The sequence below is a fragment of the Hordeum vulgare genome, chromosome 2H, assembly GCF_904849725.1.
Source record: "Hordeum vulgare subsp. vulgare chromosome 2H, MorexV3_pseudomolecules_assembly, whole genome shotgun sequence".
Lineage (NCBI taxonomy): Eukaryota > Viridiplantae > Streptophyta > Magnoliopsida > Poales > Poaceae > Hordeum > Hordeum vulgare.
Window position 1 is genome coordinate 93,531,070 of NC_058519.1, and position 72,089 is coordinate 93,603,158.

At 44.8% G+C, this 72,089-nt stretch overlaps 1 protein-coding gene and 1 pseudogene across 2 annotated transcripts; one reads left to right on the forward strand and one right to left on the reverse strand.

The window, feature by feature from the left end:
- The first annotated feature begins 32,054 nt into the window (after positions 1–32,054).
- On the forward strand, positions 32,055–37,623 carry LOC123425264 (annotated as a pseudogene). Its single transcript, XR_006621807.1, has 3 exons — positions 32,055–32,879; positions 35,301–35,444; positions 35,614–37,623. The product of XR_006621807.1 is annotated as a putative wall-associated receptor kinase-like 16 (transcript).
- Positions 37,624–37,672: 49 nt separating this feature from the next.
- LOC123425266 (dolichyl-diphosphooligosaccharide--protein glycosyltransferase subunit 4C) lies at positions 37,673–40,540 on the reverse strand. The gene is made up of 2 exons (XM_045108944.1): positions 40,424–40,540; positions 37,673–37,980 (listed from the first exon to the last, which is right to left on the reverse strand). Exon 2 carries the CDS (start codon positions 37,978–37,980, stop codon positions 37,870–37,872), a length of 111 nt encoding a protein of 36 aa, XP_044964879.1. The 5' UTR covers positions 40,424–40,540; the 3' UTR covers positions 37,673–37,869.
- Between the last annotated feature and the right edge of the window lie 31,549 nt (positions 40,541–72,089).

Consider the following 72,089-nt stretch of genomic DNA (forward strand, 5'->3'; position numbering starts at 1 on the left):
CAAGTGACAATAAATTTCAGCACACTATATGAATGTTTCCGTACCAAATTCCACTTACCAAAGGCGCTTCACTCCCCGACAACGGCGCCAGAAAAGAGTCTTGATGACCCACAAGTATAGGGTATCTATCGTAGTCCTTTCGATAAGTAAGAGTGTCGAACCCAACGAGGAGCAGAAGGATCTGACAAGTGGTTTTCAGCAAGGTAATATGTGCAAGCACTGCAATTATCGGTAACAAGTAGTTGTGTGGTGAGATGATTCGTAGCAAGTAACAAAAGTAACAACGATGCAGAAAAGTGGCCCAATCCCTTTTCTAGCAAGGGACAAGCCTGGACAAAGTCTTATAGGAGGAAAAACGCCCCCGAGGACACACGGGAATTTCTGTCATGCTAGTTTTCATCATGTTCATGTGATTCACGTTCGTTACTTTGATAGTTTGATATATGGGCGGACCGACGCTTGGGTACTGCCCTTACTTGGACAGGCATCTCACTTATGATTAACCCCTCTCGCAAGCATCCGCAACTACGAAAGAAGAATTAAGACAAAGTCTAACCATAGCATTAAACTAGTGGATCCAAATCAGCCCCTTACGAAGCAATGCATAAACTAGGGTTTAAGCTTCTGTCACTCTAGCAACCCATCATCTACTTATTACTTCCCAATGCCTTCCTCTAGGCCCAAATAATGGTGAAGTGTTATGTAGTCGACATTCACATAACACCACTAGAGGAAAAACAACATACAACACATCAAAATATTGAACGAATACCAAATTCACATGACTATTTGTAGCATGACTTATCCCATGTCCTCAGGAACAAAAGTAACTACTCACAAAGCATAATCATATTCATGACCAGAGAGGTAATGAGTAGCATCAAAGATCTGAACATAAACTCTTCCACCAAGTAATCCAACTGGCATCAACTACAAGGAGTAATTAACACTACTAGCAACCTTACAAGTACCAATCGGAGTCGCGAGACGGAGATTGGTTACAAGTGATGAACTAGGGTTTGGAGATGAGATGGTGCTGATGACGATGTTGATGGTGATGAGTCCCCTCCGATTAGAGGTGTGTTGGTGATGACGATGGCGACGATTTCCCCCTCCGGGAGGGAAGTTTCCCTCGTAGGATCGTCCTCTCGGAGCTCTAGATTGGTTCTGCTCAAGTTCCGCCTCGTGGCGGCGGCGAATCTTCCGAAAAGCCTCCTCTCGATTTTTTTCCAGACCGAAACCCTTCTTGTAGCAAAAGAGGGGGGGCAGTGGGCCAGCAGGGAGCCCACAAGCCCCCTAGGCACGGCCAGAGGGGTGGTCGCGCCTAGCAGGCTTGTGGCCACCTGCTGGCGCCCCTCTGGCACTTCTTCTGCCCAATATTTTTTATAAATCCCAAAAAAAATCCACGTTGATTTTCATGGCTTTTGGAGTTGCGCAGAATAGGCATCTCAAACTTGCTCCTTTTTCAGGCCAGAATTCCAGCTGCCGGCATTCTCCCTCTTCATGTAAACCTTGCAAAATAAGAGAGAAAAGGCATAAGTATTGTACCGTGAAGTAAAATAACAACCCAAAAAGCAATAAATATCAACATGAAAGCATGATGCAAAATGGGCGTATCAACCAGCATGACCAAGGAAACTTCTTATACCTTTAATGTTTGTAGGGCATGGCATTTTCTCGATCACATCAACTTTAGCCTTATCGACTTCAATGCCTCTTTCAAAAAAATTATGTCCTAAGACGATGCCTTCATTAACCATAAAGTGGCACTTCTCCCAATTCAAGACAAGGTTTGTATCTTTACATCTCTGCAAAACTCGATCATGGTTGCTCAGGCAATCATTAAAAGAAGACCCGTAAACGGAGAAATCATCCATGAAAACCTCAGCAATCATTTCGCAAAAGTCAGAGAATATAGCCATCATACATCTTTGAAAGGTAGCAGGTGCATTACATAGACGAAAAGGCACACGTCTATAAGCAAAGGTACCGCAGGTAAAAGTGGTTTTCTCCTGATCAGATTATGCAACAGGTATTTGGGAGAAACCAGAATAACCATCTAGAAAGCAAAAGTGTGTGTGTTTAGATAATCTTTCTAGCATTTGGTCAATAAAAGACAAAGGGTAATGATCTTTCCTAGTGGCTTTATACAATTTCCTAAAATCAATTACCATCCTATAGCCACTAACAATTCTCCGTGGGATCAATTCATCTTTATCATTAGGGACAACGGTAATGCCTCCCTTCTTAGGGACGCAATGCACCGGACTTACCCAATCACTATGAGCAATAGGATAAATAATACCTGCTTTCGGGAGCTTTAGTATTTATTTTCTAACCACCTCTTTCATATTAGGATTTAATATTCGTTGATGATCGGCAACTGGTTTGGAATGAGGTTCAGTTTTAATTTTATGCTGGCATTGAGTGGGACTAATGCCCTTAAGATCGTCAAGAGTATATCCAATGGCATCAGAGTTTTTAGCAACTTCTTTTCTTCATGCTCTGAGAGGATAGCACTAATTATGACAGGATATATCTCTTTTTCATCAAGATAAGCATACTTAAGAGTATCTGGCAACTGTTTAAGCTCGAACACATGATCACCCTTTGGTGGGGGTGGATCCCCAAGCAGTTCAACACGCAAGTTATTCTTAAGGATAGGATATTGTTCTAAGACAACTCTATCTATCTCATCCCTTTCATCCATCGTGCTGCTATTGGATATACTCTTGATGATCTTAAGGGCATTAGTCCACTCTATGCCAGCACAAGATTAAAACTGATCCTGACTTCAAACCAGTTGCTGATCATCAAAGGAGATTAAATCCTAAGATGAAAGAAGTAGTAATAAAAGAAATACTAAAGCTCTTGGAAGCGGGTATTATCTATCCTGTTGCTCATAGCGATTGGGTGAGTCCGGTGCATTGCGTCCCTAAGAAGGGAGACATTACCGTTGTCCCTAATGATAAGGATGAATTGATCCCACAGAGGATTAATACTGGCTATAGGATGGTGATTGATTTTAGGAAGTTGAGTAAGGTCACTAGGAAAGATCATTACCCTTTGCCTTTTATCGACCAAATGCTAGAAAGGCTGTCTAAACACACACACTTCTGCTTTCTAGACGGTTATTCTGGTTTCTCCCAAATACCACTTGCACAATCTGATCAGGAGAAAACCACTTTCACCTGCCCTTTTGGTACCTTTGCTTATAGACGTATTCCTTTTAGCTTATGCAATGCACCTGCCACCTTTCAAAGATGTATGATGGCTATATTCTGTGACTTTTGTGAAAAGATTGTTGAGGTTTTCATGGATGACTTTTCTGTTTACGGGTCTTCCTTTGATGATTGCCTCAGCAACCTTGATAGAGTCTTACAGAGACGTAAAGACACCAATCTGTCTTGAATTGGGAGAAGTGCCACTTTATGGTTAATGAAGGCATCGTCTTAGGACATAAAATTTCTAAAAGAGGTATTGAAGTCGATAAGGCTAAGGTTGATCCAATCGAGAAAATGCCATACCCCACAGATATCAAAGGTATAAGAAGTTTCCTTGGTCATGTTGGTTTCTATAGAAGGTTCATTAAAGACTTCTCTAAGATTTCTAGGCCTCTTACCAATCTCTTGCAAAAGGATATTCCTTTTGTCTTTGACGATGATTGTGAGGAAGCCTTCGAAATACTTAAGAGGGCTTTGATAACTGCACCTATTGTTCAACCACCTGATTGGAACTTGCCTTTTGAAATCATGTGTGACGCTAGTGATTATGTTGTTGGTGCTATTCTAGGGAAAAAAGTTGACAAGAAGTTGAATGTTTATTCACTACGCTAGTAAAACTCTAGACAGTGCCTAGAGAAACTATGCCACTACCGAGAAGGAATTTTTAGCAGTCGTGTTTGCGTGTGAAAAGTTCAGGTCTTACATAGTTGATTCCAAAGTCACTATTCACACTGATCATGCTGCTATTAAGTACCTCATGGAGAAGAAGGACGCTAAACCTAGACTTATCAGATGGGTTCTCTTGCTACAAGAATTTGATTTGCACGTTGTTGACAGGAAAGGTGCTGATAACCGAGTAGCAGATAACTTGTCTAGGTTGGGGGAACGTTCTTGATGACCCACAACCTATTGATGATAGCTTTCCCGATGAGCAACTGAATGTCATCAATGCTTCACGTAGTGCATCGTGGTATGCTGATTATGCAAACTATATCGTTGCCAAATACATACCACCTAGTTTCATGTACCAGCAAAAGAACAAATTCTTCTTTGACTTGAGACATTACTTTTGGGTTGATCCTCACCTTTATAAGGAAGGAGTAGATGGTGTTATTAGATGTTGTGTACCTGAATATGAACAGGGACAGATCCTATAGAAGTGTCACTCCGAGGCCTACGGAGGACACCATGCGAGAGATATAACTACACACAAGGTATTGCAATCAGGTTTCTACTGGCCCACTCTCTTCAAGGATGCCCGTAAGTTTGTCTTGTCTTGTGACGAATGTCAAAGAATAGGTAATATTAGCAAACGACAGGAAATGCCTATGAACTATTCACTTGTCATTTAACCATTTAATGTCTGCGGCTTTGATTATATGGGACCTTTTCCAAAATCCAATGGGTATACTCACATCTTAGTTGTTGTTGATTACGTCACTAAGTGGGTAGAAGCTATCCCCACTAGTAGTGCTGATCACAACACCTTTATCAGGATGCTGAAAGAAGTTATCTTCCCTAGATTTGGAGTCCCTAGATATCTAATGACCGACGGTGGTTCACACTTCATTCATGGTGCTTTCCGTAAAACGCTTGCTAAGTACGATGTCAACCATAGAATTGCGTCTCCCTACCACCCTTAGTCGAGTGGTCAAGTAGAGCTAAGCAACACAGAGATTAAACTGATTCTGCAAAAGACTATCAACAGGTCTAGAAAGAATTGGTCTAAGAAGATCGATGATGCACTATGGGCTTATAGAATTGCCTATAAGAATCCCATGGGCATGTCTCGTACAAAATGGTGTACGGTAAAGCATGTCATTTACCTCTTGAGCTAGAGCATAAAGCTTATTGGGCAATCAAAGAGCTCAACTTTGATTTCAAACTTGCCGGTGAGAAGAGGTTATTTGACATTAGCTCGCTTGATGAGTGGAGAACTCAGGTATATGAGAATGCCAAGTTGTTCAAAGAAATGGTTAAGAGGTGGCATGATAAGAGGATACAAAAGCGTGAGTTCAATGTAGGTGATTATGTCTTGCTATATAACAATCGTTTAAGATTCTTTGCACGCAAGCTTCTCTCTAAATGGGAAGGTCCCTATATCGTTGAGGAAGTATATCGTTCCGGTGCTATCAAGATCAACAACACGGAAGGTAATTGTCCGAGAGTGGTAAATGGGCAGAGAATCAAGCATTATATCTCAGGTACTCCCATAAATGTTGAAAGCAATATCATCAATACCATAACTCCGGAAGAATACCTAAGGGATATTTATCAGCGTGTTTCAGACTCCGAAAACAAAGAGGTATGTGATTCGGTAAGAAAACATAGTCCAAAACTTTTCCAGTAGGAAATTTTCTCCGTTTTGGAATATTTGAAAAAATACAAAAAGTGGAAGTAGTCCGGAAAGTGCGCGAGGAGGCGACAAGCCTGCACGGCACGGGCCCATCCCCTGGCCGCGCCGTGAGGGCTTGTGGCCACCTCGTGCGCCTCCCAGACTCCGTTTTAGTGCAGGGGACTCCTTCTGGTCTAGAAAAAATCATTATATATACTTTCGTTTGGTCTGACCTCTGCATCACGCAGATCTCCTCTATTTTTCGTTTCAAGCATGTTTCTGTTGCAGATCTAGATCGCCATGACTTCCCCAAAAGCTCCTAAGGACAAGATCTTTGAGAAGGTCATCAATCCCTACCTCACGGAAGTGCTGCAACACCCTCAATCTATCGAGATGCGTGAGGGGATGTTGCACATCCGTGATGTTGAGGGGCCTAAGAAGACCGGAAGCGTGGAGACGAGGCTCGAAGCAATGGAGCAAAAATTCTTCAAGTGCCAAGGGATGGTGGAGCGTGGAATCAATGCCAACCACATGATGATCACAGAGTTCACCAACAAGCACATGATTGATGCCAATGACATTGGGAAGCATCTCTCCAGGCTCTATGACAGGGTTGATCAACTCCAGGGCCAGATCTATGACCTGCAGAACCAAAACTGTGAGTATGAGTATAGATTTAAATCAATAAGGTTGGCTGCAGATTTTAGGATTCCGGAGACTCGTTCATCTTCCATGATGGAGCACCTATGCCTTGGAAGACGGAGGATCAAACTCATGTTGCAACAATTCCACCATCACCACCAAAGGAAGACAACTGAGCATTGGTATGGGCAATCCCCTTGGCTTGTGCCAAGCTTGGGGGAGTTGCCCCGGTATCGTATCACCATCACATCTTTTGCCCTTACCTTTGTTTTAGTTTTCCTTTTCAGTTTTCTCTTTCTCTAGTAGTTTAAAAGTCTTAGTGTTTTAGTCTTGAGTTTTGCTTTGTGTGACCCCGATGTATTCTTGCTCGTGAGCCTTATAATAAAGAGTGTCTTAGTTGAAGGGCTTTGCCTCTTGCCATGATCAAAAGAGTGAGAATAGAAAAAAGGCATGAAAGATCATGTAATGATATTATGGGAAGTGATGGCTTCACATATAAAAAGAATGAGGATTGAAACTTGTTGAGGGTAGGCAAACGTAGGCCTTGGTCATTGTTGCAATTAATAGGAACTGATAAAGAAGGAGAGGTTCACATATAAATATATCATCTCTCACACCATCTATGATTGTGAACACTCACCAAACTATTGCATGCCTAGAAGTAGATGTTGGACAAGGAAGACAACTTAATGAATTGTGTTTGCTTGGCTCTGAACAATGTTATATGACTAGAGATCCCTTATCATGTGACGATTGCTTCCACCTCATATTAGCCAAAACTCCCGCACTAAGTAGAGATACTACTTGTGCATCCATAAACCTTCAACCCAGTCTTGCCATGTGTGTCCACCATACCTACCTATGGATTGAATAAGATCCCTCAAGTAAGTTGTCATCGGTATAAGCAATAAAAATTGCTCCCTAACATGTATGATCTATTAGTGTGTCGAAAATAAGCTTTATACGAACCTGTGATGAGGAAGACATAAAAGTGACAGACTGCACAATAAAGTTCTTTATCATAGGAGGCAATATAAAGTGACGTTCCTCCGCACTAAGAGGACACGCATCCAAACCTGAAAAGCGCATGACAACCTCTACTTCCCTCTGCGAAGGGCCTATCTTGTACCTTTACTTTTTGTCCCTGAAAGAGTCATGGTGATCTTCACCAATTCCTTGTTTTTCCTTTGTTTTGGCTACAGTGATATGCTTGGGAAAGATCTATATTCATATGTCAACTTGGAGGTAGGCATTCATGAATTGTTACTGTTGACATTACCCTTGAGGTAAGCAGTTGGGAGGCAAAACTATAAGCCCCTATCTTTCTCTGTGTCCAGCTGAAACTTTGATCTCATGAGTACCACGTGAGTTGTAGCAATTGTAGAGAACGAAAGAATGATTGAGTATGTGGATTTGCTTTACAAGCTCTTATTGACTCTTTCTGATATTGTGATAAATTGCAATTGCTTCAATGACTAAAGGCTATCGGTTGTTACTTCTCGGTAAGGTTCTTGATCCATGCTTTACTTTGTGAAAAAATTACCACTTTAGCATGAGAGATTATATGTTGGTATTGTTGTTCTGATCATTATCATGATGCATGCATGTTCGTATCTTGTTTTGTCGACACCTCTCTCCCTAAACATGTGGACATATTTATTGAGCTCGGCTTTCGCTTGAGGACAAGTGAGGTCTAAGCTTGGGGGAGTTGATACGTCCGTTTTGCATCATGTTTTCATGTTGATATTTATCGCTTATTTGGATGTTATTTCACTTCACGGTACTATTCTTATGCCTTTTTCTCTCTTATTTTTGCATGGTTTCCATGAAGAGGGAGAATATCGGCAACTGGAATTCTGGCCTGAAAGTGGAGCAAAGTTGAGATACCTATTCTGCGCAACTCCAAATGCCGTGAAAATCAACGGGGATTTTTTTCCCAATTTATCAAAAATACTGGGCCGAAGAAGTGCCACAGGGGCACCAGGGGGTTCCCACAAGCCTGCACGGCGCGACCATCCCCCCAGGCCGCGCCATGGGGGCTTGTGGGCAGCCCACTAGCCCAGTGGCCCCCCTCTTTTGCTATATGGAGGGTTTCGTCCAGGAAAAAATCAGAAGGGAGATTTTTGTGGTTTCACCACCGCCACGAGGCGGAACTTGAGCAGAACCAATCTAGAGCTCCGGCAGGACGATCCTGTCGGGGAAACTTCCCTCCCGGAGGGGGAAATCGTCGCCATCGTCATCACCAACACTCCTCTCATCGGAGGGGACTCGTCACCATCAACATCTTCATCAGCACCATCTCATCTCCAAACCGTAGTTCATCACTTGTAACCAATCTCAGTCTCGCGACTCCGATTGGTACTTGTAAGGTTGCTAGTAGTGTTGATTACTCTTTGTAGTTGATGCTAGTGGATTGTTTGGTGGAAGATATTATGTTCAGATCCTTAATGCTACTCACTACCTCTCTGATCATGATTATGATTATGCTTTGTGAGTAGTTACTTTTGTTCCAGAGGACATGGGATAAGTCATGCTAATAATAGTCATGTGAATTTGGTATTCATTCGGTATTTTGATATGTTGTATGTTGTTTTTCCTCTAGTGGTGTTATGTGAACGTCGACTACATAACACTTCACCATTATTTGGGCCTAGAGGAAGGCATTGGGAAGTAGTAAGTAGATGATGGGTTGCTAGAGTGACAGAAGCTTAAACCCTAGTTTATGCATTGCTTCGTAAGGGGCTGATTTGGATCCACTAGTTTAATGCTATGGTTAGACTTTGTCTTAATTCTTCTTTTGTAGTTGCGGATGCTTGCGAGAGGGGTTAATCATAAGTGGGATTCTTGTCCAGGTAAGGGCAGTACCCAAGCGCCGGTCCACCCACATATCAAACTATCAAAGTAACGAACGTGAATCATATGAACATGATGAAACTAGCATGACAGAAATTCCCGTGTGTCCTCGGGAGCGTTTTTCCTCCTATAAGACTTTGTCCAGGCTTGTCCCTTGCTAAAAAGGGATTGGGCCACTTTGCTGCACCGTTGCTACTTTTGTTACTTGTTGCTTGCTATGAATCATCTCACCACACAATCACTTGTTACCGACAATTTCAGGGCCTGCATATTTTACCTTGCTGGAAACCACTTGTCAGATCCTTCTGCTCCTCGTTGGGTTCGACACTCTTACTTATCGAAAGGACTAAGATTGATCCCCTATACTTGTGGGTCATCATGGCTCCGCAGCCTCCAACTCCAGCTCTATATATTCTCTCTTACCTAGAAAAAATTAAGAGAGAAGAGTTCATCGCGTTTCATGACACGGAGCCGCCGCCACCACCTGTTCTTCCTCGGGAGGGCAGATCTGGAGTCCGTTCTAGGCTCCGGAGAGGGGAAATCGACGTCAGCGTCATCACCAACCATCCTTCATCGCCAATTCCATGATGCTCTTCATCGTTCGTGAGTAATCTCATCGTAGGCTTGCTGGACGGTGATGGGTTGGATGAGATCTATCATGTAATCGTGTTAGTTTTGATGGGGTTTGATCCCTAGTATCCACTATGTTCTGAGATTGATGTTGCTACTACTTTGCTATGCTTAATGCTTGTCACTAGGGCCCGAGTGCCATGATTTCAGATCTGAACCTATTATGTTTTCATCAATATATGTGTGTTCTTGATCCTATCTTGCAAGTTGTAGTCACCTACTATGTGTTATGACCCGGCAACCCCGGAGTGACAATAGCCAGAACCACTCCCGGAGATGACCTATGAGGAGTTCATGTATTCACTATGTGCTAATGCTATGTTCCGGTTCTCTATTAAAAGGAGACCTTAATATCCCTTAGTTTCCATTAGGACCCCGCTGCCACGGGAGGGATGGACAAAAGATGTCATGCAAGTTCTTTTCCATAAGCACGTATGACTAAATACGGAGTACATGCCTACATTACATTGACGAACTGGAGCTAGTTACATATCACCCTATGTTATAAGTGTTACATGATGAATGTCATCCGACATAATTATCCATCACCGATCCAATGCCTACGAACTTTTCCTACTCGTCCTTGCTAAGTTACTTTACCGCTACAGTTGTCACTACTGCTACCGTTACCGCTGCTACCGTTACTATCACACTACTTTGCTACTGAAACTTTGCTGCAGATACTAAGTCTTTCAGGTGTCGTTGAATTTACAACTCAACTGCTAATACTTGAGAATATTCTTTGGCTCCCCTTGTGTCGAACCAACAAATTTGGGTTGAACACTCTACCCTTGAAAACTGTTGCGATCCCCTATACTTGTGGGTTATCAAGACCTTTTTATGGCGCCGTTTCCGGGGAGGCATAGCTCTGTTCTCTGAGTCACTTGGGATTTACGTCTGTTGATCGCTATGAGGAATTCGAGAGATCCAAAAACTAAAGTCTTGCCCTCAACTACGAGGACAGGTAAGGAACTGCTATCTAGCTCTGCACTTGATTAACCTTCAGTTATGAGTAAATTTGCGACACCACCACCTATTGGTAATTCTCATATGTCGCATGTGCTTGATGATGCTGCTTCTTCTATCCATGATTCTTATGATAATGCTTTGCTTGATAATTATATGCCACTAGGTGCATTTCTTGATGCAGAAATTGCTAGAGTTACTGTTGAATGTGATGATACTTCTGAAACTGATGAAATTATCAAAGTGGAACGTGTTGTTTCACCTGTTAGACCTAGCTCTCCTAGATATGAATTGCCTAATATACCAGAGGGTTATGTTATGGAGGGAGAGGTAGCTGAGGACTTTCTTGCTTGTAAGGATAGCTATGATCTTCAGAATTTATTACGCAAGTGGAAAGAAAAATCTCTGAATGCTAGAATGAAATACGATCCTAAGTTTGCTACTTCACCCATCTTTGTTACTGATAAGGATTATGAATTGTCTGTCGATCCTGAGTTAATCACTTTGGTTGAAACAGATCCTTTTCATGGTTATGAGTCTGAAACGGTTGTAGCACATCTTATTAAACTGAATGATATAGCCACCCTATTCACGAATGAGGAAAAAATTCGCCATTACTATATCCTTAAGTTGTTTCCTTTCTCACTAAAGGGTGATGCTAAGACTTGGTTTACTTGTCTTGCTCCTGGTTGTGTGCGTAGTCCCCAGGATATGATATACTATTTCTCTAAGAAATATTTTCCTGCCCATAAGAAACAAGCTGCCTTGCAGGATATATATAACTTTGTGCAAGTTGAAAAAGAGAGTCTCCCACAAGCTTGGGGGAGGCTTGTCCAATTACTTAATGCTTTGCCTGATCACCCTCTTGAGAAAAATGAAATACTTGATATCTTTTATAATGGACTAACCGATGCTTCTAGGGACCACCTAGATAGTTGTGTTGGTTGTGTTTTCAGGGAAAGAACTGTGGAACAAGCTGAAATTCTATTGAATAATATCTTGAGCAATGATAATGCTTGGACTATTCCCGAACCACCTCCGAAGCCAACTCCGAAGAAAAGAGGTATTCTATTTCTCAGTCCTGAAGATATGCAAGAAGCCAAGAAATCTATGCAAGAGAAAGGTATTAAATCTGAAGATGTTAAGAATCTACCACCTATTGAAGAAATACATGGTCTTGATAACCCGACACAGGTAGTAGAGGTAAATTCTCTTCGTAGATTCAATGAGAGTGATATTCCTTATGATAAACCTGCTAGCTTACGCTTAGATGAATTTGATAACTTCGTTGCTAAACAACAAAGTTTCAATGATTATGTTAGCAGACAATTGAAACAAAATGCTCGTATGATTAATCATATAAGTGCTTGTGTGGATAGAAATGTCAATTATCTTAAGCTTTTGAGTAAACATGCTTCTATGGTCACTACTCAAGTAGAACAAGTACTTAAGTCTCAAAATGACTTGCTCAATGAGTTGAATGACAATTCTGTTAGAGTTTTCACTAGAGGTGGTAGAATGAATCAGGAACCTTTGTATCCTGAGGGCCATCCTAAGAGAATTGAACAAGATTCTCAAGGAGTTAACACTGATGCACCTAGTCATCCTGGTATTAGGAAGAAAAAGAAAGATGATAGGAACTTGCATGCTAGCAAACCCGTTGCTGTTACACCCGAGAATCCAAATGATGTCTCTGTTTCTGATGCCGAAACACAATCTGGTGATGAACATGAGCCTAGTGATAATATTGATGGTGGTGTTCATGTTGATGCACAACCTAGTAATGATAAGGATGTGGAGATTGAACCTGTTGTTGATCTTGATAACCCACAACCTAAGAACAGGAGATATGATAAGAATGATTTTATTGCTAGGAAGCATGGTAAAGAAAGAGAACCATGGATTCAGAAACCCATGCCCTTTCCTCCCAAACTATCCAAGAAAAAGGATGATGAGGATTTTTAGCGCTTTGTTGAAATGATTAGACCTGTCTTTTAGCGCTTTGTTGAAAGATATTGTGACTAATAAAAGGAAGATACCCGAGGTTGAGATTTCCACCATGCTTGCTAATTACACTTTCAAGGGTGGGACTCCTAAGAAACTAGGTGATCCCGGAGTGCCCACTATACCTTGCTCCATTAAAGGAAATTATGTTAGAACTGCTTTATGCGATCTTGGAGCTGGTGTTAGTGTTATGCCTCTCTCCTTATATCGTAGACTTGAATTGGATAAGTTGACACCTACTGAAATTTATTTGCAAATGGCCGACAAATCAACTGCTTTTCCTATCGGCATTTGCAAGGATGTGCTTGTTGTGGTTGCGAACGTTACTATCTTAACGGACTTTGTTATTCTGGATATTCCCAAGGATGATGCCATGGCAGTCATCCTTGGAAGCCCCTTTTTAAACACTACAGGTGATGTTATTGATTGCAACAAAGGCAATTTCACTTTCCATGTTAATGGTAATGAGCACACGGTGCACTTTCCGAAGAAACAATATCGAGTTCATTGCATCAACGCTATTGAAAAATCTTCATCAATTCTTATTGGAAGCTTTGAATGCCCTATACCTACTGTCAAGATGAAGTATGATTTACTTGTTGGGGATATGCACATCCCCGTTGAGATAACCTAGTGATTATTCGAAAATTCTCTGGTTTTATGTGATTCGAAAAAGTTTGTCAAGGAGACTTCATCAACCTCATTGACGGAATTTCTTTTGATGACCATGAGATGGATGAATCTAGAAGTCACGACCTTCTGTTCCCAACTTTTACTTTTCTGTTGTTTAGAAGAAAATGATGAATTTAGCTTTATTTTCCTATTTTCCGCGTTTTCCGTTCAATAGAAAAGTGACCCAAATATAAAAGTTCTCCAAATGCCGTGAAATTCAAGTATGATTTTTTCTGGAATTTTTGAAAATTTCTGAGATAGAAAGCTAGTCAGAGGGATGCACCAGTGGGCCACAAGCCCAGGAGGCGCGGCCACCCCCCTGGTCGCGCCTGGCAAGCTTATGGGTCCCACGTGGCCCCCTCCACTTATTCCAGCTCCCATCTCCTACGTCTACCTCCAGAAAAAATGATTCCATAGCTCAAACCCGCGTTCTTGCTCTTTGTGCTGCATTTTTCGATCTCCTTGTGCAAAGCCCCATTCACCAAACTATTTTGGGGAATTGTTCCTTGGTATGTGACTCCTCCATTGGTCCAATTACTTTTTGCTCTAGTACTTTATTCGTTGCATATATTTGCTGCCTTGGTGACCCTGTTCTTGAGCTTTGCCTGTTAATTTTAGTTGGTCCCAAGCAGTTTTGATGCATAATATGGCCTCTAGGCACTTGTAGGAGTAGTTGCTATGAGTTTTGTTGAACCTTTTTCACTTTTCTTTTGAGTCACTAAAAGTTTCAGAAATTTTTAGAGAAAGAAAAAAGAAAAGATGAGGAGGTTCCTAAGAGGCTCTTCAAGCCGTGACCCCAAGGAAGATGAAAATGAGAAGAAGAGACCCAAGTATCCGGTCCCCCGAGTTGCAGAAGTTCGAGCGTGCGAGTGGCCAAGCGATGTGTTCTTACACGCCGCCGGTCTTTATGAGGATTTTTATTACTTGGTGGAGAACGCAGGCCTTACCTCCTTTGTCGAAGATAAGTGTCCATAATACCTCCTCTTCACTAATATTTTTGTGCAAAGCTTTAATTTCTATCCAAGGAAGAGTACTCCTATGGTTGAGTTCAAGTTATATGATACCCCCCATCGCATGTCACTTTAGGATTTTTGCAATGTTTGCAATTTACCTTATGTTGGGGATATTCATGAACCTCGTCCACGGGACTTGGAGACTTTCATTGATACTATTGTTGTAGGAGAGGAGAGAGGAGTGTCTTGCGCTAGAGTCGCTAGCGTACATTTTCCCGTGCTTCAGTATCTCTCATTATTCGTGGGAAAATGTTTGATTGGCCGTGGGAAAGCTGGGGCTCTTAGCTCCCCAGATCTTGCGGTTTTGTGCGAAGCTCTTTATAAAGATAAAACTTATAGCTTGGGCGCTATAGTGGCTCAACGGTTGAACACGAACTGTACTAAAGGCGTTGTTTATGGCGGTATCTATGCTACCCGTCTTGCTAAACATTTTGAGATACCTATTAGACTGTACGAGGAAGAAGAGATGCTTCTTCCTGAGAGATGTTTAGATTATGATAGCATGGTTCGCCATGACTTTCTTGATAAAGATAATAATAAGAGGATGATTTATAACTTGGTATTTAGCCAGGGTACTCGTGAGACTATTACTTTGCCTGCTCCTTCTTTGTTCAATCTTCATCTAGGCAGGTACATTATTATGCCCTTGGACATCTACGCATGTTGGGGCATAGCGCCACCGCAGGCGCCCGTGCCCGAGCTACCAGTCGAGTACGAGACGCCAGTTTATCAGTGGGAGCCAGAGGAGCTCACCCAGCAGTGGAACCCTCAGTACACTCCGGAGTACCCCGGAGACGGTTACTTCCCTCCTTGGGAGTAGACCAACTTAGGCCAAAAGCCTAAGCTTAGGGGAGTACGTGTTTCTCACCGACTTTATATTCATGCTCACACATTCACTTTGATAGTCGGTGTTCACACTTTGCCATTGTATCATCCATGCTAGTTTATTTCTTTTTCTCGCTTTCTTCTCGTGTGTTTGTTTAAATTAAGAAAAAAAATAGTTGTAAGTTTACTTTCCAGCTTGCTTAGTGGTATTTAAAAAGAAAACCCAAAAAGATTTCCCGTTCTTTTTTTGCTTGTTGGGAGCCTTTCCCGTGTAAATAGTTTTCTTTTTTCTTTGGGTCAAGGCCGAAGACCATGGTTAAAATGATTAGTGGCTCTCGGAGGCATTATTGTTTATCCGTCGAAGAGCCATATTACTTTGTCTTCTCCTCTGAGTTTGCTTGCAGATTCCAGCTTAGTCCAATGCACGAACACTCCTATTATTATTCACATCATTCGGTCATGCAAGTGAAAGGCAATAATGATGATATATGATGAAGTGACTGAGCCTGGAAAAGATGGTATGAACTCGACCTATTTTGTTTTTGTAAATATGACTAGCTCATCGTTCCCAATTCAACATTGTTATGAGAGAAACATGTTTGCAATGATAACTTAGAGATCATAGTTTCTGATGCCATGCTTAATTAGCTAGGAGTTTATAATGGTTTGTCTTGGATGCCAACATGAATTTCAAGATGATTATGGTGTAGTATGATAGGATGATATCCTCCTTTGAATGATTCAAGTGGCTTGACATGGCACATGTTCACGCATGTAGTTGAAACAAAATCAACATAGCCTCTATGATATTCATGTTTATGGTGATTTATATCCTACTCATGCTTGCACTCAATGTTGGTTAATTTCAACGCATATTAATGACTGTTGTCGCTCTCTAGTTGGTCGCTTCCCAGTCTTTTGCTAGCCTTCACTTGTACTAAGCGGGAATACTGCTTGTGCATCCACTTCCATAAACCGAAAGTTGTTCCATATAAGTCCACCATACCTACCTATATGCGGTATCTACCTGCCGTTCCAAGTAAATTTGCATGTGCCACTCTCTAAATCTTCAAATAATAATCTGTTTTGTATGCCCGAACCGCTCATGTGGTGACAAGGGGCGGTCAGTATCTTCCATGCTAGGCGTGTTATCCTCGATACATGTTTATTCACTATCACTCACGAGAAAGGGGCCAGTAATCGGAATGCCCAGTTCCATGCTCAAATCAAAATTATAATTGCAAACAAAACTCCCCCTGGATTGTTGTTGGTATGGACGGCACCCGAGGATTCGGCTAGTCGTGGAGTGTGATTGATCGGCGGGGGGGGAGTCAAAACGTTACTTTTCTTTTTGGGAACCGCCTATAATATGTGTAGCATGGAAGATAGTGAAAACTCTTGGTCATCGCGTTGACAATGAAAGCATGCCACCCAAAATTATTTATCTATGTTTTAAAAGCTTGAGCTCTGGCACCTCTGCAAATCAATGCTTCCCTCTGCGAAGGGCCTATCTATTTACGTTTTTGTTGAGTCATCCTCTTCTTATTAAAAGGCACCAATTAGAGAGCACCTCCGTCATTTTTATGCTTTGCTATTAATTGATATTGAATATGACTATGACTGGATCTTCTTTGCCATGAATTACAATGTTCAGTCAGCCCTTGGTCTTTGAAGGTGCTCTGCATTTATGTTTTGCGGTCTCAGAAAGGGCTAGCGAGATGCCATCTGTTCATATTGTATTATGATTGTTTTGATTGAAGTGTTGACGTTTGAAACTTATTATTATTGCTCGCTAGTTGATTATGCCATTGATATGAGTACTTCATGAGACCTAAATGTTATTGCTTATGTGGTTAGCTTATGATCTTGCTGAAAATCCGAATATGAGTTAGACATAATTACAACAACAAGAGCAAACAGAGTTCGTAAAAGTTTTATTTTGTCTCTTTCAGTTTGTCAACTGAATTGCTTGAGGACAAGCAAGGCTTTAAGCTTGGGGGAGTTGATACGTCTCCATCGTATCTACTTTTCCAAACTCTTTTGCCCTTGTTTTGGACTCTAATTTGCATGATTTGAATGGAACTAACCCGGACTGACGATGTTTTCAGCAGAATTGCCATGATGTTGTTTTTGCGCAGAAATAAAAGTTCTCGAAATGAAATGGAAACTTACGAGGATTTTTTGTGGAATATATAAAAAATACTGGCGCAAGAATTACGTGAAGACACGGAGCCGGGAGCCCACAAGCCCAGGAGGTGCCCCCCTAGGTCGCGCCTGGCAGGCTTGTGAGGCCCTCGTGGCTCCGCAGCCTCCAACTCCAGCTCTATATATTCTCTCTCACCCAGAAAAAATTAAGAGAGAAGAGTTCATCGCGTTTCACGACACGGAGCCGCCGCTACCACCTGTTCTTCCTCGGGAGGGCAGATCTGGAGTCCGTTCTAGGCTCCGGAGAGGGGAAATCGACGCCGTCGTCATCACCAACCATCCTTCATCGGCAATTCCATGATGCTCTTCATCGTTCGTGAGTAATCTCATCGTAGGCTTGCTGGACGTTGATGGGTTGGATGAGATCTATCATGTAAACGAGTTAGTTTTGATGGGGTTTGATCCCTAGTATCCACTATGTTGTGAGATTGATGTTGCTACTACTTTGCTATGCTTAATGCTTGTCACTAGGGTCCGAGTACCATGATTTCAGATCTGAACCTATTATGTTTTCATCAATATATATGTGTTCTTGATACTATCTTGCAAGTTGTAGTCACCTACTATGTGTTATGACCCGGCAACCCCGGAGTGACAATAGCCGGAACCACTCCCGGAGATGACCATAGTATGAGGAGTTCATGTATCCACTATGTGCTAATGCTTTGTTCCAGTTCTCTATTAAAAGGATACCTTAATATCCCTTAGTTTCCATTAGGACCCCGCTGCCACGGGAGGGATGGACAAAAGATGTCATGCAAGTTCTTTTGCATAAGCACGTATGACTAAATACGGAGTACATGCCTACATTACATTGACGAACTGGAGCTAGTTACATATCACCCTATGTTATAACTGTTACATGATGAATGTCATGCGACATAATTATCCATCACCGATCCAATGCCTACGAACTTTTCCTACTGGTCCTTGCTAAGTTACTTTACCGCTACTGCTGTTACTACTGCTACTGTTACCGCTGCTACCGTTACTATCACACTACTTTGCTACTAAAACTTTGCTGCAAATACTAAGTCTTTCAGATGTGGTTGAATTGACAACTCAACTGCTAATACTCAAGAATATTCTTTGGCTCCCCTTGTGTCGAACCAACAAATTTGGGTTGAATACTCTACCCTCGAAAACTGTTGCGATCCCCTATACTTGTGGGTTATCAATGGCCTCCGTTGGGATGATGAATATGTCCACCAAAGATGATTTCCCCTCTCCGACAGGGTACTGGAACGTCTCCAGAATTGTTTTCGTGGCTATAGAGGTTATTTCTGGAGGTTTCTATATTTATAGGATTTTTGGGCATTGGAATCACGCCAAGATGGGCCACGAGTGGCCCACTAGATACGAGGCCACGCCAAGGGGGCTCGCGCGCCCTCGTGTCTAGTGGACACCAAGGGGGCCCTCTGGTGGTTCTTTGCTCTAGTATTTCTCTTTTTCTCCAAAGAAAATCATCAAAAAGTTTCGTCCAATTCCGAGAACTTCTATTTCTGCACAAAAAACAACACCACGATAGTTCTGCTAAAAACAACGTTAGTCCGCGTTAGTTCTAAATAAATCATATAAAGTGCATTAAAACCATATAAATTATTATAAACACAGGCAAACATGACATGAATACTTCATAAATTATCGATACGTTGGAGACTTATCACGGAGCACCCTTCCCCCTTTTACCTCCTTGTGGCACATCTTGGCACGATTTTGACATTGAAAATTCTCATATACTCGAAAACTTCTGAAACTTAACCTAGAAGTTTTACTCCACCGCCGCAAGCCTTTGTTCCAAAGTGATCGCATTTCGAGCCATTTTCCAGCACCATGTCTGTCGGGGATATACCCCGCAGTGTAACCCGGCTTCGAGTATGACCCGCCAAAGGACTTGGCGACTCACCGACGACTCAGGAGTGACCTGGCGGGCGACTCATATTTGTCCCCACAGGCGACTTAGATAAATGACAAAGGCCCAAGGCCCGGCGTACACCCTGGCCGTCAGTTCAAAAGAAATTAGGGCTGCGCCCGATGCGCCGTCGCAAATCGCCAAGACCGACAGCTCGAGAGATCGACTCCAACCCGGACAGTCGATTGAAACACGTTTCTGGTGCGCTGCTGCTGTCAAATCGAATTACTACAGCGAGCCTCATCAATTGGACGTCTCGGAAGATAAAGAATTGCAGCAGTTCATGCCTTGAGGGCATCAACCAAAGGCGCTGTATACACATGGACTTCAGGAAAAGGATTTAATATAAAAAGTATCATCACGCGAAGAGCCTATTGTCTGTCGTTTTCCCGTGATCAGCAAAATCATAGAGGGAGTGCTACAAACTCCGGCAACACACGCTTTCTATCTGAAACAAACATTATCAGTGAATTCACAGCTCGCGTCCAACTATGTCCAACAACACCTGCGTCCCCGTACGGATCATCGGTGTTTCCGTCAACAAAAATAATCAGCGCTAGTGTGCGCGTTCATCCGATGAAAAGTTCAGATGATATTCATCCTATCTATTTTTTATACATATTGATTTATCAAAAAACAAATACTTTTGCCTGTGATATTTTACTACGCAGGCGTCATATTGCGAGGACGAATCTCGTCACGGATGACTCACTATCGGCGTCAACCTTCAAACGTCACAGGCGACTCATGGTCCGCGCCGGTATACAATGATACGAGCGACTCACCGTCTGTGTTGATTTACAATGACGCAGCCAACTCGTCGTCCGCGTCGGTTTGCAAATGACGCGGCCAACTCGCCGTCAGCGCCGACTTACAAATGACGCGACCGACTCGCCCTCCATGCTGGCTTACAACGCCACGGTCAACTATTTGTCCTTGCTGGTGTTCAAATGCCACGGCTGATTTCCACATCTACATCAACATGTCAGGGACATCAACTCGTTGCGGTCAACTCGCCATCCACACCGGCTCACAAATGATGTGGCCGGCTCGCCATAATCGCCGATTTATAGTGACGCAGCCAACTCTTATGCCCGCGCACCAAGGTTGTTTATAAAACCACGACCCGGATAAGGATCTGAACACGGATTCGGTCTTCGCCGTCGTGACTCGCCTCGCTGCCACGACCTCACGTTGAGCGGGCTCCCTATGCCACGCCTGCGGCCGCCGTCGTGGCCTCGCCTCGCCCTGGCCTCACCTCGAGCCGACTCGCATGGCTAAGTTTTGTCTACTTGAGTGGTCAATTGAACAACCGGCGGCTGGTTGTTTCGTACGTACTACATGTCCTAAGCTAGGGCCGTGTGCCTGTTTCATGTGCACTAGCGTATCAGTGTGCAACGAAGCTACCACCTACATAAGCATACGTGTGCCATAGATGGGAAGTACATGTCACAAGCTACATATGAGCCGGGGCATGTGCCAACGATCTCCAAGGATTTCTACAAGGTTACCGAGGAGACAACAGAGGAGAGAAAGAAAGAAAAAATCCAAAAGAAGATCTTGTGGTGTTGGAGCTACATTAGATTTGATCGCAAAATCTCCTGGATTGGTGCTTGCACGCTTGACCGCTGGGCTAGATGTGCGATCATACCAACACCAGCTTCCCCATTCCATCCCATCAAAAATAGATCAGGTGCTATCTTTTTCATCCATTTTTATACATATTGTTTATTCAAAGAGAATTACTCTGTACTGCAATGTATTTTACGTAGGGCAATTTTTCATTATAAAGCGGCACAATACCGCGGAGATGGAGGCGTGCCAACATCAGTCTGGATCGGGGTTCGTTCGTGTCGCACCAAGACGGGGTACAATGACGCGGTCAATTCTTACGTCCGTGCAACCAAGGCGACTTACAATGACGCGGCTAACTCTCACGTCCACGCGACCCAAACGGATTACAATGACACGATCAATTCTCACGACCGCGCAACCAAGAGGGCTTACAATGCTACGGTTGATTCTCGAGTCCATGTCAAAACGCCAGACAACTCTCGCACTCAAGACGCCGCCCTCACGGTCCGGATTATGTCGAACCCGCCGGTGCAGTACTCACCTCTCTTATACGAGCCGCCCAACAGACGGACGCAAGCCGCCGCCCTCACGGTCCGGATTACATCAACCTGCCGGTGCAGTGCTCACCTGTACGAGCCGCCCAACAGAAGGACGCAAGTCGCCACCCTCATGGTCCGGACAATATCAACTTGCCGGTGCAATGGCTTTATATCTCGGAGATGGAGCAAGTACCAGTATCTTTTCTCTGCCGGTTTATGCCACAATCAAGTATGGAGACTCTCAAGCCGCCTCCTTCAGTCGACTTAAGACTCGGGGGCTACATGGACATGACTCGGCAGACTCAACTGGGATGAATAATTCAAGAACCACGGGTCATTAGACAAAAATTAAGCCGGTCTTGGGTGGTGCTTGAGCTTTCTGACTCGCCCCATCCTGTCGCGACCTTATGAGCCGACGAAACCATCATCTAGGGTGGCGCTTGAGCTTTCTGACTCGCCCCATCCTGTCGCGACCTTATGAGCCGACGAAACCATCATCTAGGGTGGCGGCTGAGCTTTCTGACTCGCCCCATCCTGTCGCGACCTTATGAGCCGACGAAACCATCATCTAGGGTGGCGCTTGATCTTTCTGACTCGCCCCAACCTGTCGCGACCTTATGAGCTGACGAAACCATCATCTAGGGTGGCGCTTGAGCTTTCTGACTCGCCCCATCCTGTCGCGACCTTATGAGCCGATGAAACCATTATCTTGGATGGCGCTTGAGCTTTCTGACTCGCCCCATCCTGTCGCGACCTTATGAGCCGACGAAACCATCATCTAGGGTGGCGCTTGAGCTTTCTGACTCGCCCCATCCTGTCGCGACCTTATGAGCCGACGAAACCATCATCTAGGGTGGCGCTTGAGCTTTCTGACTCGCCCCATCCTGTCGCGACCTTATGAGCCGACGAAACCATCATCTAGGGTGCATGCTTGAGCTTTCTGACTCGCCCCATCCTGTCGCAACCTTATGAGCCGACGAAACCATCATCTAGGGTGGCGCTTGAGCTTTCTGACTCGCTCCATCCTGTCGCGACCTTAAGAGCCGACGAAACCATCATCTAGGGTGGCGCTTGAGCTTTCTGACTCGCCCCATCCTGTCGCAACCTTATGAGCCGACGAAACCATCATTTAGGGTGCGCGCTTGAGCTTTCTGACTCGCCCCATCCTGTCGCGACCTTATGAGCCGACGAAACCATCATTTAGGGTGCGCGCTTGAGCTTTCTGACTCGCCCCATCCTGTCGCGACCTTATGAGCCAACGAAACCATCATTTAGGGTGCGCGCTTGAGCTTTCTGACTCGCCCCATCCTGTCGTGACCTTATGAGCCGACGAAACCATCATCTAGGGTGCGCACTTGAGCTTTCTGACTCGTCCCATCCTGTCGCGACTTTATGAGCCGACGAAACCATCATCTAGGGTGCGCGCTTGAGCTATTCTGACTCGCCCCATCCTTTCGCGACCTTATGAGCCGACGAAATCATTCTTGGGTGGCGTTTGAGCTTTCTGACTCGCCCCATCCTGTCGCGACCTGATGAGCCGACGAAATTACTATTTTTTACCTTCCTGGCACTGCCACAAGGTTTTTCAGGCTTTTTTCTGACTCGCCTCAAAATATCTTGGGCCGATTGCTATTTATTATCACCCATTACTCACTGAGGTGCTAGCCACCGTAACTCACTGAGCCGGCTTATTTAAAATAGCTTGATGTCATACTTATCATATCATATACATGCATCATATTGCATTACATCATACATCATACATACATATCATGCCGGTCTTCAAACCGGGTCAAAGCATAAATTCTTGCAGGTGCAAATAAATCTTTGAATAGCCAATTTGGCTGGATTTTTATCATGGTTTATCATAACCAGTGTTAAATGATTGGGGTTTTTAAGCCAACTCGGAAGAATTGACTATTGTCGAAGACCCGCCCCATCACATATAATGCCGAGTCATCTAATTGACCGGCCCTTGGATTTCTTCAATTTGTGCTATGTAGTAAACTACAACACTTATGGATTTCTCAAACATATGGATTTCTCAAGGATATATTTGTCGGGTTACATTGCAAACCACGGTCAAGGATTTCTTTTATCACAAAGGCATCATCAGCTCACAGAGTGGATATGATTTTATTCTACAATGGAAGGAATAGCCCCGAGTCGCGGCAGGCACACAACCCGACACTTGGGGGCTACATTATTCAAATCAAGATTACATCAAAGTATGAAAGTCCCATGTCGCTGCAAACATACACCATGACACTTGGGGGCTAATGCAATCCGCTTTTCAAATCATCACATCATCAACAGACCCGGCTACCTCAAGGAGATAAACCGGTCTTGGAGGGCTACATACCGCTCTTTATTCAAGTATGGATTCAAGGAAGCACCGGCTCATCATTTTTATAATGATTCGGCCCTTGGGGGCTACATCATATGATGTTTTATTTTCAAAAGAGAAGAACGTGGAAGTCCCGAGTCGCCGCAAGCAATCGACCCGTCACTTAGGGGCTACACTATTCACATCATAATATCTAAAGTCCCAGGTTGCCGCAGGCAAGACAACCCGGCCCTTGGGGGCTACATCACTAAGTTGTTTCACAAATCATGAGGTTCAAATTGAAGACCCGACCCATCATACACTGATGACCCGGCCCTTGGGGGCTACAGGTAATATGGATATATCAAAAAATTGAAGAGCACATTTTATTCTGTCATGGAGGTGAAGTATTGGGAGACCGGTTCAGCATATTTTTATCTAGTTGAAGCACTGAAAGACCGGCTCAACATCACACGGATTTTTCAATTGGAGTTCAGTTGTTTGACGGGGCACTACTAATAATGATGACCCGCCATTGTCAATCATGACCCACCATTGTCAATCATAACCCGCTGAAGCAAGAGAAGCTAGTTCAACATTGTGTGGATTTCTTATTTCCCAAATCTTCATCAAGCCAAAGCATTGGAAGCCGACTCAATGGCATATGTATTTTATTACAAAGGACACGTACCAACAAGATAATTGTGAAGACGGCTCGTTATTATGAAGAAGAAACCCGGATTTTTCAAGGAGCCACTTCAGTAAAATCAAGCCGGCCAGAGGAGCAAGCCGGTCCCTTAACTTATTTATTATTCTTATTTCAGGAGCTTACCATGAATAAATTCAAGCTAACCTTGGGGGCTAATGTCGGGGATATACCCCGTAGTGTAACCCGGCTTCGAGTATGACCCGCCAAAGGACTTGGCGACTCACCGGCGACTCAGCAGTGACCTGGCGGGCGACTCATATTTGTCCCCACAGGCGACTTAGATAAATGACAAAGGCCCAAGGCCCGACGTACACCCTGGCATAAGGCGACTCATAGAGAGGCCAGGAGGGTCGACTCACACGAGAAGGCCCAAGAAGAAAGACTCCCACAAGAAGGAAACAAAACCCGGATTAGGATTCAAGAGAGACTAGTCCTATTCCTACTTCCAGTAGGACTCTACATGTAAACTTACCCCTTCCACCTATATAAGGAGGGGTAAGGCGCCCCAAGAGGGACAAGAGACACAACTTAGGTCTAGACAAGACAAATCATGAGATATACAAATTAGACACCCACGAGATTAGAGGTGGCGAGTCTACACCCTTGTAATCGAGATCATCATCTTCATCAATGCAACACAAGCAGGACGTAGGCTTTTACCTCCATCGGAGGGGCCGAACCTGGGTAAACTCGCGTCTCTCGATTCCGACCAACCCCTTCAAGCCGCCACATGGTTGCGATGGCCTCACACCTAAGTTCTCTCACGAGGACATCTGCCGTGACAAAACCACGACAATGTCCGAGGGGGAGCCCTTTACTTTGTGTTGGACTGAATAATATAAATCCGAAATTGTTTGGTGCATATCAAATAATTAACTAGCGGATACTCGTGGTGACATTAGAGTTGATTGATGCGTATGTTATGGTGTTATTGTAGTATGCTCTCTAGGGTTCTTTGTGACACGTATGTATGGATCAATTGATTGATTGGGAAGTTAACTTTGAGATGTTTTTGCTACCTACAAAAATTTCATCTTATGTTCTCCGCTATTAATAAGAACTTTGGAGTGATTTTTTAGGTCATTCATTTGAGGGAAATTTTCTACTATCCTACAAAGCTTTATGCTTGGAGACCAAATAGAGTCTACGAGAATAAAGTTGTGTAGTAGACATCAACAACGGACATCGCCGCCCCTGTTGTTCGCGCCTCGCCGCGATGACCATGAGGCCACCTCATCCACATCTATGCCCTCGGCATGGCGTACTCCGGCAAGGAAGAGTATGCCATGGGATGTAGGCACGCGTGGTGTTCCCATGTGAGTCGTACCCCATGTCCTATACCCCGGGCCGTAACTTCACTTCTTGGGGCTCGCGGCCGGTGAGTTTGTCACACATAGGGAAGGCATGATGTGGAACACGACCGACGAACATTTATACTAGGTTAAAAAAAATTCATCCACTTTTGTTTAGTTGAAACATCTTGAAAATGTAATGGTTCTAATGGAACTCGTCTGCTTACATGAAATTTGCCCCGTTTGTTCAAATTTCTTTTGAAATGTAGTATGCGTTAGAGATACCCCTAACATGGTGATGTCAATAGAACCTGATGTATCATTTTCTCTCTACCTAAACTTTTTTGGCGATGTAGCCGAGTAACAACGATAATAAGACTCTATTAGATGGAATAAATAAACTTACCACAACACCATTACACTACACTGTTTAGGGTGTACACTTTGTACATGTTTCTCATCAAATAAACTTACCACAACACCGACACACTACACTGCTTAGGATGTACACTTTGGGCATGTTTCTCAACATGTACTATAGAAGCACCGATTCAGATCAGATGCTTTATCCAACAACATTGATTTGGCGATCCTCTCAACTTCCTCTTGGAGAATGGCACAACAAGGTTGGTGGGATCCAAGGATGGGAGGTCAAACACATCCAAGTTTAAGGAGTGGTCACGATTTGGCGCGAATCCAAAGATGTTCCTGTAGTATTTTTTTGAAACACGAACCCTTAAGTCCCTATTAATTAAAAAATTCAAAGAGAGTTGCCCGGTTAATTAATGGAAACCTGGCGAAAATCGTTACAATATGACCATCGAAAAGGCACCCAACCGACCTAGCACCCACAAGCTCACACACACCACCGAGGAAAGGAGATCATCGAGGTTGCGCGCAAAGTCATCGACATCACCTCTCTTCGAGCAAGCGACTCCGACTTCATCACAGACGACTCATCAAGACCCCTCCGGAAAAACAGTACACGGAAACCCTACCGGCCATGGAAAATAATTGATAGTATTCATCCACCACAAACTTTGTGTGGTGGTCTAGCTCTATAGGTAAGAAGTACTCCACTGATGTATCGTCTACGTGCTGAAGAACGGGCGCCCCTATGTCTCGCTTTAAGCAGGACAGGAGGGAACCCCTCGTTGAATGGAACCGGCGGTTGGGCTGGTCCAGGAGTGTGGGAAACACCAGCTCTGTTTTCTGTCTTTTTTTTCATTTTTTTGCTTTCTTTTTTTAATTTTGTTTATACTTCCAAAAATCCAAATAAATATATTTAAAAAAACCACTCTTTGTAGAAACATTTGAAATTTTTTGACCAAGCATTTGAAAATGTTAAATGTGTATAGAGATGATTGCGAGGGTAAGATCTCTTCTCATCTTGTAGGGTGCTGTTTTCTTGCACAAGTGCCCTAAAGCTGGACTATCTGCACTTGCAATTCAAAGAACAGAGCTGCCTATTCACGTGGAGTTGGACTCATGGCAAGTTGTGAGAATGATAAATGACGGGGCCACTGATCGCTCGGTCTACTCATCGCTGGTGGAGGAAATCAAGCATCTTAGTAAGTTGTGTGGTACAAAATTTACTCATGTTCTTCGTTGCCAAAATTCTGTTAGCGATTATTTGTCTAAGTTTGCTAGAACTCGGAAGAGAACTGTCGTTTAGCTTAAGCCTCACTTGTGAGAGATTATTGATCTTTGTAATACGGACTATGGCCGTACCATTTGAGTAATACAAAGTTCATTCACAAAAAAAATGTGTATAGAGAGAATGTTTAACACATATATGAAAATGTATAAAATATAAAATATATATGAAACAATTTAATCATGTATTAAAAAATTAGTAAAGCATTTAAAAAAATGTTGAACAAGTGTTTGAAAATGTTAAGTAGACATTTGGAAAATGTTAAATATCTACGAAAAAATGTTGACTATGTATTTCAAAAGTGATGAAACAAATTTTGTCATGTACAAAAAAAAGTTAATCAAGCATGTGAAAAAATATTAAACAAGTATTTGAAAAATGTTATATGTGTATACAAAAAAATGTTGACCACGTATTAAAAACTGATGAAAATTATTGATCATGTATATAATATTAATCAATCATTTAAAAAATATTAAATGTGTATAGGAAATGTTGACCATGTATTAAAAAATGATGATTTTTTGGATCATGTATACAAACACTTTTTACCAAACATTGGAAAAAATGTTGAAAATTTATTTGTAAAATGTTGATCCAGCATTTGAAAAATGTTAAAATTTGTATAGAAAAATGTTCACCATGTATTTAAAAATTGATATTTTTAAAAAATATGTGTTAAAATGTTAATCAAGTATTTAAAAAATGTTGAATAGGTATTTGAAAAATATTAATCAAGCATTTAAAAAATATTAAATGTGTATATAAAAATTGTTGACTATGTGCTCAAAAGAATTAATATTGCATTTATTAAAACAATATTCAAGCATTTAAAAAAGTGTGCATAGAACAAATGTTAATCTTGTAGGTAAAAAATGTTGATCAAGCATTTTGAAAATGTTTAAGATGTGTATAAAAAAGGGTTGAGCATGTATTGAAAGAATATTTATCTTGTATTAAATATGTTAAACATGTATTAGAAAAATATTTTTCACATATATGAAAAATATTGAATGAAAACAAAAGAAATAAAAAATAAGTACAACCAAATAGATAAATGTAGAAAGTATAAAAAAGAATGAATGCAAAACAAAAACCGGAGAGGAAAAAGAAAATAAAGAAAAGAAAACGAAAAAGCATTGAAAACCAAAGAAACAAATAAAAAAGATTAACACCCCCCCCCCCCCCCCCCGGAAAAAAAAAGAGAAGAAAAAATAAAAGAAATAAAAAATGAAAGAAGAGAAAAGAAAAAAACAAGAAAATGGAGAAAAGAAGAGGAAAAGGACATAAAAACAGAATGCCAATTAAAGACCTCTTCTACTAGGTACCGTCCAAATAGTTTAACACCTTGTGGATGTGACCGAAATCGCTGTTTTGACCTTTTTCTGGATATGTTAGCACAATTTGACACTGTTAGGAAAAAAATGACCTTTTTCATAGCGCTTGCACCCCTCGACGCTATGCATCACTATATGACGTCGCTACACATGGCGTTATGCCAACGACAACGTGACACCGTCAGGCCCCAGACTACTACGTATAGCACCGTCATACACGCCGTTATGTTGGGAACCATAGCGTCCCAATGCTTGCCGCTATTGCTGTAGCAAATTCTGGAGGGGCGCCATTGTGCCTAGTATAACATCCCATATAGTGGCGCTATACACCCATGAGTGTTCTCATTCATTAATATATTTTTTTCCAATTAACGCCCCGTTTGGCATCGGTATATTTTTATACACTTCTATTTATTTTACAGGTATATAATACGGATCACACTTGATTTTCAACCGAAAAAACCCGACCGATGAAGGTCTGTCTTTTTTACACGGGTATGGTGTTATGAAACGCCAATCGAATCAGGGCGTGTGTCTCCAATTCATAACACTAAAGTGAAGACGGCTATAGTGTAGAACATAGCGCTCTACCAAGTGGCGCTATGCTTGCCAGAAAACTTAGGGAAATGTGTGACAAGTTTACAACAATTACAGGAATTTCACATTATGAAAACTTCATTGATGAAAAGTTCACCACAATTATGACAAGTTTAGAGCTAAAAAGAGTCCTTGAGATCACATACCACGAGTATGCATGTGTATACTATTGGACCACCTCCTCACTAGCATCATCGGGGCACTGGCTAAAATGTTCTATGATCCAAACATAAGTCACATCGGCGGGGACTCTGTATTTACTTGGGTCATTCGACACCGTAGGAACCACACTGATAAGGTCAAACATCTTATCGCACCAGTTAGCAACATCAATGCTAGTCTGGTATTCCCTCGATGGGAAGTGCAAGGATCATCGAAACATCTTGGAAAGTCATGAGCATCTCCTCATTCAAGGAGATTTGACGAAAAAGGGTTTTCCCCCGCCTTATATTATAAAGCAACGGCACCATACATCCAACATAACCACAAGTCTAATCCAAAAAAAGAAATGAAAGAGTCGAGACAACAAGAAAGTAAAATAAGTCTCACTTGGGGCACAACACAACACACTCCTAAGAAACAACTACATGCTAATCCGGCTCCGAAGGCGGTGGAGCAGGAGGCGGCGCGATGGAGGTCGCGTGGGAGCGGAGGCCGGTGCTGATAATGTCAATGAAGCCTTGTTGTCGTCGTTTGCTAAGCCGCTGTCATAGCTGCAAGAAGCCACACAATTTGTACATGGCGTCAGTCGTCCGTTGCGGAATCACATGTTCGATCACTAGTTTGTTTCGCACATTCCACAGCGTCCATGCTAAGGCACCTATAGCCACGCACATGGAAGGGTGGGTCTCACAAGGGGAGTGTAGGACCTCGCTGAATAAGTCCGAGAGGTTATCATGGGACCAATTACCGCCCACTACATCTCGGAAGCACCCCCACAGGAAGACCGTGACTGGACACCGAAAGAAGATGTGGTTGGTGTCCTCATGCACATCACAGAGGGGACATTGACCGTCACTAGGGTCGTTGTGTTTAAGCACCTTCGTCCCCAAGGGTAGACAACCACAAACCCATTGCCAAAGAAATTTCTGAATCTCGGTGGCAACTTAATCTCCCAAAGGAGATTTAACTCCAGCGGCCCAGGGGTGGCCAACAAGGCTTATAGCGAGAATTAGTGGAGAAGGATCCACTCAGTTGGAGATGCCAATAGGTGGCATCCGACTCTAGGGAGGGGGTGTAGGGCGATGCATTCGAGCATCTCTTCCCACTGGATGTGTTCCTAAGAACCAAAGGTATGCCAGAACGAGACCGTCCCAAGATCCATCAGTGCCGCCCCAACCGTAAGTTGCGGGCGAGTACAATTACTAAAGAGCGAATAGAATCGCTCCGTAGAAGGCCTACTGCCAAACCACCGGTCTAGCCAAAATATGGTGCTGACACCCGAACCAATCCTAATAGATGAGCCTATCCGAAGAACCAGCAATAGCTAGGTAAGAGCATCTCCAATAGCATGTGTATATTTGAATGTCTATATATTCATATAGACAATGATCTAAAAAATGGATGAATATTCTTGTGAACTGGTAATTTTGTCTATATGAATATTCATATAGACAATGATCTAAAAAGATTTCCTTACATACATGTCTAGTTTTGCATCAGAACGTCTATCTACAGGGACCATGACTGGTGGGCCGCCAGTGAGGAGATGGAGAGATCGTGTTGCAGTTGAGTTTGAACGAAGCCTTCACATCGTTCAAGCGTGGACATTGTCGAGGTCGATTTAGAGGATGTGTATGTTTGAACGATCATATAGATAAGTTGTTGGACGTCTATTTTAGATTCACATTGTAAAAAATAAATATAGATATCCATACAAGCAAGCTATTGGAGATGCTCTAATCGGGCTGGCTGGGAGCGAATGGGCTGACCGTAGCCGATGCGAGTAGTGCATAGCACCCTCAATGAAGGCCCTATCTCGGAATCATAGCGCCCCATATGAAGACGCTATAATAGCAGCACATGGGCCCGGCTGTGCCACGTTGTGCGCATCATGAGTTACAACGTTATAGCGTTGCGTACAGCGTCCCGGCTGCAAGCACTATGAAAAAGGTCAGATGTGAAAATAATTTCAAAACAAGGTCAAATCGTGTTAAACATTTAGAAGATGTCCCAGTGGCTATTAGTGAAACGACCCAACACCTATATGTCCCAGGTTCGTTCCTCACACACAAGCTCCTCTTTTTTAGTTCGTTTTTCAGAAGAAAATTGCTAATGGGCTTGCCTGATCACTGCGAACGCTTCAGCGAGAGATTGCTACTGTCTCGCATTCAGCCAGACATAGCTCTCGCGCTGAAGAACATGGGATGAAAGGTTTTTACCGATTGGGTGCTGGAGCTGGCCTTGTGTGAAAGCTTATTACATACTCCGTACAAAATCAACACAAAGAAATCCTCATAGAAAGTATTGAAAGCAACAACGGTCCTACTTGAAACGCTTGGTGCATGTTTCTCCTCAAATACTACAGTATGTTACACCGCGTTTTCCATAGAATTGCTGCATGGACTAATTCTCCTTCTGCTTTTTCTTGAGACAGGAAACACGAAACATCAGGGAAGGATAACGCGATGAACCAGTCCAATTCTCACCTACTCTCAAGTTCTCAATACGTGAATAGTATATCTATATAATCATGACAGCGTTATTCAGAGTTCAGACTAACAAGCGACTGGTAACCAGAAACCACATATATATCGGAAAAGCTGCAAATTGCAGCCTTATCACTCAGCATGGCTTTCAACAAATTAGCACCTGCGGTAGGGTTCGTGGTAGCGCTGACGGCGTTCCGCCTCACGAGTGTTGGAGCTTCGGCGCCACCAGGCAACTGCACAAGGGAATGCGGTGGGCTGGAGATCCCTTACCCGTTTGGCATCGACCTCGAGGATGGCTGCCAATTTTCTGACCGCCGGCAAGGCTTCAAGCTACGCTGCCTAGACCACGGCCAGGTCCGGTGGCTGAACAACATCTCCTCCTACTGCTACAACGCCACCGCCGGGAAAATGGAGGTCAACAGCCCGCCGTCCAACATGGACCTGGAGGGCTCCGTCTTCCGGCTCTCATCACGTCGTACGCCGCCGTGTGCGGGGCCACGTGCAAGGACGGCAACCTCTCGCTGCTGACCAACGGCTCCTGTGAGGGGATCGGCTGCTGCCGGACGGCGATCCCGAGGGGGCTGGAGAACTACCGGGTGTGGTTCGACAAGAGCTTCAGCAGCCGCAGCTGTAGCTACGCGGCGCTCGTCGAGGCGTCCAACTTCACCTTCTCGTCCGCCTACCTTTCCTCGTCGGCGTTCGTCGACGCCTACGGCGGGCAGGCGCCGCTGGTGGTGGACTGGGCTATTGGAACGCTGCAAGGGGAGACGTGCGAGTCAGCGCGCGCCAAGCCGGAGTCCTATGCGTGCGTCGGCAACGACAGCGTGTGCGTGGACTCGCCTATTGGACGAGGCTACATCTGCAAATGCAAGGGAGGGTTCCAAGGAAATCCTTACCTTCCATACGGATGCAAAGGTAACAAAATAGTCTAACAACAATTCCACACTTACCATACAACCAAGGTTCCAGTCTTCAATTCAATTTTCAGGATAACTTATCCCAAATGATAATTGTTTTTTTTTTTTAGAGAGAGAGAGAAATGATAAGTGTTACGCGTGTGGCACAAAGCAGGTCCTGACTTTTTTACAACTAAAGTTGTCATCCTCGCGTTATTAAACTTGTCTAAAAAACATTCGGAGCTGTCATGTGTTCGTGCCACATGTGTGGGATGAATCAGGGTCTATCAATCCATCTTTTGCAAAATGAATTCGGTTTTAATGCAAAATACGACTTGAAATTGGTATTCTGATTAAAAAATGGATGAATATTCTTGTGAACTGGTAATTTTGTTGACATACCGTTTCTTTTACCTTTTCCAAGTAAGATTAGTTTCACTGTTGCACCAAATAATCAGCCAGTCCAAGTAACAACAATTCCACAAACTTACCATACAACCGAGGTTCCAATCTTAATTTACTTTTGCAGTGTAGTGACTTATTACTCCCTCTCGATCCTTGTAGAACGAGTTTGATCTTTTTCAAAACAAAGTACAACTTGAAATTAGTTTTTCGATTTTTTAAATGGAAGAATATTCATATAAAATAGCAAATTTGGCACAACATTGAATTTTCATGTGACAATAACACCAATTTTTCAACCACTAGCTAATTGCCCGCGCGTTGCAATAGGGACATACATATTCTAGTGGTTCAACACCAATCGTGTACGGTATATACCTTACACTAATGTACAAACACCAAACCTACCATTACGTCTGTATGCTCCCTTTTAATTTAACAGAAAATATTCAAGCAAGATTAGTTTCTAGTGTAAACTATGGCACCTCACCATCAAGAGCCCTATAGCCTCTCTTTAAAGCGATTTTTGACAGGCATATAAAATCCTTATGTTGGTGATCCATGGAATCAAGAAAAAATCGACCCAAAAAAATTACTATCCACTTTAAAAGGGTAAACCTAATCCCTCAATCAATTCACAACCCACAATTTGCACTACGATAATGTTTTACGAGTAATGTTACGCCTACAAAGGCTTACGTAAAGATTTTACGTATAAACTGATGTGTAAGATTGTGATTGGTAATTGAGGGATGAGGGGCCCCACCCCCACTGAAAATCAGGGGGAGAGAAGAGTTAGTTTGGAAGGTTAAGTAAACCTTTGTAAGTTTTTATATGTGTAGCATTATTGATGTTTTACCTAACCCCCAATCAAAGCCCACAATTTGCACTACCAAAAAAATGTTAACATTCTGCATTAGAGTCGTTATTAAGATAGGTCAATGGCTTCACTAAGGTGAAAATGTTATAACTATGGGAGTTCTACGCGTCCGCCGACCGATCTTTTTAAAAGATCAGTCGGACGCAAGTCGTTAGATTCGACGCATCAAACGATCGAGCGTCATCATCCATTATTGCAACACATGTCTTGTTACGAAATTTCTTGCAACAAACATCTTGTTATAGAAAAAAAAATACAACATACGTCTTGTTGCAATTTTGTTTTTGCAACAGATGTCTTGTTGCAGATTATTTTTTGAGTTTTTCTGCAACAACCATCTTGTTGCGGATTCTTTTTTGCAACAAAGGACTTGTTGCAAGATTATATTTCTACAAAGCGAGGCCGCGTCCTATTACAATAGTCGTTCGTCGTCAATATTTGCAACAAGATCCAGCGGCGAGGGCTCAATCAAGATCAATCCGACGGCTAAGCAGGCGGCAGATGGTGTGTGTGCATCAGTCGGCTGAACGATAGAGTTTATAGGCAATCTTAGAATTAGAGTCAGATTATAGGTACCTAGCCGTCTGGCTATCTTCCTAAAAAAACAATTGTCTCGTTACCAATGAAACTTGAAATATTGGTTTCATGTGTACTTCTACTGCTTAATTCATTTGTTTATGTCGTCATTTGAGGGTAGGTGCGCTGCAACTTCCATGCCAACCTCTGTATAGTGCATTCCATAGCCTCACGCCGATTGCCACTTCTCTCTAGCCCAGCTCTAAACTTCAACTGGCCATTGTAGTTCCTCAACTCTTTGGAGTTCCCATGGCATTTTTTCCTCCCACCACTTGTACACAATCAATCATCACAATCAGACCCTAGACCCCTGTGGAGCTCATTATTTTTGCCTTCAGGAAAAGGCTGACGAGATGCACATCGTCGTGTTTTAGTCGCCATCATTCTATGTATATGATAGTCAATATATTACCAACCCAAGTTCTAGGAAAGCTAGTCTTCTACCACATGACATGGTTAATATTCTGATTCGGATCTCCTACTAACCTTGTCAAGAACATCGGTATTACCTTGGAAAATGATGTTTTTCTTTGATAGTGTTATATGCTTGTGCACCTTACCAAGATGTGCCACATTTTGCAGATGTCAATGAGTGCCTTGACCCAAAAAATTGTGAAGGGACGTGCCACAATATTATTGGAGACTTCATCTGTTGTCCTCCGAGAACAAAATATGATCCCCAAAAAATGCAATGCACCTCTACCAAAAAGAGAACTCTTGTCATAGGTACCTACCTTTCAATTATTATTATGTGGTATATCGAAACAACGATATACTCCCTATGTCCCAAAATAAGTGACTCAACTTTGTACTAACTTTAATATAAAGTTAGTATACAGTTGAGTCACTTACTGTGGGACGGAGGGAGTACTTATTGGCATGTGGTTTTATATAGGTGTTATTATTGGGTTGGGTGCGGGCTTTGGAATGTTACTTCTTGGCGTGAGTGGAATGTCCCTCTCCTATCGATGGAAAAGAGGTATCAAAAAACAAAAACGCAGGCTTTATTTTCAGAAAAACCAAGGCCTTCTATTGGAACAACTCATATTATCAGATGAAAATGCAAGTGATAGAACAATGATTTTCTCCTTAGAGGAGTTGGAGAAGGCAACAAACAACTTTGATGAAACTCGGATTGTGGGCCGTGGAGGACATGGCATGGTATACAAAGGCATCTTATCTGACCAACGTGTGGTGGCTATAAAAAGGTCAAAACTTGTTGATGAATCTGAGATCCATCAGTTTATTAATGAGGTTGTGATCCTCTCCCAGATAAATCACCGAAATATCGTGAAGCTCTTTGGATGTTGTCTTGAAACAGAAGTGCCCCTCTTAGTGTCTGATTTTATCCCTAATGGCTCTCTATTTGATGTTTTGCATGGTGAGCCAACTCATGGGATGATTGTTTGAGGGTTGCTCAAGAAACCGCTGGAGCTCTCTGCTATCTACATACATCTGCTTCGATACGGTCTTTCATCGTGATGTGAAGTCCTCGAATATCTTGTTAGATGGAAATTTTACTGCTAAAGTTTCAGATTTTGGTGCATCAAGAACAGTTCCTATTGACCAAACCCATATTACTACAAATGTACAAGGAACATTTGGATACTTGGATCCAGAATATTATCAAACTGGGCAACTAAATGAAAAAAGCGATGTGTATAGCTTTGGTGTGGTACTCGTAGAGTTACTTACAAGAAAAGAGCCTGTTTTTAGAAGTAACTCAGGTTCAAAGCAAAACTTGTCCATCTACTTCATCACAGAGACTAAAGCAAAGTCAGTAAGAGAGGTGGTAGCCACTCAAGTTCTTGAAGAAGCAAGTGAGGATGAAATTTGTATCGTTGCCTCTCTTGCAGAGTCGTGTTTGCGTCTCCAGGGAGAAGAAAGGCCTACTATGAAGCAAGTGGAGAGTACATTACAATATTTGCGAACAAAAAGGTTGGCCTCATGTCATGTTGTTGAAAGGAACGAAGAGGAGATCCAACCACTTGTCCCTAAATTTGAACCTTTTGCAATTCATATGGATGACAAGGTCCATTCAGAATCATCTAGTTCTTTCTTCAGTTCAGGGTGACAGTTTTTTTCTTTTCCTTTTGAGAATGTCCGGGGTGAGAGTTTATGTCATTTGCTTATCTGGTTCCAAATATCTGAAGTTGTTAGTTTGCACTTTTTTTGTATCGTTGAGACTTAATAATCGTCATGATATTTCTCAGTAGCGGGTTTGCAGAACAATTCATTACTATGTGAAGACGGGAGTAGAATAATGGCTTATTCGGCCAAACACATGTACTGTGGTCAAGAGTGTTAGATTTTTCTATGGCTGTTTATCAGCATATTTCTTCTTGCAAGAATTGAGATTAAAAAAATTCTTCTCACTGCATATTTCATGCAAGAGCTATGACAACATTTTGCCATTTTTGTCTTGCTTGTATTTGTTGTAACAAATAACAATGGAACTAAAATAACTCACAGTGGTCATTTGAATTACAATGTACCGTCCAATCCGTGGATGCCCCATTACGTCCATCCAAACAGACCCCCAGAACTGTGGAACGGTACATTTTCGCTGCTACTACAGAAAAAAGTTTTTTTAAGGATAAAAAAAAGTTTGCTTAAGCACAATCCTAATTCTTAACAACTTCCGTTCTCTGAATTCGGAAGACTAATAAGTGGCGGGATATATATAAAGCACATGTAATTGTGATTTGTGCATTGCGCCATCAACCCTTGTGTATGGCAGTTGTACGGGGAAAAAAACAGGGCGGAGAATAGAACTCTGCTTAATCAACAAGGTTCAAGTGCATCTTAAATGTCTTCTCATTTTTAGAGAATGCCATTCGGCGAGCTTTATTGATTAGATAAAGTATATCGTTGATGAACATAGCAAAAAAATGAAACTAGGCCCAAAAGGCAACACAGATCACATCACCAAACAGCAAATAACAAGCAGGAGATAACATAGACAGATAGTAAATCAATCTTTTGAAGTCTCCACCATTCACTAGTTCAACAGATTAAACATGCATGATTCAAGTCACAATGCCAGATAACTCCACTTAAAAAGAACTGTCAAGCGCACTGACCCCATTAACCAACATGTTTCCCTATTTGCTCTCAGTATAATACGGTCTCATTGCTAAACAAAAGGAGATCAGTTCTCGTACTTCGGGTCTGCCATCACAAAGTGGTACGCGATGACCAGCACGAATATGAAGATGCCCAGGAAGTTGGTGAAGAAACCCAAGTCTTGGTCGTCAAACATCTGCACAAAACATTGCAAACAAAGGATAGTCAAGATGTGAAAACAGGCAATCCATTATGATAATCAAATGTACTGGTTGACACTTGTCAGAAATTCGTGACATGGCAGCAAAGTCTGAAGTACAACATACAAACACAGCTTATGAACGAGCTGTGTGTGTAGTGTCAAAGAGGAGGACAAGAAGCCTACAAGATAGTATAGGATTGTTGTGATAGGCTGTCAATACAAAATGCAGCAAGTCAAACATGTGGGAAAGCCCTGCTTAACCATCATATGGTCCTGATAGTTCCAAGCAAAGATTTCTGAGCACTGAGGCATATTCTAACACATCTAAAATACAAGTTAGGCCATCCATGTATCGAGATGGGAAGGGTGTCCTCTGCCTACTGTAGTCCAGGGGCGAATTGTGGGAGATGGGATCCTAACTAGATAAACTTTTAGTTGTGTAGGGTGATTAAAAGATGACCATAGTTTGGTCTGTGAAGAGTCTACTTGCTACTGATGTATAGAGCCAGATTACATAAGATGGTACGACTAAACCTTCACTACTGTGGGCATGCTACGAATATAATAATTATCTAGCGGAAGTTTCAAATGAAAGCAAGAGAGAAAGCTAGCAGATAGAAGAAAACAAAATTTCGATCACCAAATCCAGTGCAACACATGAATGGAGGTGAAATTTAGTTAAATGTTGTACAAGAGCACTCTCTCGGCAATGTAACAGAGGATGTAGAAAACATGCAATGATTGCTATACAGAGAAACATACGTATAACATAATCTTCCCCGTGCGACCATTCATGGGTCTTCAGATCTTTATTACCCTTCCTAAGTTTCTATTGCCAACAGAACTCTTCTTGTATGCAACATTTTGCGAACCCAATGACCCAGCCTCACTTCTACCTTTAAGCTCAATGTATGAAGGGAATATAAGTCATATTATCACCATGGATAAATTCAGCTCATGAGCTGATCAACTCAATATAGCTTAACCTGCTCCATGGGGGTTGCATAATCTTTTCAAAGTTAAAACCGGATAATTACTTTATGTATCGTCCTAAAAGCATCTGACGTCTGAACCTGACCAAGCGGATTACATTCACGCACCTATGGCATGCCCACACCCACCGGGCGATCCCCAAAGCGTACCATGACAACTACCCTTAATACAGCAGGCACACCTAGTAGGAGCAAAATCAACAAAGGAACATAACAGACTAAGCCTGAACCATTTCCTGCCATAATTCCAGGATCAAATCGAACGAGATCTCACGAGATGCAAAGCTGATCTGACCGCGTCACTCAGTCACCCAGCGGCGGAGGCAAGGTGGGACAAGCAGGCCCCCCCCCCCCCCCCCCCCCCACACACACACAAACAATCGAGCACTACGTGGGATAGGTATGCGTAACCAGCGATACGTTCACACAATCACAAGTAGCAGCATACTTGCCCCCCCCCCCCATCTCAAGTTCTCAACATGCACTTTAAGAAGAAAAGCCCATTAGTTGGCAACGTAGCCTTCGATCAAGTCTCACGGAGCTGCGTTCTTTTTTCCATGATTAGCGGATACGTGGGTGGGATTAGGCATTGCTGCCGCCGTCGTGTGTGCCCTTGCAGCCCGTCTGCCTCTAATCCTCCTGATCTGCTTCTCACGATCTTATTCGTTCATACGGCAAGTCTGCAACACAGCCTACTTCACTGCTCCAGCCAACAACTATTAGTGGGTTAGCACATTACACTCTTAATTTTTCTCTATTCTAATCTCGTCTCAGTGTTTAAAATTATACATCAGATTTTAGTTGTTTTGTTTTGTCATTTGAGATGCTACCAAGAATTCATATCTTTGTATGTGTCCAAGAAATTATCGTGATGCAAAGTATACTAATCTCTCTCGATTCTGATCTCCTATCATTGTTTTGTTTTGTTGTATGATTTCCTGTTTTCATTGTTTTGTTTTGTGGTTTCAGATGCTATCAAGAATTCATATATTGTATGTGCCCTGAAAATTACCGTGATGCAAATTATTAATTATATTGTATGATTTCCTGTTTGTGATGCAAAATTTACCTATGTTGACTGTATACAATATAGCCATAGCCAATTCTCAAACTGAAATTCTTCAACTATGAAGTGAAAAAACGCTAGCGAACACCACTAAGAATAATTGATTTTCTAAGCCGGTTGATTTGAGTTCTCAATGTAGTGAATTGTAGATGAGGCTAATGTGCAAGTTTCTCAACCTTGTTCTCCATAATTATCTCTTGCACAAGATTTTTTGCATGTACTCGACTACTCCCTCCTAGCCGAAATCGGACAGATCTGGCAGAAGAAGCCGCGGCGAGAAGGGCGAGAAATTTTCCGCGCGAGCAGATTTTTCGTGTGGGATCTGAGAGAAGAGAGCAGGTCGGGAGGGAGAGAGAGAGAGAGAGGGAGAGGGCCGCACCTTGCCGGCCGCTGTGCGGATCTGTAGGGGGCCTGGGCGCGCTCGCGGTCACGCTCGCCGTCGCCGTCGCCGCCGCCTGGTTGTGTTGGTCCTGGCTGCAGAGTGCACTGCGCTGAAACTGCCGAGTTGCGGGGAGGAAGAGCAGAAGAAGGCGTGGGCCGGGGTTAAAGGTCTCGTGACTCCGCATTGTCTGGGCCGGCTGAGTTCATCCGCTGGGCCTAAGGCACTCTGTGTCCGCAGCCCACGTGAGTGATGTCAACGCTCCAGTGCTCTCAGAACCAGACCTGGCCAAACGGACCGTGCTTTTTTGGCCGGTCCAGAAGCATGGCGGCCCAGCACGTCACGGGCCAGGCATGTCATGGGCTAATCGGGTCATGTCAGACATGCAGCCGTCTCGAGTCATGCGTGGGCCTGAAGCCTGGGCACATGAGCTAAAATCGGTCCAAAAGACATCCCAAAAGGCTAATAGCCTAGTAGGCCAGCGGGCTTGACGTGCCGACGAGCAGTGACAGAGCCACCTCCCGACGACCCCGGACAGCCGCCCTGGCTTTGCTCAGGAATCACCATTGAAATTACAACATTAAACATGAAGTGATTAGCTTTTTCTATGGGCAAATGGCCGCTGACTGGTGCCTTTGTGCTGATGCCCGGCTGTACGGGTGAGCTGGCTTCGCCATTGCCGACGAGCCAACCCGTATAGCTTCCGTGTCGTGTCTGGGTCTGAAGGTTGCGCATTTGAGTCGGCACGGCACGATCCGACTAATATTCGTGCCTCTGCGGGACGTGTCGTGTCAGGCCCATTTACGACGGGTCATACAGGCCCGTGTCGTGCACGCCCGTTTGGCTAGGTATGCTCACAACACCCACCAAAAAAAACTTTGGTGATCTAAAAAAACCTTTGTTGGGAGAAGAAGTCGCATTCTCGCATGTGGCATGTGGGCAACTGGAGGCACCTGAGTCCATCATGTCGGTGGTATCGTGGTTGATGATGTTCTTGCGGTGGTGTATGTGAGGGACAAGGTGGCGTGTGCGGGTGACGAGGTTGATGGTGTGGGTGCTTTGGCACCTCATTCTGAGGCGTTGAAGTCCATCTGATCACCCGTCTTTGACCGTAAAGATATGTTGGCACGTATTGACGAGGCGATCTTCAAGGAAAAGCTTTGTGGCTTGCTCGTCTCTTTGGAGGCAGCTAGCCCTGGTTCTAGCAAGGCGATTGCTTGTCTTCGAGTGAAGGAGGTTGAAAGTGCGTTATATCGACTAGAGGGGGCGTGAATAGGAGATTTTTAGAATTTCATCACTGAGGAAATTCATTTTGAGGAAATTCCTCACTTATGACTAACTTACAGCGAAAACAGTAAATGATCAGAAGTGCAAAGTATCACAACAGCAGTTTTTCAGAGTGAAGAATGTGAAAATAGATTGCACTGTGAGCACGCACGCAGAATACAGATGAGGATTAACTGACGTGAAGAATTTGTGGTTGAGGAAATTCAGAGAAAATCTTCAGCAAATTCTTCAAACAGTCTCAGTGAAAGTCATCAACACATAATACGAGGAAAGTAAGGAGTTGAGGAATTAGAACCCGTTTCTCAATGAAGACAGTCGTTGATGACCCAGTTCCAACTGCTGTGACAGTCGTACATCTGGTTTGGAGCGGCTTGGTATTGAAACCAAAGGACACACAGTCCCGGGACACACAGTCCCTACCGTATTCTCCTTGAGCTAAGGACACACAGTCCTCACCCAACACTCGTGGTAAGTCTTCAGGGCAGACTTCCAAACCCTCACAAACTTGGTCACCCGGCGATCCATAATTGACTGCTGGAAAGCTCTAGACCATTGCGCCTAACCGTCTGGAGGATGCACAGTCCTCAAAGGTAAAAGGCTTCAGTCCCACATAGGAACAACTTCTTCAGTGATGCTCAATCACTAGGTTTGGTTTGTGGTTTCGGTGTATGGGGTATTTCCTCACTGATGAATTACTCTCGAAGGCTCTGAGGAATTGGGTTGCTCTTATGACAAGTGTCAGTTTCTAACGGAGCAGCCAACCAGCTAGTGGTTGTGGGGGGTGGCTATTTATAGCCTAGGAGCATCCCGACATGATTTGACACTAATGCCCTTAAATAATATGACTGTTGGAGTGGATAAGACCAATGACTTGGCGTGGCTATCGAAACGGTCCGAACCCTCAACTGTGAGAGTCCTCATGTCACTCGTATTCCTCACTTGAGGCTTTTGGTAGGATTAGGCTTGGGTTGAGCATCATGAGGAAATTCATTCCAAAGTGTAACTTCGACCCCCTTTAACAGTACGGTGTTCCTATTACTCAAATGCGAAGAAAATAAAAACAGAAATTGTAAATCTTCATGCTTCAAATTCTTCAGATTGATTTTCTTCAGGACACATCAGACTTCTCAATATCAGTATCTTTATGAGGAATATCAATTTCATCGCAGATTCCTCGCGATTCATTTCTTCAGCTTCAGACCAATTTCTTCAACTGAAGACATACATTTTTAGGGGTGGATATTCTTCAAATATCTCAAACTCCTCAATGACTTATAGATCATGTGTACACTCACAAACACATTAGATACTTAACATATAAGTCTTCAAACCACCAAAATCACTAACGGGCACTAGATGCACTTACAATCTCCCCCTTTTTGGTGGTTGATGACAATTAGGTTAAGTCTTCAACAGGGATCAAAAATATAAAGTGTAAATACTCATTTGAGGAATTTGAAATCAAGATTCAGAGAGACTCCCCCTGAAGATGTGCATATCTTGAGGATTATGCTTTTCACAGCAAATGCACATTGATGATTTATATCATGGAGATCTCCCCCTGAGTCTTGTAAATCATGCATCTATGTAACATATCATATGAAGAAAATGAAAATGCATGATGACAAATGGTATCTGACGAATTCCAGCATGCGTGCATTAAAACTTGAGGAATAAGCATGCGAAGAAAAACGTTCAAAAAGCGTCAGGGTACCATCGGGCTTAAGTTACTGTTGGAATTATGCCCTAGAGGCAATAATAATATAGTTATTATTATAATTCCTGTATCAAGATAATCGTTTATTATCCATGCTATAATTGTATTGAATGAAGACTTATATACATGTGTGGATACATAGACAAAACACTGTCCCTAGCAAGCCTCTAGTTGGCTAGCCAGTTGATCAAAGATAGTCAGTGTCTTTTGATTATAAATAAGGTGTTATTGCTTGATAACTGGATCACGTCATTAGGAGAATCACGTGATGGACTAGACCCAAACTAATAGACATAGCATGTTGATCGTGTCATTTTGTTGCTACTGTTTTATGCGTGTCAAGTATTTGTTCCTATGACCATGAGATCATATAACTCAGTGACACCGGAGGAATACTTTGTGTGTATCAAACGTCGCAACGTAACTGGGTGACTATAAAGATGCTCTACAGGTATCTCCGAAGGTATTCGTTGAGTTAGTATGGATCGAGACTGGGATTTGTCACTCCGTGTGACGGAGAGGTATCTCGGGGCCCACTCGGTAATACAACATCACACACAAGCCTTGCAAGCAATGTGACTTAGTGTAAGTTGCGGGATCTTGTATTACCGAACGAGTAAAGAGACTTGCCGGTAAACGAGATTGAAATAGGTATACGGATACTAACGATCGAATCTCGGGCAAGTAACATACCGAAGGACAAAGGGAATGACATACGGGATTATATGAATCCTTGGCACTGAGGTTCAAACAATAAGATCTTCGTAGAATATGTAGGATCCAATATGGGCATCCAGGTCCCGCTATTGGATATTGACCGAGGAGTCTCTCGGGTCATGTCTACATAGTTCTCGAACCCGCAGGGTCTGCACACTTAAGGTTCGACGTTGTTTTATGCGTATTTGAGTTATATGGTTGGTTACCGAATGTTGTTCGGAGTCCCGAATGAGATCACGGACATCACGAGGGTTTCCGTAATGGTCCAGAAATGAAGATTGATATATAGGATGATCTCATTTGATTACCGGAAGGTTTTCGGAGTTACCGGGAATGTACCGGGAATGACGAATGGGTTCCGGGAGTTCACCGGGGGGGGCAACCCACCCCGGGGGAGCCCATAGGCCTTGGGGGTGGCACACCAGCCCTTAGTGGGCTGGTGGGACAGCCCAAGAAGGCCCTATGCACCATAGGAAGAAAATCAAAGAGAAAAAAAAGAGGAGGTGGGAAAAGGGGGAAGGACTCCTCCTTCCAAACCTAGTTGGACTCGGTTTGGAAGGGGAGGGCTGCCCCCCTTGGCTCGGCCGAAACCCTTAGGGGTCCTTGGAGGCAAAGCTCCCCCTCTTCCCCCTATATATACGGAGGTTTTAGGGCTGATTTGAGACGACTTTTCCACGGCAGCCCGACCACATACCTCCACGGTTTTTCCTCTAGACCGCGTTTCTACGGAGCTCGGGCGGAGCCCTGCTGAGATAAGATCACCACCAACCTCCGGAGCGCCGTCACGCTGCCCGAGAACTCTTCTACCTCTCCGTCTCTCTTGCTGGATCAAGAAGGCCGAGATCATCGTCGAGTTGTACGTGTGCTGAACGCGGAGGTGTCGTCCGTTCGGCACTAGATCGTGGGACTGATCGCGGGACGGTTCGCGGGGCGGATCGAGGGACGTGAGGACGTTCCACTACATCAACCGCGTTCACTAACGCTTCTGATGTACGATCTACAAGGGTACGTAGATCACACATCCCCTCTCGTAGATGGACATCACCATGATAGGTCTTCGTGCGCATAAGAAAATTTGTGTTTCCCATGCGACGTTCCCCAACAGTTACAACTCATTACATAAAAAATTCAGAAGAGCCAAGAGTTTGTAACTTAAATATAGTTCATAAGCCCCCAAAAATATCCCGCTTGAAGACTAACTCTCAAGTTTCTCCCCCTTTGTCATCAAGTGACAAAAAAGGGACAAACTGAGGACTAACGTCCGTGAAGATTTCACTTCGTGGCAGTTGAGGAAGAGCCGTGATGCTTCTTGGGAGTAGTATTCTTCCTTGGACCGGTAGCAGTGTCGAGCTGTTCTTGATCAGTTTCAGCAGTACGGAATGAAGAAAAGGAGCTGTCTTCAAGGTCTGGAACTGGAATAGGCCTGAACTTCTTCTTGGGAGGCCACGACCATTCAAAGTCTCGCTCAAAGTCCATTTCTTCAAGCTCAGTCTGAGTCTTCAGTTGTGCAAGTGTAGCCCAGGTGCGATCAAAAACCTCATGCGGATAGTGATGGTTGAGCTTCACAGAGTTCTGTGTTTCAGTGAGGGTTTTCACAATGGCGCCAAACTGGCGTTTGACCCATTTGTGATTGCGATCCACCTTCTGGTGAAGACTGAGGAGGAGCTCTCTTGTATTCATCATGCGAGGAGGAACGGGGCTTGCCGGACGAGTCTCAGTATCATCCCATGAAGAATAAGCTTCTGGCTCTCTGAATTGGCCATCAAGGGGCCTACTGCCTTCTTCAATCACAGATTTGCCTTTTCCTTCAATGGACTCGAAAGTCTTCTTGTTGACCCGGATAGGAGGCATATAACCAACATGGTTCTGGAAATCAGCGTGGAAGTTGATGCCTGTCCTTGTCCTGATGAATCTCATGATCCATGGGGCATATATCTTGTGATCAAAAGGACACATAGCATTGTTGGCCAAGGTCCTCAAGAAGAAATCATGGATGTTGATAGGAATACCATGGATAATGTTGAAGAGGATATTCTTCATGAGGCCTACAACATCTTCTTCATCATCATGGCCTTTGGTCGCGCGCGAGCACACTGCAGAGGATTCTGTAAACAGATCTGGGTGTGTACTTGAGCTCGTGGACGAGGAAGGTTGTTCTCGGAGATTTTCCTTCAGCCAAAGGTTTCATGAGGACTTCCATCATCCCATTGGGCAGCTCACACTCACCATAAAGCTTCACAACCTCATCTGAGGGAATTGGTACAGGCAGTTCACGGAGGATTTCAGTAGCAGGAGCCTTGTAGTGAGTGTTTTGTGTCATCCAATCAAACACCCAAGTGTTAATGTCTTCAGGGTTGCCGGATATGTGAAGAGTGGCATAGAACTGAAGAATTAGCTCGATGTTCCAGTCAAAGATGTCGGAGCACATGGGAGTAAACCAGCATCATGGAGTACGCTGAGGACTGGCTCCAGGCATGGTATTTCTTCAAGTTCAACATGAGGAATATGCATGTGCTGGAATATCTTGTTTCGTCCACATAGCATAGAGGCATAGTAATTCATCTGAGTCTTAGTCCAAAACTTCAGATGCCTCATTTGAGGCTTGTCATAGGGGTTCTCTCCAATGAAGTACATGCGTTCTTCAAAGAAGTTTTCCTTTTGAAACTTAGGACGCTTGGAGAACGGCTGACGCTGAACTGGCTTAAGATTTTGCTGAGGAACAGGAGGGGAGACAACAATGGCCGTCTCTGGGTTGAGCACGACGAATGCATTGTGTTGGTCCGTTTTCTTCAGCATTTTCCTCAGGATGAGGAATTTTAGCAGCTGTTACTTCAAGCTGAGGAGATGCTGCTGGCTGGGCGTCAGGCTGAGGGGCTTGCTCTGGCTATGCATCAGGCTGAGGAGTAGCTTCTTCTTGCTCAGTTGGAGGAGTTGGGTCAGCCTGTTCCTCATCTTGAGGATTTTTCTCAGAGCGTTGAATTTCATCAGCTTGAGGATTTTCAGTTTGTTCTTCCTCAGCTGGCTTGGTGGCAGATGCAGTTTCATCAGCTCGTGCAGCTGATGCTTGAACAGTGTCTTTTTGAGGAATGAAAGGCTGAGGACTGTCGTCTATATGAATTTCCTCGTCAGTGTGTTCCTCAGAGGCGGCATCCTTCATTTCCTCATCTGCCTTTTTTGCTGGATCATCAATGATGACCATTTCATAGGAAGGAGCGACATTCAGGGGCACAGGGTCCAGAGGAGCAGTTTCTTCAAGTGCTTTGAGGCGCTTCGCCTCTGTTTCTTCTTCTGCTGAGGAGGCCTTTCTCTTTTTGGCTTCCTTCTCAGTAGCCCTGGTTTTCTTCACATCTGATGCAGATGGAGTCATCTTCTTCACCGTTGAAGCTTTTGGTGAAGGGGTTCTCTTGACAAATTCTTCAGCTGGTATTGAGGAACCAGCTGGAACAGAGTCATCAGCTTGCTTTGGTGAAGCAGCTGGGTCAGGGGTAGTCTCATCATGTAACGACCAAGATGCGGTCCTTTCCGATCTGGGGGTCGAGGCCCCCGAATAGGAAAGAAGCGCATCTAAACGTTTCGCAAGCGAGTAACATAGCACAAAATAATAATACAAGTAGACAATTCGGTATTCAACTGTCTTCTTATTAATAACTCAGAGTACAACACAGATACAATCAAGGTAGTTCTGCTACGGACTACAAAACATGGAAAATGCTATGCTACCCTGGTGCAGGCCCACGATCACGACCACGCCTCAGTCCTCGGGATAGTTCACGTAGAGGTGGTCTGTCTCCTCGTCGTACTGCCACGCCAGCTGGGTGACGTCGGGATCATCTGTCTCTGGGGTACCTGTACCTGCTGGGAGTTTCGGAGGAATCTGTGAGCCACGGGGACTCAGCAATCTAGGACCTTGGTGCCAGAACTAGTCATGTTATTGGGTAAGGAAGGGAGAAGTGTATCAGGCTGCTGCATCCTATGTTTGAATAAGTGGCTAACTTACGCAAAAGAGAAGTGAAGGTGGTCTATGCTAACGGTCGGGAATTACTTGATCAGTAAGTGATCCTGAACACCTACCTACGGCATTCATAACCCCACCGTGTTCCCGATCGAAGAGAGATCTTCGAAGGGACAGTCACGGTTACGCACGCAGTTGGCAGTTTTATTTGTTTATGTTTAAGTTCTCTAATACCGGATGTTAACAAAATATTCCAAGTTGCCACATAACCGCGGGCACGGCTTTCCGAAAGATTAAACCCTGCAGGGGTGCTCCAACTAGTCCATCACAAACGAACACAGGCCGCAAAGGCATCCTCTATCACGAATCTCGTGATCTCCTCGGATTCCTTAGAGGAAAACCTCAACTCTGGGGGAAACCAAAGCTTCACTAGGATTCCTATACGCAAGATATACCGCTAAGGTAAGACAAGGCTAGCAGGACCTCCCGTCGTGTCGACGACCCTGATAAGAGCCGCGTATCTCAGTCTCAGGACACGACAGATGAGCTAGACGTCGGGATGGCTAAACCTCTGGGTGACCAGTGGGGCCCCGGACATCGCTCAGGTGGGGCCAACACTCATGAGGAGCACTGGCCCGGGTTGTTGATTAAATTCCTCGAGGTAGCTATTCCCTATGCAGATTATTATGTGATTAGCAGATTAAAACCAAAGTTGGGTCCTGCCGGACAAGCCTTAGCACTACGCGATTTATCAAGGGGGTCCCCATAACAACCCCGAACGTGTTAGGAGCGATCATTATGGAATCAAACATCGGTAACCGGTAACTAAGGCGGCAATAACGGAACAAAACACCCGGCAAAAGGCTAGGCCTCCCGTCATTTACCAAGTATATAGGTGCATTAATTAATTAACAGAATTTAAAATAATGATAACAAGCTCATGTTATCACATGAGGCAAAGCACCTGCAACTAACAAAGCTAACATTAGAAGCTGAGCAAGCCCTCTTAGCCATACAAGTTTGCTAGGAAGGAGTACGGTGTTTGGGCTCATGGCATATGAAGAGGCAATTTAAGTTCAGTGGTAGGCAGCGAGCAATATGACATGGAAACGAAACTAACATAACAAGTCTAGAGATGGAATCAAGGTCATATCATCTTGCCTGTGATATCCTCAGCTTGGAATGGTTCTGGATCGTCCTGCACGTACTCTCCTGACTCCACGTATTCGTTCTCCGATCCTGGTGCTACCCAACATAAGAATAACAGCCAATAAACAGCAGCACCACAAAATGCAACAATCACATGATGCATGAAATGAAAGTTGAGCATGCACCACTATTTCTATCACTAGCACAAGCAAAATAAACTACTGCAAGTTTCTAGACAGAACTGTACACTAAGCTATTTTGACATGCATGAGAATGACATGAACAGATGCGGCTCGTGAAAACGGTACAAAACCATATAAAGAACATTGCAAACGGAGCTACGGATCAACGGGAATCAACGAAACAATATATGAAGCTCTACGTGAAAGATTCAACACCCCACTCACAAGTGGCACAAATATGGTATTCCCAGGTTGCCAAGACATGTATCAACCCAACATGAATGAATTGGGGCAAGGTAGAACACCACAACATCAATTAAGCACATACTTTGAACAAAAAGACAAAACTACATAATCTGCCAAAATCTGCATCTTAGCTCTTTGGGAGCTGCATGCAACATAGCTACAGGTCTTCAAACATGACAATTAATATATGTGGCTGTTCCCAACCAAGAACACTACAAGCACCAGAAAGAATCACAGCAAAAGGAATTAAACTCTAGAAGATACAAGGCCACAAACTTTCCCAAAACCATCAGATCTCACGGACTTGGTGAAAATTCCTGCACCTGAGTTTCGGTTTCTGTTCTGAAGCTTTTTGACAGTAATCAAAACACAACCTACTCGACTCCAAATGACTTGAAAATTGACAGGAAGCTTCACAAACATACCAGGTTCAAAATACTAGCACTGAACTAAGGCTAGTTCTCAACAGAATGACCAGCACATCCTCATCTACAGGGGAAGAAAATGTTTCCAGAATCCCAGACTTAGTGAAATTTTCAGAGTTCAATAATCTGGAATTTTCCAGCCACATGCCTACTTTGTCTAGGCATAGTTTGCACACACATGACACCAATAGGTAATTGACACCACTATGGTGTTGAGCACAAACCCCTACTATTAACACACAAAAACCCATGCCCTTGGACTCCACCTATACCATGGAATCAAGGACCAAACTTTCAACAAAACTGCAAATGCAACTCCATAAAGTATACTTCTAAGATGACAACTACATAGGTTGAGTTTCATGTGCACAATGACAAAGTGACATGGAGGTTTGAACCCCATGTTTGTGTCATGCACATCAACAACACCAACACATATACCACACTATCACTAGCATCAAGCACAACAAACTATAACTCCTATGCTACAAGAGAGTATGCACACCCTCACATATGGGCATGTGATGGTACACACGCTCACATGCACCACAAGTAACACCCTTGGAGCCATGTCACCCTGAAGGTGCAACCCCCATAAGAATATACCCATGCTTAACTAGCAAACTCCATCTACACATGCTACACATAGCTTGCACCACATGGCAAACATACACACACCATAGGATCTAGCAACTCTATACTTACTTGCACCCAACAAAAAAAATGCACTTCTAAGCATGATAAGGCTACATGATCTCCTACACATGGTTTTAGCTACATAAGCACCCCTAGTGCAAATACACACACATGCTTGCAAGCACCCTACACCAACATCTTTGCAAGGTGTGTGGGGAAAAATCATACACACACACACACTCTTATGCACATAAACACCCCTTGTGTGTGTGCCACCATGCACACACTCCATCATCAACCTTCACCAAGTCTATCACATACACACACTCCTAAACTAGGCAGGAAAGGAAAAACGCCAAGGAAGAAAAGAAATACCAAGTTACAAATTAACAGGGCTGTTTAGCTACCAAACAGCAAGGAAGAGAGAAAAAAGAAAAACAAGGGTCAGACAAAAGGAGAGGTGCTGGGGTCGAACCCCAGACCTACTGGAGTGCAAACTGCAGCCCTTCCACTCTACTAGGCTCTAGGTACTCGACATAGGAGGATCGATGCAGGATAACTACTTACTGCGCTGCCCTACTGATGAAACATGAAAAGGAAAAACAAAAAGGGGGGGTGCTCCTACTGGGAATCGATCCCTGTACCTGACGAAGACACACGCACAAACAACCACTGGGCTACGTTGCAATGATTGACGGAGGAGGGATCTAACGCAATGTAGCATGGCCTTGAACCTACTCGCTGGCCTGCACCCGCGAGCCGGTGACAGAGAGGTCACCGGAGATGGTATTCTCTACCACGGCCTCTACCACGCCTGCGGGAAAGGGGAAGACGCACCTGCATCTACACTGAAACTACTCACACCGAGCGCTCTACCCCTACGCACACACCACACAAGCTCCTGCCGTTCTCTCCTCTGAAAAGAAGAGCACGGCTGCTACACCGGCAGGTCCAACCGAGGAGAAGGGAGGAGGAGCGGTCATCACCTAGAGCAGGAAGAGGGGGCGCTGATCTATGGAGGGAGAAGCGCCGGAGGGGAAGAAGGCCGTCGACATAGATGTTCCTGATATGCAGAACCGATGCAGGGGAAGGAGCACTGGGAACTCGCCGTAGACGTGGTCGGATCCGTCGGAGCAATCGGTCCCTGGGGCTCCTAGCGCCGGGAATGGATCGTGGGGATCCACCCCGAGCTCCCGGACATGGCGACGGCGGCGAACGGAGACGGGGGCGCGGCGTCCGCCGGCGAGGAGCTGCTCACTCTCGGTCTAACCCTAGAGAGTCTCACCTGCCGACGGGAGAAGAGAGAAGGGAAGGAAGAGAGGTGGCGGCGGCAGGACGGAATGGAGGAACCCTAGGCGAGGGGAGGGAGGCATGAACGCCAACGTGCTTAAAAAGGGGGGACCTCGACGTCCGTGAGACCTCACGGCGTCGCGCGTGTTCTCTCTGGCGCCTGACGGTCAGCTCGCACGGGGAGGAAACGGCGCGAGAAGGAGGGAAGGGGGCCGTTGGCGTGGGCTCCTAGCGCCGAGAGGAAGATTAGATGGGCCAGCAAAGTGGGAGGGAGCCCACAGGCGACCACTATAAGAAAGGCCCCAGTGGCCTTTCCCAAATAAAAGAAAAACCAAGAAGGAAAAGAAATAAAACAAATAATCTGGTGGGAATAAACTTAAAAGGAAAAATCCCCTGGTCATAGAAAAATATGACCTAAATTAAAAAAATAAGAACAAGATTTTTAGAGTAGGCAAATATTTTACAAAACAACATTAAGTTTGCTGTTTTGTGTCATTGCCACCTGTATAAATCACTCTTAAAACCACCAAACTAGCATAACTACACACTCACCTTAATCCCTAAACACAAGACATTTTAGAACAACTTTTGGGAAGATGGAATTTTGAACATGAGATAAAAGGAAAGGAAAAGAGTTTGAAATAGCAAGGAACTTTGAAATTACATAGCACTCACTCCTACACTCCACACACCATCATCACATGTGCATCAACACAAGAAATTACAATACCACAACATCACACCTAGCAAGATCACATGCAATCATAACAGGACATAGAAACATAAGGTATGGCAAGGATGGTATGGCATGGATGCATGCATGCAAAAGAAGAATAGAAGGTGACACATGAATTCATACATGCATAGAAACTCTCATGACAAAGTCAAGGTGGTCCCACATGGAAGGTTACAAAAGGGAAAGCCTTACACTTGGGGCACTATAAATTCTCCCACACTACAAAGAAGATCTCGCCCTCGAGTTCTAAAACTGAAAGAAATCGGGAAATTCGGAACGGAGGTGGTCCTCGCGTTCCCACGTAGCCTCTTTATCGGAATGGTGTGGCCACTGCACTTTGAGAAACTTGACAGTCTTGTTACGGGTCTTGCGCTCAGTCGCCTCGAGAACCGCAACTGGATGCTCACGATAAGAAAGGTCAGGCTAAAGGTCGATATCTTGAAGATGCACAGTGCGCTCGGGGTTCTTGAAACACCTCCGAAGCTGAGAAACATGGAACACATCATGGACATTTGCAAAGGTTGACGGAAGCTCGAGCTGGTACGCGAGGTCGCCCCTCTTGCCAACCACTCTGAACGGACCAACGAAACGAGGCGCAAGCTTGCCTTTGATGCCAAAACGCTGCATACCCTTCATAGGCGACACCTTGAGATAGACAAAATCATCAAGCTCATACGACATGTCACGGTGCTTGCTATCGTAATAGCTCTTCTGACGGGACTGAGCTGCTCTGAGGTTGTCACGAATGATCCGACACATCTCCTCAGCTTCTTCTATCATATCATTGCCAAGGATCTGACGCTCGCCTGTCTGGGACCAATTGAGCGGAGTACGGCACTTCCTGCCATAGAGAATTTCAAACGGAGCCTTGCAAGAACTAGCTTGATAACTGTTGTTATACGAGAACTCCGCGAAAGGCAGACAATCTTCCCACTTCATGCCAAAAGAGATAACACAGGCTCTCAGCATGTCCTCCAGAACTTGATTCACTCTCTCCACTTGACCACTAGTCTGAGGATGGAACGCTGTGCTGCAGCGGATCTTCGTGCCCATAGCAGATTGAAAGGAGTCCCAGAACTTGGAAGTGAAGATACTTCCGCGATCTGATGAGATCATCATAGGTACACCGTGCAACGAGACAATCCTCGAGGTGTACAACTCTGCCAGCTGAGCTGCTGAAATGGACTCCTTGACTGGAAGGAAATGCGCCACTTTACTCAATTTGTCGATGACGACGAAGATAGCGTCATTGCCCTTCTTGGACTTCGGAAACCCTGTGACGAAGTCTATCTCAATGTGATCGAACTTCCACTCGGGAATCGGCAAAGGCTGCAAGAGGCCCGCTGGTCTTTGATGTTCTGCTTTCACCCTTCGACATACATCACACTCATTTACGAATTGTGCAATTTCACGCTTCATATGGGTCCACCAGAAAGTCTGCTTCAAGTCATGGTACACTTTGGAACTTCCAGGATGAATAGAGAGCACAGAGTTATGAGCTTCTTCCATGATCACCTTCCTGAGATCACCTTTCGGGACGACAAGGCGGTCCTCGAAAAACAAAGTGTCCCTAGCATCAACAGTGAAACACTTATACTTGGGAAGACTCTTTCCCACACCAATCTTGACCTTCTTCACCATAGTATCAAGTAGCTGAGCTGCTCTGACCTGATCTTCCAAGGTAGGAGAGATCTGAAGGTTCGCAAGAAAACCCTGAGGAACCAGCTGAAGATTGAGCTTCCTGAAAGACTCAGAAAGACCCGGCTGGAGAGGTTGCAGAATCAAACTGTTACAATATGCCTTCCTACTCAATGCATCTGCCACAACATTTGCCTTGCCTGGCGTGTACTCAACACTCGGATTAAAATCCTGGAGCATTTCCACCCAACGTGTTTGCCGAAGATTCAAGTTAGGCTGAGTGAAGATATACTTGAGGCTCTTGTGATCGGTGAAAACTTCAACCTTACGTTCCAACAAGAGATGTCTCCAAGTCATCAAGGCGTGCACAACAACTGCTAGCTCGAGATCGTGCACAGGATAGTTCTTCTCCGCAGGCTTCAGCTGCCTGGAGGTATAAGCAACCAGCTTCCTATCTTGCATCAAGACTGCACCGAAACCCTGGAGAGAAGCATCGCAAAAGACCTGGTACGGCTTGGAATCATCCGGAGGAGCCAATACCGGAGTGGAGGTAAGCTTCTCTTTGAGTGTATCGAAAGCCAGTTGACACTCTGGAGACCAAACATACTTGACATCCTTCTGAAGAAGACTAGAGAGCGGCTTGGCGATTTTGGAGAAGTTCTCAACGAATCTTCTACAATATCCAGCAAGACCGAGAAAGCTCCGAAGCTGCTTCACATTCTGCGGAGGTTCCCATTCAACAATGGCTTGAACCTTGGACGGGTCAACCTTAATGCCCTCGGCAGAGATAATATGCCCAAGATAAACCACTTCTTTCAGCCAGAACTCGCACTTGGAAAACTTGGCATACAGCTTGTATTCTCTCAGTTTATCAAGCACCAACCTGAGATGTTTCTCGTGTTCTTCCTCATCCTCAGAGAAGACCAGAATGTCGTAGAGATAGAGCAAGACAAACTCATTCTTGAATGGCGAGAAAATATAGTTCATGAATCGGCAAAAAGTCGGAGGAGCATTAGCCAGACCAAAAGACATGACCGTATACTCATACGAGCCAAAACTGGTCCTAAATGCCGTCTTCGGAATGTCTTCCTCGCGAATGCGAATCTGATGATAGCCCATTCTGAGATCAAGCTTGGAGAATACTTTAGCACCTTTCAGCTGTTCGAACAACTCATTTATGTTCGGAAGTGGATATTTGTTCTTGATTGTCTTCTTGTTCAATGGGCGGTAATCGACACACAGCCGGTCCGAACCATCCTTCTTCTTGACAAATAGAACACCACATCCCCACGGAGACGAGCTTGGTCTGATCAAACCCAAACGCTCCTGCTCATCGAGTTGCCTCTTGAGTTCCTTCAACTCTTCTCGACCCAGCTTGTACGGCCGTTTGCACACTGGCTCTGTGCCTGGCTCAATCTCAATGACGAACTCCACTTCACGGTGCGGAGGCATGCCTGGCAGCTCTTCAGGAAACACGTCTTGATATTCGCAGACTACTGGAACTTGCTCAATGGGATTAATCTCACCCTTTTCATTCAAGGAGAACAAGCGGATTGTGTCATCGCGCGCCGCGAATATAATCACATCCTCCGAAGAGTGGGTCAGTTTCACTTCTTTAGCTTCACAATCAATTGATGCCTTGTTCATGGCCAACCAGTCCATACCAAGGATCAAATCAATGTCGGACTTACCCAAGACATACGGAGAGGCCAGAAAAGAATAACTGCCCATCTTCATAGAAACATCCGGAGCACGGGTACTAGCATGCATGAACTTGCCTAGAGAAACTACTGACAACGGACTAGGAAGCTCTTCAACAGGAACATTATGCTTGGATGCAAATGGAATGGAGAGGAACGAATGCGAAGCACCAGAATCAAACAAGACTTTAGCAGGAATATCATTGACGGGGAGGTTACCCATGATCACATCTGATGAATTTTCTGCCTCAGTTGCATTCACCATGTTGACTCGAGCTGATCTGGGGTTGAACTTCACAAGAGCGTTGCTAGGAGGTTTGCCTGGAGGAGGAGGCGACAGACGGAGCTGAGAAGTGCATTTGTTGGCATAGTGACCCTTCTGCCCACATTTGTGACAAGTGACATCTCCTGGCTGCCGGAACTGAATCTGAGGAGGCCCTTGCTTCTGATGCTGGTATCTCTGCTGGAAGCCAGGGTTGGGTGGGTGGGAAGAACCACGTCCACCTGAGTGCTTCGGCTGCTGAGAGTGCCGAGGAGGAGGAGGAGAAACCAAAAAACCTTTGTTGCTTCTGAACCACCTGAGTCGAGGAAGAGCTGGAATCTCTGAAACGTTTCTTGGAGTTCTCCACCCTGAGCAAGGCTGCCTCTGCTCTGAGAGCTAAGTTGTAGAATTTGTCAAACTCCTCAGGATCGTGCAAAGCGAGTGCTAACTGCAAATCCTCCTTCAAGCCACCCCTGAACTGGTATATCTTGCTCTTCTGATCCGGAACATCCTGCAACGCGTAACGGGCCAGCTCGTGGAACTCAACATTGTACTTGTACACAGAATTGCTGCCCTGCTTCAAGCGCCTGAACTTCTCACGCATCTCCTCAACAAAACTGGAAGGGATGTAGTGGGACCTGAAGTCACGACAAAACTCGTCCCAGGTCATCACCCTGCCACCTCTGGAGTCCTTAAGCTGCTGCCACCAAATAGAAGCCTGCCCCTTCAACTGAAACGTTGCAAACTTGACATAATCCTCTGGACGCACATTGCTACACTCGAAATGCTTGTTCATATGACGGATCCAATCTTCCGCATCAAACGGCTGGTCGCAAGAAGTGAACGTCTTAGGCTGGTTTGACAGGAACTGACTCAGACTGGCGAAGTGATTGCCACCCTGCTGGAAATTGCCCTGCTGATGACTGGCTCTCTCCTGGATCAACTGCAACAGCATCTGAGTGTTTGCATTGGTAGCTGCCATCATCGCCTGCCAGGCCTCTGCAGGAGGAGGCGGCGACGGAGGAGGAGGAGGAGGTGGAGGCGGCATATCCTCACGCGCTGGGGTCTGACGAGTTGGTGGAGACATCCTGAAGACGGACAACATATTAGACCATAGAATAATTGAAGATATTGCTGAATCAAAAGACAGAATATATGAATAGAATTTAGCATAGCACTCGAACAACATAGCAAGAGTGCATCCTCTAAGTAACAGACGACAAAATTCCGATAAGGGCCACTCCAAACAAGTGTGAGCTAGAGCTGCTAGGAACAAACATATGATCGAGATTTCCCAAACCTCAATCAAGCGTCTGTAGGAAGATAGTCCTATAATATACCACTAGATATCCCACCTAGTTCAACAAAACAAAGGGTGCGACTTGCAATTAGCCAGAACAAACTCATGAGAAAGATTTCGTCCGATATTTTCATGGACAGGATCGCACGGGCTCGATTTTACAGTAGCCATCAAGTGCAAGGCAGTGCACCCGACATACGAAGCGTCCCCGAGTCGTAGCAAGCTACAAGGACTCTTTAAGACACAACGTGTACCGCTGTAAGTCGACCGTGAACAAACGAATCCACTAGATGTCGAACCCCAACCTAACATCAAGCATTTCTTGGAAGATTATCCTATAAGTAACTACTTGAATTCCCACCTATGAATTCCCGAAATAACTGGTCATGCAATCAGGCACACGGATACAAGGAGTATTTCACACAACTCCTAAACTAACCCGTCACCTGTATCACATCCTTCAACACACGACCATCATCTCGGACCTTCATCTACAACAGATCCTCGTGATCACAACGATACAAAGTGTGGTAGTACCCCCGAACAATCTACACCAGTACTGGGGACATCGGGGTTATCTCACCACTACCCGTATTGAAGCAATAACAAACACCCTCCGTTCTTAGATACTCAGAAATCTGAATGATGGCGATGTGCGCGATAATCCCTGGAGCTCAACTCCCCTGAAACTTAGAGCAGATAGGAGGCACCAGGACATGATTCCGTCACATCGAAATCATATAGATTTCACAAATACCCGCGTGATCCTAAAAAAAATTTGAGCGAGAAAAGGAGTAGAGTTAAAGACATCCTAAGACGGGAACCTCACCAGAGCATAGAAGAGGAGAAAAAAGAAACCTACTCTCCGATATAACTAAGACTCAAAATATTTTCTAGACTCGACTCGGCCAAATACGATCACACAAAGGCTCCTCTGGTCGTAAGGCTCCGATTACCAACTTGTAACGACCAAGATGCGGTCCTTTCTGATCTGGGGGTCGAGGCCCCCGAATAGAAAAGAAGCGCATCTAAGCGTTTCACAAGCAAGTAACATAGCACAAAATAATAATACAAGTAGAAAATTCGGGATTCAACTGTCTTCTTATTAATAACTCAAAGTACAACACAGATACAATCGAGGTAGTTCCGCTACGGACTACAAAACATGGAAAATGCTATGCTACCCTGCTGCAGGCCCACGATCACGACCACGCCTCAATCCTCGGGATAGTTCACGTAGAGGTGGTCTGTCTCCTCGTCGTACTGCCACGCCAGCTGGGTGACGTCGGGATCATCTGTCTCTGGGGTACCTGTACCTGCTGGGAGTTTCGGAGGAATCTGTGAGCCACGGGGACTCAGCAATCTAGGACCTTGGTGCCAGAACTAGTCATGTTATTGGGTGAGGAAGGGAGAAGTGTATCAGGCTGCTGCATCCTATGTTTGAATAAGTGGCTAACTTACGCAAAAGAGAAGTGAAGGTGGTCTATGCTAACGGTCGGGAATTACTTGATCAGTAAGTGATCCTGAACACCTACCTACGGCATTCATAACCCCACCGTGTTCCCGATCGAAGAGAGATCTTCGAAGGGACAGTCACGGTTACGCACGCAGTTGGCAGTTTTATTTCTTTATGTTTAAGTTCTCTAATACCGGATGTTAACAAAATATTCCAAGTTGCCACATAACCGCGGGCACGGCTTTCCGAAAGATTAAACCCTGCAGGGGTGCTCCAACTAGTCCATCACAAACGAACACAGGCCGCAAAGGCATCCTCTATCACGAATCTCGTGATCTCGTCGGATTCCTTAGAGGAAAACCTCAACTCTGGGGGAAACCAAAGCTTCACTGGGATTCCTATACGCAAGATATACCGCTAAGGTAAGACAAGGCTAGCACGACCTCCCGTCGTGTCGACGACCCTGATAAGAGCCGCGTATCTCAGTCTCAGGACACGACAGATGAGCTAGACGTCGGGATGGCTAAACCTCTGGGTGACCAGTGGGGCCCCGGACATCGCTTAGGTGGGGCCAACACTCATGAGGAGCACTGGCCCGGGTTGTTGATTAAATTCCTCGGGGTAGCTATTCCCTATGCAGATTATTATGTGATTAGCAGATTAAAACCAAAGTTGGGTCCTGCCGGACAAGCCTTAGCACTACGCGATTTATCAAGGGGGTCCCCATAACAACCGCGAACGTGTTAGGAGCGATCATTATGGAATCACACACCGGTAGCCGATAACTAAGGCGACAATAACGGAACAAAACACCCGGCAAAAGGCTAGGCCTCCCGTCATTTACCAAGTATATAGGTGCATTAATTAATTAACAGAATTTAAAATAATGATAACAAGCTCATGTTATCACATGAGGCAAAGCACATGCAACTAACAAAGCTAGCATTAGAAGCTGAGCAAGCCCTCTTAGCCATACAAGTTTGCTAGGAAGGAGTACGGTGTTTGGGCTCATGGCATATGAAGAGGCAATTTAAGTTCAGTGGTAGGCAGCGAGCAATATGACATGGAAACGAAACTAACATAACAAGTCTAGAGATGGAATCAAGGTCATATCATCTTGCCTGTGATATCCTCAGCTTGGAATGGTTCTGGATCGTCCTGCACGTACTCTCCTGACTCCACGTATTCGTTCTCCGATCCCGGTGCTACCCAACATAAGAATAACAGCCAATAAACAACAGCACCACAAAATGCAACAATCACATGATGCATGAAATGAAAGTTGAGCATGCACCACTATTTCTATCACTAGCACAAGCAAAATAAACTACTGCAAGTTTCTGGACAGAACTGTACACTAATCTATTTTGACATGCATGAGAATGACATGAACAGATGCGGCTCGTGAAAACGGTACAAAACCATATAAAGAACATTGCAAACGGAGCTACGGATCAACGGAAATCAACGAAACAATATATGAAGCTCTACGTGAAAGATTCAACACCGCACTCACAAGTGGCACAAATATGGTATTCCCAGGTTGCCAAGACATGTATCAACCCAACATGAATGAATTGGGGCAAGGTAGAACACCACAACATCAATTAAGCACATACTTTGAACAAAAAGACAAAACTACATAATCTGCTAAAATCTGCATCTTAGCTCTTTGGGAGCTGCATGCAACATAGCTACAGGTCTTCAAACATGACAATTAATATATGTGGCTGTTCCCAACCAAGAACACTACAAGCACCAGCAAGAATCACAGCAAAAGGAATTAAACTCTAGAAGATACAAGGCCACAAACTTTCCCAAAACCATCAGATCTCACGGACTTGGTGAAAATTCCTGCACCTGAGTTTCGGTTTCTGTTCTGAAGCTTTTTGACAGTAATCAAAACACAACCTACTCGACTCCAAATGACTTGAAAATTGACAGGAAGCTTCACAAACATACCAGGTTCAAAATACTAGCACTGAACTAAGGCTAGTTCTCAACAGAATGACCAGCACATCCTCATCTACAGGGGAAGAAATTGTTTCCAGAATCCCAGACTTGGTGAAATTTTCAGAGTTCAATAATCTGGAATTTTCCAGCCACATGCCCACTTTGTCTAGGCATAGTTTGCACACACATGACACCAATAGGTAATTTACACCACTATGGTGTTGAGCACAAACCCCTACTATTAACACACAAAAACCCATGCCCTTGGGCTCCACCTATACCATGGAATCAAGGACCAAACTTTCAACAAAACTGCAAATGCAACTCCATAAAGTATACTTCTAAGATGACAACTACATAGGTTGAGTTTCATGTGCACAATGACAAAGTGACATGGGGGTTTGAACCCCATGTTTGTGTCATGCACATCAACAACACCAACACATATACCACACTATCACTAGCATCAAGCACAACAAACTATAACTCCTATGCTACAAGAGAGTATGCACACCCTCACATATGGGCATGTGATGGTACACACGCTCACATGCACCACAAGTAACACCCTTGGAGCCATGTCACCCTGAAGGTGCAACCCCCATAAGAATATACCCATGCTTAACTAGCAAACTCCACCTACACATGCTACACATAGCTTGCACCACATGGCAAACATACACACACCATAGGATCTAGCAACTCTATACTTACTTGCACCCAACAAAAAAATGCAATTCTAAGCATGATAAGGCTACATGATCTCCTACACATGGTTTTAGCTACATAAGCACCCCTAGTGCAAATACACACACATGCTTGCAAGCACCCTACACCAACATCTTTGCAAGGTGTGTGGGGCAAAATCATACACACACACACACACTCTTATGCACATAAAGACCCCTTGTGTGTGTGCCACCATGCACACACTCCATAATCAACCTTCACCAAGTCTATCACATACACACACTCCTAAACTAGGCAGGAAAGGAAAAACGCCAAGGAAGAAAAGAAATACCAAGTTACAAATTAACAGGGCTGTTTAGCTACCAAACAGCAAGGAAGAGAGAAAAAAGAAAAACAAGGGTCAGACAAAAGGAGAGGTGCTGGGGTCGAACCCCAGACCTACTGGAGTGCAAACTGCAGCCCTTCCACTCTGCTAGGCTCTAGGTACTCGACATAGGAGGATCGATGCAGGAGAACTACTTACTGCGCTGCCCTACTGATGAAACAGGAAAAGGAAAAACAAAAAGGGGGGGTGCTCCTACTGGGAATCGATCCCTGCACCTGACGAAGACACACGCACAAACAACCACCGGGCTACGTTGCAATGACTGACTGAGGAGGGATCTAACGCAACGTAGCATGGTCTCGAACCTACTCGCTGGCTTGCACCTGCGAGCCGGTGACAGAGAGGTCACCGGAGATGGTATTCTCTACCACGGCCTCTACCACGCCTGCGGGAAAGGGGAAGACGCACCTGCATCTACACTGAAACTACTCACACCGAGGGCTCTACCCCTACGCACACACCACACAAGCTCCTGCCGTTCTCTCCTCTGAACAGAGGAGCACGGCTGCTACACCGGCAGGTCCAACCGAGGAGAAGGGAGGAGGAGCAGTCGTCACCTTGAGCAGGAAGAGGGGGCGCTGATCTGTGGAGGGAGAAGCGCCGGGGGGTAAGAAGGCCGTCGACGTAGAAGTTCTTGATATGCAGAACCGATGCAGGGGAAGGAGCACCGGGAACTCGCCGTAGACGTGTCGCATCCGTCGGAGCAATCGGTCCCCGGGTCTCCTAGCGCCAGGAATGGATCGCGGGGATCCACCCCGAGCTCCCGGACATGGCGACGGCGGCGAACGGAGACGGGAGCGCGGCGTCCACCGGTGAGGAGATGCTCACTCTCGGTCTAACCCTACAGAGTCTCACCTGCCGACGGGAGAAGAGAGAAGGGAAGGAAGAGAGGTGGCGGCGGCAGGAGGGAATGGAGGAACCCTAGGCGAGGGGAGGGAGGCACGGACGCCAACGCGCTTAAAAAGGGGGGACCTCTCTAACAACCAAGATGCGGTCCTTTCTGATCTGGGGGTCGAGGCCCCCGAATAGGAAAGAAGCGCATCTAAGCGTTTCGCAAGCAAGTAACATAGCACAAAATAATAATACAAGTAGACAATTCGGGATTCAACTGTCTTCTTATTAATAACTCAGAGTACAGCACAGATACAATCAAGGTAGTTCCGCTACAGACTACAAAACATGGAAAATGCTATGCTACCCTGCTGCAGGCCCACGATCACGACCACGCCTCAGTCCTCGGGATAGTTCATGTAGAGGCGGTATGTCTCCTCGTCGTACTGCCACGCCAGCTGGGTGCCGTCGGGATCATCTGTCTCTGGGGTACCTGTACCTGCTGGGAGTTTCGGAGGAATCCGTGAGCCACGGGGACTCAGCAATCTAAGACCTTGGTGCCAGAACTAGTCATGTTATTGGGTAAGGTAGGGATGATGTGTATCAGGCTGCTGCATCCTATGGTTGAATAAGTGGCTAACTTACGCAAAAGAGAAGTGAAGGTGGTCTACGCTAACGGTCGGAATTACTTGATCAGAAAGTGATCCTGAACACCTACCTACGGCATTCATAACCCCACCGTGTTCCCGATCGAAGAGAGATCTTCGAAGGACAGTCACGGTTACGCACACAGTTGGTAGTTTTTATTAGATTATGTTTAAGTTTTCTAATACCGGATGTTAACAAAATATTCCAAGTTGCCACATAACCGCGGGCACGGCTTTCCGAAAGATTAAACCCTGCAGGGGTGCTCCAACTAGTCCATCACAAACGAACACAGGCCACAAAGCATCCTCTATCACGAATCTCGTGATCTCGTCGGATTCCTTAGAGAAAACCTCAACTCTGGGTGAAACCAAAGCTTCACTGGGATTCCTATACGCAAGATATACCGCTAAGGTAAGGCAAGGCTAGCAGGACCTCCCGACGTGTCGACGACCCTGATAAGAGTCGTGTATCTCAGTCTCAGGACACGCTGGATGAGTCACACTACAGGTATACCAAACCTCAGGTTGCCCTGTGGTGGCCCCATAGTCTGCCCAGTTTGGACCAACACTCATGAGGAGCACTGGCCCGGGTTGTTGATTAAAGATCCTCGGGGTAGCTACTCCCAATGCAGATTATTATTAAGTTATTAGCAAATTAACACAAATGTTGGGTCCTGCCGGACAAGCCTTAGCACTACGCGATTTATCAAGGGGGTCCCCATAACAACCCCGAACTTGTTAGGAGCGATCATTATGGAATCAAACACGGGTAACCGGTAACTAAGGCGGCAATAACGGAACAAAGCACCCGGCAAAAGGCTAGGCCTCCCGTCATTTACCAAATATATAGGTGCATTAAATAAATAACAGCATTTTTAATATAATGATATCAAGCTCATGTCATCACATGAGTTTAAAACACCTGCAACTAACAATGCTAACATGAGTAGCTGAGCAAGCCTACCTAGCCATACAAGTTTGCAAGGAAAGAGAACGATGTTTAGGATCATGGCATAGGAAGAGGCAATTTAATTTCAGTGGTAGGCAGCGAGCAATATGACATGGAATCGAAACTAACATAACAAGTCTAGAGATGGAATCAAGGTCATATCATCTTGCTTGTGATATCCTCAGCTTGGAATGGTTCTGGATCGTTCTGCACGTACTCTCCTGACTCCACGTATTCGTTCTCCGCTTCTGGTGCTACCCAACATAAGAATAACAGCCAATGAACAGCAGCACCACAAGATGCAACAATCACATGATGCATGAGATGAAAGTTGAGCATGGTCCACTATTTCTATCACTAGCACAAGCAAAATAAAGTACAACAAGTTTCTGGACAGAACTTTGCACTAAGATATTTTGACATGCATGAGAATGACATGAACATATGCGGCTCGTAAAAACGGTGCAAAACCATATAAAGAACATTGCAAACGGAGCTACAGATCAACGGAAATCAACGAAACAAGATATGAAGCTCTACGTGAAAGATTCAACACCACACTCCCAATTGGCACAATTCTGGTATTCCCAGGTAGCCAAGACATGTAATAACCCAACATGAATGAAATGGAGCAAGGTAGAACACCACAACATCAACTAAGCACGTACTTTGAACAAAAATGGCAAAACTACATAATCTGCCAGATTTTGCATCTTAGCTGTTTGGGAGCAACATGCAACATAGCTACAGGCCTCCAAACATGACAAATAATATATGTGGCTGTTGCCAACCAAGAACACTACAAGCACCAGCAAGAATCACAGAAAAAGGAATTAAACTCTAGAAGATACAAGGCCACAAACTTTCCCAAGACCATCAGATCTCAGGGACTTAGTGAAAATTCCTGCACCTGAGTTTCTGTTTCTGTTCTGAAGCCTTTTGACAGCAATCAAAACACAAGCTACTCGACTCCCAATGAATTGAAAATTGACAGGAAGCTTTACAAACATACCAGGTTCAAAGTACTAGCACTGAACCAAGGCCAGTTCTCAACATAATGACCAGCACATCCTCATCTACAGGGGAAGAAAATGTTTCCAGCATCCCAGACTTAGTGAAATTTTCAGAGTTCAAAATCTGGAATTTTCCAGCCACATGCCCACTTTGTCTAGGCTTAGTTTGCACACACATGTCACCAAGAGGTAATTGACACCACTATGGTGTTGAGCACAAACCCCTTCTATTAACACACAAAACCCCATGCCCTTGGGCTCCATCTATACCATGGAATCAAAGACCAAACTTCCCACAAAACTGAAAATGCAAATCCATAAGGTATCTCTTCTAAGAAGGCAATCACATAGGTTGAGTTTCATGTGCACAATGACAAAGTGACATGGGGGTTTGAACCCCATGTTTGTGTCATGCACATCAACAACACCCACACATATATCACACTAACACTAGCATCAAGCACAACAAAATATAAATCCTATGCTAACAAGAGAGTTTGCACACCCTCACATATGGGCATGTGATGGTGCACACTCTCACATGCATTGCTAGGATCACCCTAGGAATCATGTCATCCTCAAGGTGCAACCCCCACAACAATCTACCCTAGCTTAACTAGTAAGCTCCACCTTCACATGCTATCATAGCTAGTCACGTAGTGAATCACATCACCTCAAATACCTGTGGTGAGGGGGAGGCATCCACACCCCAATAAATCTATGCAAGCAAATAAAACTACAAGAACAACTTAGCCCACACTAAAGCTCAAAAGAAGGGGCTATACATGATTAACTAGAGCAACTTCCACACCTTAAAACACAACACTTGCAAGTAACCAAAACAATAGCACCAACTCCTATCAAGGGTAACTTCACATCACAAAGGTGTAATCACCATAAGCTTCACAAGGCTAACAACATCATCTATCACACACTAGTGTGCACAACACACACACAAATAAATCTACCCTAACTATACTAGCAGAAACAGAAATAAAACACCACTGTGTATAAGAGTTAGCTAACCAGAAGAATTACCAGAACTAACAAGCCACTTTGTATAAGAGTTAGAAAAACAGAAATGAAATAGGCAGAAAAGAAAAGACAGCAAAAAAAAAGAAACAGAGGCTCCTGGGAATCGAACCCAGAACCTCTGGTTCCAGCAACAGCAACAAACCACTACACCACTGTCATCTAGTCGATAGGATAGAGGAAAGAAACAGAGTAAGCTGATTCACTAGTCACTGTGCAAAGAAATAGCAGAATAAAAAGAGGCCGAGGGGGGGATCGAACCCGCGCCCTCTCATCAGGCACAAACACTCGCTACCACTGCACTACGGATCGATGTCTGAACATATACATGCTGCAAATCAGAAGAGAACACCCCCTGCTCGTCTGCTACCGACGACTGGCCGGAACAGGGGAGGTGCCTCGCCGGCGCTGCGAGTCGAATTCGTCTCCGGCTCGTGGAGGGTAGGAAGCCCTCATCCACACGGATCCATCCCCGCACCTAACTATGCCCAAGGGGCTCTACTGCGACGTGGCCACGGCGACCTGCGGCTCCGGCGACAGAAACATCTCGCCGACGATCCCTACTACTACGACGCCCGATCTAAGGCAGGGAGGAAGGAGGGGGTGCACTACCTCGTGTACGAGTCGAGGAGGGAGCGACTGTAGAGGAAGTAGCGGGAAGAAGAGCGCGGCGCGGCGGAGCTCGTCGGAGAAGAAGGGGCTCCGGGAGGAAGAGGAAGCAGTGTCGGGGGCGTCGATCTAGCGGCGGGAACGAGCCCGTGGTGAGGCCCGCGTGCTCCTTGACCCCTCGACGTGGAGGAGAAGGTACCACGGCGACGACGGTGATCTCCTTCACCCGTCGGCCATGGCGGAACCGGTGGCTTACCTCACCGCGACGAGAGAGAAAGGAGGGAGAAGGGATCTGGATCTAGACGGTGCGGCGGCGGGGGAGGAACCCTAACCCGGAGGCACGGACGGCAAGGGGTTAAATAGGGGAAAGGAGAGGGGAGGATCGCGGCGCTGCGATGTGCGTGCGGGGAGCTTCGGATCGTGGAGGGGGCGAGATGAGAGACTGGCTGGTGGGGCCGCCTGCCTCGCTGGAAAGGGGAGGAGGACGACACCCGCTCGCGCGACTCGGGGTATTTGTGAAATCTATATGATTTCGATGTGACGAAATCATGTCCTGGTGCCTCCTATATGCTCTAAGTATCAGGGGAGTTGAGCTCCAGGGATTATCGCGCACATCGCCATCATTCAGATTGTTGGGTATCTAAGAACGGAGGGTGTTTGTTATTGCTTCAATACGGGTAGTGGTGAGATAACCCCGACGTCCCCAGTACTGGTGTAGATTGTTCGGGGGTACTACCACACTTTGTATCATTGTGATCACGAGGATCTGTTGTAGACGAAGGTCCGAGATGCTGGTTGTGTGTTGAAGGATGTGATACAGGTGACGGCTTAGTTTAGGAGTTGTGTGAAATACTCCTTGTATCCGTGTACCTGATTGCATGACCAGTTTTTTCGGACATTCATAGGTGGGATATCTAGTAGTACCTTATAGGACTATCTTCCTACAGACGCTTGATTGAGTTTTGGAGAAATCTTGATCTTATGTTTGTTCCGAGCAGTTCTAGCTCACACTTGTCCGGCAGTGGCCTTATCGGAATTTTGTCGTCTGTTACTTTGAGGATGCACTCTTGCTATGTTGTTCGAGTGCTATGCTAAATTCTATTCAGATATTCTGTCTTTTGATTCAGCAATATCTTCAATTATTCTGTGGTCTAATATGCTGTCCGTCTTCAGGATGGCTCCACCAACTCATCAGACCCCAGCGCGTGAGGATATGCCGCCTCCACCACCTCCTCCGCCACCGCCGCCGCCTCCTCCTGCAGAGGCCTGGCAGGCGATGATGGCAGCTACCAATGCAAACACTCAGATGTTGTTGCAGTTGATCCACGAGAGAGCCAATCATCAGCAGGGCAATTTCTAGCAGGGTGGCAATCACTTCGCCAGTCTGAGTCAGTTCCTGTCAAACCAGCCTAAGACGTTCACTTCTTGCGACCAGCCGTTTGATGCGGAAGATTGGATCCGTCATATGAACAAGCATTTCGAGTGTAGCAATGTGCGTCCAGAGGATTATGTCAACTTTGCAACGTTTCAGTTGAAGGGGCAGGCTTCTATTTGGTGGCAGCAGCTTTAGGACTCCAGAGGTGGCAGGTTGATGACTTGGGACGAGTTTTGTCGTGACTTTAGGTCCCACTACATTCCTTCCAGTTTTTTTGAGGAGATGCGTGAGAAGTTTAGGCGCTTGAAGCAGGGCAGCAATTCTGTGTACAAGTACAATGTTGAGTTCCACGAGCTGGCCCGTTACGCGCTGCAGGATGTTCCGGATCAGAAGAGCAAGATATACCAGTTCAGGGGTGGCTTGAAGGAGGATTTGCAGTTAGCACTCGCTTTGCACGATCCTGAGGAGTTTGACAAATTCTATAACTTAGCTCTCAGGGTAGAGGCAGCCTTGCTCAGGGTGGAGAACTCCAAGAAACGTTTCAGAGATTCCAGCTCTTCTTCGATTCACGTGGTTCAGAAGCAACAGAGGTTTTGGGTTTCTCCTCCTCCTCCTCGACACTCTCAGCAGCGGAAGCACTCAGGTGGACGTGGTTCTTCCCACCCACCCAACCCTGGCTTCCAGCAGAGATATCAACATCAGAAGCAAGGGCCTCCGCAGATTCAGTTCCGGCAGCCAGCAGATGTCACTTGTCACAAATGTGGGCAGAAGGGTCACTATGCCAACAAATGCACTTCTCAGCTCCGTCTGCCGCCTCCTCCTCCAGGCAAACCTCCTAGAAACGCTCTTGTGAAGTTCAACCCCAGATCAGCTCGAGTCAACATGGTGAATGCAGCTGAGGCAGAAAATTCATCGGATGTGATCATGGGTAATCTCCTAGTCAATGATTTTCCTGCTAAAGTCTTGTTTGATTCTGGTGCATCGCATTCTTTCTTGTCTTATCCGTTTGCGGCAAAGCACGATTTCCATCTTCAAGAGTTGGCCAGGTCTTTCGATATTGTTTCTCCGGGCATGCTTATGAGTTCTCGTTGGTTTGCTCCGGATGTTTCTATCAAGATGGACAATTATGCTTTCCTGGCCTCTCCGTATGTCTTGGGCAAGTCCGACATTGATTTGATCCTTGGTATGGACTGGTTGGCCATGAACAAGGCATCAATTGATTGTGAAGCTAAAGAAGTGAAACTTACCCACTCTTCGGAGGATGTGATTATATTCGCGGCGCGCGATGACACAATCCGCTTGTTCTCCTTGAATGAAAAGGGTGAGATCAATCCCATTGAGCAAGTTCCAGTAGTCTGCGAATATCAAGATGTGTTTCCTGAAGAGCTGCCAGGGATGCCTCCGCACCGTGAAGTGGAGTTCGACATTGAGCTTGAGCCAGGCACAGAGCCAGTGTGCAAGCGGCCGTGGGGATGTGGTATTCTGTTTGTCAAGAAGAAGGATGGTACGGATCGGCTGTGTGTCGATTACCGCCCATTGAATAAGAAGACAAGCAAGAACAAATACCCACTTCCGAACATAAATGAGTTGTTCGAGCAGCTGAAAGGTGCTAAAGTATTCTCAAAGCTTGATCTCAGAATGGGCTATCATCAGATTCGCATTCGCGAGGAAGACATACCGAAGACGGCATTCAGGACCAGTTTTGGCTCGTATGAGTATACGGTCATGTCTTTTGGTCTGGCTAATGCTCCTCCGACTTTTTACCGATTGATGAACTATATTTTCTCGCCATTCAAGAATTAGTTTGTCTTGATCTATCTCGACGACATTCTGGTCTTCTCTGAGGATGAGGAAGAACATGAGAAACATCTCAGGTTGGTGCTTGATAAACTGAGGGAATACAAGTTGTATGCCACGTTTTCCAAGTGCGAGTTCTGGCTGAAAGAAGTGGTTTATCTTGGGCATATTATCTCTGCCGAGGGCATTAAGGTTGACCCGTCCAAGGTTCAGGCCATTGTTGAATGGGAACCTCCGCAGAATGTGAAGCAGCTTCGAAGCTTTCTCGGTCTTGCCGGATATTGCAGAAGATTCGTTGAGAACTTCTCCAAAATCGCCAAGCCGCTCTCTAGTCTTCTTCAGAAGGGTGTCAAGTATGTTTGGTCTCCAGAGTGTCAACTGGCTTTCGATACACTCAAAGAGAAGCTTACCTCCACTCCGGTATTGGCTCCTCCGGATGATTCCAAGCCGTACCAGGTCTTTTGCGATGCTTCTCTCCAGGGTTTTGGTGCAGTCTTGATGCAAGATAGGAAGGTGGTTGCTTATACCTCCAGGCAGCTGAAGCCTGCGGAGAAGAACTATCCTGTGCACGATCTCGAGCTAGCAGCTGTTGTGCACGCCTTGATGACTTGGAGACATCTCTTGTTGGAGCGTAAGGTTGAAGTTTTCACCGATCACAAGAGCCTCAAGTATATCTTCACTCAGCCTAACTTGAATCTTCGGCAAACACGTTGGGTGGAAATGCTCCAGGATTTTAATCCGAGTGTTGAGTACACGCCAGGCAAGGCAAATGTTGTGGCAGATGCATTGAGTAGGAAAGCATATTGCAACAGTCTGATTCTGCAACCTCTCCAGTCGGGTCTTTCTGAGTCTTTCAGGAAGCTCAATCTTCAGCTGGTTCCTCAGGGTTTTCTTGCGAACCTTCAGATCTCTCCTACCTTGGAAGATCAGGTCAGAGCAGCTCAGCTACTTGATACTATGGTGAAGAAGGTCAAGATTGGTGTCGGAAAGAGTCTTCCCAAGTATAAGTGTTTCACTGTGGATGCCAGGGACACTTTGTTTTTCGAGGACCGCCTTGTCGTCCCGAAAGGTGATCTCAGGAAGGTGATCATGGAAGAAGCTCATAATTCTCTGCTTTCTATTCATCCTGGAAGTTCCAAGATGTACCACGACTTGAAGCAGACTTTCTGGTGGACCCGTATGAAGCGGGAAATTGCGCAATTCGTAAATGAGTGTGATGTATGTCGACGGGTGAAAGCAGAACATCAAAGACCAGCGGGCCTCTTGCAGCCTTTGCCGATTCCCGAGTGGAAGTTCGATCACATTGAGATGGACTTCGTCACAGGGTTTCCGAAGTCCAAGAAGGGCAATGATGCTATCTTCGTCGTCATCGACAAATTGAGTAAAGTGGCGCATTTCCTTGCAGTCAAGGAGTCCATTTCAGCAGCTCAGCTGGCAGAGTTGTACACCTCGAGGATTGTCTCGTTGCACTGTGTACCTATGATGATCTCATCAGATCGCGGAAGTATCTTCACTTACAAGTTCTGGGACTCTTTTCAGTCTGCTATGGGCACGAAGATTCGCTTCAGCACAACGTTCCATCCTCAGACTAGTGGTCAAGTGGAGAGGGTGAATCAAGTTCTTGAGGACATGCTGAGAGCTTGTGTTATCTCGTTTGGCATGAAGTGGGAAGATTGTCTGCCTTTCGCGGAG

What these genes read in the sequence shown, in the direction of transcription:
- LOC123425266 (XM_045108944.1), bottom strand. Translation starts at nt 37,980, where the DNA reads ATGTTTGACGACCAAGACTTGGGTTTCTTCACCAACTTCCTGGGCATC.